The sequence below is a fragment of the Pinus tabuliformis genome, chromosome 6 (assembly GCF_031772625.1).
Source record: "Pinus tabuliformis cultivar Carrire ecotype Pingquan chromosome 6, CPIR1, whole genome shotgun sequence".
Classification (NCBI taxonomy): domain Eukaryota; kingdom Viridiplantae; phylum Streptophyta; class Pinopsida; order Pinales; family Pinaceae; genus Pinus; species Pinus tabuliformis.
In genome coordinates, this window is record NC_142292.1 from 1,641,600,928 (window position 1) to 1,641,673,016 (window position 72,089).

General features: G+C 35.9%; 1 long non-coding RNA gene across 1 annotated transcript; it reads right to left on the bottom strand.

Annotated features, from left to right (window-relative positions):
- Positions 1-25,964: 25,964 nt before the first annotated feature.
- On the bottom strand, positions 25,965-26,563 carry LOC149265240 (uncharacterized). Its single transcript, XR_016250960.1, has 3 exons — positions 26,464-26,563; positions 26,266-26,341; positions 25,965-26,101 (listed from the first exon to the last, which is right to left on the bottom strand). It is a non-coding gene; the product is annotated as an uncharacterized LOC149265240 (long non-coding RNA).
- Between the last annotated feature and the right edge of the window lie 45,526 nt (positions 26,564-72,089).

Consider the following 72,089-nt stretch of genomic DNA (forward strand, 5'->3'; position numbering starts at 1 on the left):
CAAATGGCCAACTCGATCACAGTGTTGGCATTTCACGATCTGTTGTTTTTGTTGTTGTTGTTGTTGTTGTTGTAGAAGAGGGGCATAGTCTGGAACAGCTGGAGGTGAACTGTCATGAGGAGCAGGTGAACTGTCATGAATGAATCCAACACTTTGAAACTAAATGGGCTTGGCATAGTCTGGAATATGAAAGGACAAGTCCTTGTCATATCCAGGACCAGTTCTGTGCTTGTTGTGGACAAGCTGTTCCCAACGTCTGATGATGGGCTTGGGAAGTGAAGACTGAGTTTCTGCATCTGCATATACAACTGCTGCTTTATTTGAATGAACTGTACCGTTATTAACATGCTGCTGACGGGTGGTTGTCTCAATGTTCTGAACAAAAACAGGTTCAGAATGGTGTCTATTTTGATGTAGCTCTTCTTGTTGTAGCTGTGATTCAAGCTGCAAAAAATCGATCTTTTCCTGTGCATTTTGTAGACATGTCTGAATTTCTGAGAGAGATCCTTTGCTGATTTGTAATGTGTCATCAACAGTAGATAATATCAGAGTTTTAAGGAACTGTAATACTTCACTGGTTCTGGCCATTTTTTCTTCAATGTCTGATTTACACCTTAAAAAACTGATCACAACTACTACTCAAAGCAGAAAAGTAATATCTACTCACAGTACACAACAATATCCTTTATAAATGTCAGCAAATGATCAGTGTGCAATATAAAGGATTACAATCAGCTCACCAAAATCTTTATGCAGCAGTGGAATCAAGGAATCAATGCACTATAATGAGTTTTAACTACAATGCCACAATTGGGGCAGCAGCAACTGCAAACTTATTTAAAACAACAGCTTCAACGTATTTCAGGCAGCATCATAACGTATTCAGGCAGCTTTAATCACAGTTTTTGATGCATTCAATACAGCTCCAGGTCAGCACACAAATAAATCAATGAGCGATATACAAAATGGGCAGAGAAAAACTGATTTCTTTCTCTGCAATACTTACTGAACTTGTGGTAACTTAGAAGAAGAGCATCGATATTATACTACACAGAGAAGCTTTTCAAAATATCAAATCTGAAAGTCTGTCCGCAGTACCGTTGCAGATAGAAACATGAACTTTGTCATTCCCTTGGACTTGAATAATAAAATGCCAAATGTTGTAGAAGTGTTAATCAATAGTGGAAGATAAATCAAGACATTCAACTTTGCTTTTGCATAGATTGTTTTCCAGCGGCATAACTAAAATCCAGAAGAAATATATGTTTCCATATGTGGCTATACCAAAACTTCAGCTAGAGATAAATCACTTCGTGACTTCCTTCTCTCCAAAGTCTCCATGCAGAAACCTGAACCAGTTTATGTATAAGCTCAATGTCTAAAATTGTCAATGCACAGGCCCGAAGACACCAAGAGTAATGAAGACACTCAATGACATATAGCTACACACTCAATTCCATTAGATTCCAGCTTGCAGATAATGTTGAGATCCCCTAGTATGGTCGATTCTCTTCAATAGCCATTGTAATACCAACGAACTTGATAACAATCCAATATTGTCCCGGGCAACGAATCAGATTTCTTATTATTTGTTTTCACCATATTTATGAAATTTGGTTCCCTCTAAGAAGAATGGATGACTCAAATCTTCTGAAGCTTCAAACGTTCTGAATGCTCAAACTTGAGAAGTCCTTGTAGCAAGTCTATAAGTAGTACATATGAATGGTCCACAGTCAGGCTGTTGTGATGAGGGCGAGAATGTTTAAATGCCCAAAAATCAAATGCCAATGATAATTTTGTAATAAACTTCCAACTTCAATACTATATAATGAACCACCGAGACCTTAGACTCAAACTGTTCGAGTGAACCATCACCGTGTAGAAAATCTACATCGCATTATGCCGCCTTCCAACTCCCAAACATGCATTCAGAATCATGGTTATATCCATACTATTCCAGTGAAGCCATAAAAGAAGAAAATCAGGAGACATAGTTCGAATCATGGTTAGCTACCAAAAGATTTCATTCAAGTCATGAGTTTGAAACAAGTTTCTGGGTATTGGGTCCAGAATCAATGGGCGTTGGTGGTGCAAGCCCTTAAACGAGCCAACGAGAGCCAACTTCAACAATTATATGCCAATTATGGGAAGAGAAATCCTTCTTGTGATGCAGACGTTAAGGCTGTATATAGGGATCTTGGAATTCAGGATGTTTTTCTGGAATATGAGCGTACTAGTTATAAGGAGCTCATTTCTTCCATCAAGGCTCAAGAGAATGAATCTTTGCAGCTTGTGCTGAAGTCTTTACAAGCGACATAAGTAACATCTGAAATGTCAGCTGTTGGACTGCTTCCAGCAGCTCTTCAGGGTATTGATATCAGGGAAATGCTTACCGGTGCATCTATTATGGATGAAGCGACAAGGATTCCTGTGGTTAAAACCAATCCTGCAGCCTTGTTGGCACTATGCTAGTATTGCAAATAACCAGAGAATAACAACCGTCACTGAGCAGAATGTAAAGATATTAAAGGAATCAGCATCAACACTGAATAAGTGAAAAAGGGTCCCACATATGCTCAGATAGAACTATGTGGTTATAAACATAATGTATTAAACATCCAAATGCATGAGCACTCGATTGTTGATACCAATAAATATACTAGAATTTCTAGTACGAATCGGCAAAAAAAGCAATGCCTGGAATCCTTGAACGAACGTAGCTTTCAAAATACACATGAACCCAGAGGAACCATTCCTACCACTTACGTATCTTGCTTCTGAAATGGATCACTGAAACCGAGAAAATGGATCTTGTAAATAAGACCGAGAGCCATGTCTAGACTCTAAATCATTTAGAGAGACCTTCAATCAACCTTGCGACAACTGTTTCAAATTTCTTTTCGTTATTGCTTCAGTTGAAGAATACCATACTCCAAATGGTACATAAAGAAAATACTCGTGTACATAGAATCTAAAGAGACAAATTAACTCGAATGATTTCTGTTATCAAATATAATTTTAAGAGAAGTTGCCAACGATGGGTAGAGATTCAATCAGCTAGCACGATCAATCCACTCTCACGTCAAAATTACCCACTTATGGAAGATGAAAAATCCAATATTGCTGAGTCGGTCTCACGTTTAAAGATCTTCCTGATTGATGGCCAAGTGTCGCGTGAACCAGCATCAAGGATGTGCAGATGCAACTGTTCAGCAAGCATCAATGTCTGAAAGTTTTAACCAACGGATGCATAATAGCAGACAGATGCGTTATGGCAGAGTATGGCACGGTAAACGAATAGGGGCAGCGTACCAAAACAACGTTCAATGCATGGCACAACGCTTCCAGAATCTTGCTATAGTCCAGATGGTCAAATTGCAGGTTGTCCAGCTGATCTCAAGGGCATTCTACTCAGCGATTCAGAGGATTCTCCAGGCCAGCGCTAAAAATACCATGGACAACGTTTCTTTTATGAACCGTTTATGAACAGTCAGGATAGCCAGAGAGCGCAGGTAATGCAAGGGTCAGGACTGTAAAAGACAGAGATGTCAATCAGGGGAGGCAACGGATTTCTGGCAGGCAATGGCAGATAACACTTCAATGTTTAAATCAAAGGGCCAGCGTTACAAATTGAGGAATGTGCAGAGGCCATAGTGAGGAATACATTGCAGTCAGAGATACGTTCTTGCTAGGGCAGAGATGGCAGGTCTGAGCAATGAGCGTTTTTAGAGCATAGGTGAATAAAAATAGCGCTGGAGAAATAACAGATTGCAGCTAAAATTTAGCTGAGACAATATTCATGAGAAAATATTCATAAAATTTATGGCAGAAATAAACTACACAGAGAGGCCATAAAACAAATGGCTCAAATTAATTTATGCAGGGCAGGAATACGCCTGCTCTGATACCATGTTAAACACACATGGGAAAGATAGAATAGGAAAGATAAATCATGTGAGTACGTTTTTTTATTAACAGAAGATATACATTTATAGTACATTATGTGACTCTTGGGTTTCAGATCCCAAGGTCTCTTGGACTGCTTTTTTCCATTCAACTTCCACACTAACCATTTAGGATTAGGTGTCCAACAAATTTTATCACAGGGATTCCCAAGGATGAAGGGAATACAGACTCTATGCCATAGACCAAATCATAGGGGCTTGTCCCAATAGATCTCTTTGTGGTTAACCTGTCTGCCCAAAGTGCATTAATAAGCTTTTTGTGCCAATTCTTCTTATTTTCCTCCAATACTTTCTTTATGATGTTGATCAAGCTCTTATTGGATGATTCAGCTAGACCATTACCTTGAGGGTAATAAGATGTGGAGTGGCCCAAGGTAATGTGGTACTTGTAGAAGAAATTGATCATTCTTTTGGATTTAAAGGCAGTAGCATTGTCTGTTATGATCTTTTCCGGACAGCCAAATCTAGAAAGGATATTGGCTTCTAGGAATTGCATGATGATTGAGTCAATGGCTTGCTTACAAGGGATGGCCTCTATCCATTTGGTGAATTAATCAGTGGCAGTTAGAATCCACTTATGTTGGTCAGAGGAAGAAGGGTGAATTTCTCCAATGAAATCTAAATCCCATTGTTGAAAAGGTCTCTCAGTGAAAATGGGTTTCAGTGGTAAAGGTAAAAGCTTTCTCTTGCCTTCAAAGATTTGGCATTTATGGCAAGAAATTACAAATTTTTTTACATCAGCAAACAGGGAGGGCCAATAGAAACCAACTCTTAGAATTTTATCAGCTGTTGACTTCCAATACAAATGTCCACCACAGTCCCCTGCATGAAATTCCTTGAGTACTTTGTTAGTTTCATCCAGTGTTAGGCAATTCAACAAAACACCTTCATGATTTTTCCAAAATAAAACATTGTCTACTATATAAAACTTTGAAGCTTTCATTTTCAAGAATCTCTTTTTAGTTCTGGATAACCCTGGAGGAGCTTGCAGGTTTAATAATACATAAGTTATATCAGCATACCAAGGTGATTGTAAAAATGCTTGATTGATCTGTGGAGTCGCCATCTCCTGCTTGTTATCCAGTTCATTGATGTCAAGGGCTTGAAAATTGGTTTCAGTCATCAACTTAGCTAATCCTTGTCCTTTTATCAGCTTTGTTGGCTTAATTTCAAGGTCATATTCCAAAATTTTAGCAATCCATTTACCTCTTTTTCCTTCAATTCCTTCTTGAGTCAGAATGTCTTTGACCACAACATTTGGGACATAGGCTATCACATGAGAGTACAAGATATAAACTCTGAAATCCTTGATGGCTTTTACAAGGGCATAAGCTTGTTTTTCCATGATTTGATATTTTAAAGGAGCATCTCTAAGTGCTTTGCTGAAGAAAGCAATTGGCTTCTCACATCCTTGGTCATCTTTTTGTAATAGGACAGTAGCAATAGTATGCTCGGATGAAAAGGAAAAGATTATGAAGTCCCTATCAAACTTTGGGCTTGTGAGGACCAGTGTTTTAGTTAAAGCTATTTTGATATCCTCAAAGGCTTGTGTAGCTTCTATTGTCCATTTGACTTTGGAGTCTTTCTTCAACATGTTATTCAGCAACCTTATTAGTTCAGCCAAGTTGAGTATGAATCTTCTTAGGAAATTGATCTTTTAAAAAAGCTTGTAATTCTTTTATGTTCCTTGGGTGAGGCACTTGGAGAATAGCTTGTATTCTGCCCGGGTCAATTCTGATGCCATCTTTTGAAATTATGTGACCTAGGAGTTTGCCTTCTTCTAGGCCAAACAATGATTTCTTTGGGTTCACTGATATGCCATATTTTCTGCAAATTAAGAACACTTGTCTTAAATGTTTTAAATGTTCTTGATCTGATTTGGAAAATGCAGCGAGGTCATCAAGATATATGACTAAAAAGTCATGAATCTCTTTTGCAAAGGCTATGTCCATTGCTTGTTGGAATGTGGCCCCTGCATTTTTAAGTCCAAAAGGCATTTTCACATATTTGAAAGTTCCCCAAGGTGTTGTAAAGGCAGTTTTATCTTGATCATCCGCGTGAAATAAGATCTGATTAAATCCTGAGAATCCATCTAACAGTGAGATCCTAGAAGCTCCCACTACCCTTTGTAAAATGTGATCCATTTTTGGTAAGGGGTAGTGGTCTTTGAGAGAGACTTTATTCAGATTTCTTAAGTCAACACACAGTCTTATTTCTCCCGTTTTCTTCCTAGTGGGCACTAGGTTTGAAATCCATTCTGAAAATCTAATAGGAGCGTTTATTCCAGCTTGGTACATTCTTTTGAATTCCTTTTCAATGAGAGGAAGGAGGACTGGATTAACCCTTCTAAGTTTTTGTTTAAAAGGCTTTTGATTTTCTTTTAAAGGTATTGTGTGTTGGATGACAGAAGTATCATAGGACTTGAGGTCCTCATAGCTCCATGCAAAGACATCTTGAAACTCTTTAAACAACTCAATGTACTTCAATTTTTGGTTGGGAGGCAAGGCTTTGGACAATTTTATCATTTTAGGGTCATCTACAGTTCTTATATTACAATCCTCAATTTCCGCATTTAAAGGTTGCATTTTTGGCTTTCTTGGTATATCATTTGAATCAAATATATCTTCCAAAGGAGTCAAGCCTGTGGGCAGAAAATTATCTTTCAACTCAATTACTTCAGATTCTCCCTCAGCAATTTCATCAAGGTCCATTTGTTTCAGCTGTTGTAAATTTTTGCTGGTAAAGATTGTTGGATGCAAGATGTGATTTGTTGTTTCAGCTGATATATTTTTCTCAATTTTGTCTATTTGCTGTTGATCACAAAGGGTGCTTGTGTCTATGTTTGTGCTTGAGAATTCCTCTTTCAAAGTCAAGAAATTATTGATTTGTGTGTCATTTTCAAACACTTGCCAATTTTTGACATTATCTAGAACAACAGGTCTGTGCTTAATTTCAGCAGTAAAGTGGTGATTAGGCTCGAATGGCAGCTTGCAGGTGCTGGCAAAAGTCGCCAAACTATGAGCATGTAAATTGTGGTTTCTTGGAATTTTAGTGAGCTGTGATTCTAAGAAGGTGTTAAGTATTTCATTTGCTGCCCCTCTATAAGCTCTCAGCCTAAGATCATTTGTAACAAAGTTTCCCTTTATCTGTTGAATAATCAAATCTGAGTCTCCTAGAATGGAAATCCTAGCTGCCCCTAGACCTTTAATGAGTTTAAGTCCTAGCAAAAGGGCCTCATACTCAGCCATATTGTTTGTACATCTGAAATTTAGCCTATATGCATGACCTTCAGCATGATCATTTTGCATGTTGTGTATCCAAATCCCTGCCCCTGCTCCTAATTTATTCACTGACCCATCAAACTCTAAGTACCATAAGATTTCTTGATTACCACTAGGATGAGGAGTTTTGGAAACTGTCTTAATGGGCAGATTTGGATTTTGTAACTGATATGGTATGTCTTGTTTGTTTGTTGCATCAATCACTTCAACAATTTTTTGATCTTGAGCACTAGATTGTTCATTTATGTTTTTTGCTTGTGCTGATTCTAGGAGTTTGACATCAGTTTTGGGACACCTTTCAGCATTGTATAAGATGAATGAATCCATATCCGAATGCATGGAATAAATGGGGAAGTTTTGGGGTTTCTCTTCACTGCTGACCACATATTTCATCAATGTTTCCCGGTACAATCTGCTGGCCAAAGACTGAAATGGTGGCATAAGACATGTCTAGCTGCAAAGATCCTTAGAGTTTTGCACCCCAAGATCTGGACAAAAGCATTCCATACTTTGGTGTTATATCAGCTACCACTACATCCATCAAAATAGTTTTGGTAGGGTATTGTACTAGAGATACACACAAATCTTTGATTAGGCCTAGACACCTGACCTGGCTGGAAACCGATGAGAACAAGTCCTTGTATGGCCTTGTGATATCTAGGTCCAATCTTTCCATCACAGACTTAGGCATCAGATTATGGGAAGCTCCTGAATCAAACATTGCATTATGCAGCACTTTGTCATGAATGTTTAAGCTTACGTAGAATGGAGGAACTCCTCCATCTACTGTTTTACCATTTTCCTCAGGACCAAAAATTAGTTCTGGTTGGTCATCTAAAACATTGACTGCATCTCTATTCTCTGATATTTGAAGTGACTTGCTGATTTTTTCCCTATAAACCTCATGTTTAGCCAATTCGAATAGTGGAATGGCTATTTTTAACTTGCCAATTTCTGTTTTTAGGTTGAAATGTTTTTCCATTTGAATCTTTGTATTCCGGGCAGCGAGGTTTTCCTTTTCTGCTGTGTTTTCAGTGATCTCCTGTCTACCAGAATTGCTGTTTGAAACTAGATCTATTTTAAAATTGTTTACAGGAGGGCTGTTTACACTTTCTTTTGGAGGAAAGGAGGTGGATGGCAGATTATTTGATGGTTGTAAGTCTGATATGTCCTCAACCGTGGGTTCTTTTGGATTGAGGTCTGTTTTAGCAGGAAGTTCTGTCAGGGCAGTTTTATCCTTTGATTTTTTTGGCTGCTTGGTATCTTTCAGCTTGCTAGGTTCAGGCACATCTATCGTTCTGCTTCTCAATTTGTATTGTTTATGGACCTCATAGACCGCTGCATCATATCCTTCTCTGAAATCAAATGATTCTCCGGATTTGGTTTGAAATTGGTTGAAATTATGAGCTTCTTGGTCATCTTGTGTTAAAAATATTTGTTGTTCACTGTTTAAAACCATTAGGTTGATTTGAGTATCCTCCATTGGCTCACTAGAGGTTGAGGCTTCTGCATAATTATCTTGAAATGGAGGTCTGATATTCTGGTCAGGGCCAGCCTTCCTGGTGTTAGGATTTTGATTTTTTCTAAAGTTTGGATTTCTAGTGGTGTTGCTTGGTTGACCTTCCCAAGAGGATTTTATTTCAATGGTTTCTACTCTATCACCTAATCTATCCATTCCTTTGATGATTGCATCAAGCTTTTGCTCAAATGCAGAAGGCTCTTCTTTGAAGGTAGTCCTTCTTTCAGCTCTAGCTCGGGCTCTTTTAGAGATCAGGTTTGCCTCTACACTAACAGCTATACTCTGCATGTCTTCTAAGCTGGCAGGAGCTCTTTCCCTTAGCTGATATGCCATATCAGAATCAAATCCATCAGGGAATTTGATTAAGGCTAAGTCAGGTGGAGGTCTAAGGTTCCGAGGAATAACATTGTACACGTTATTGAATCTAGCACAATAGTCTTGGACAGTTTCTTGTGGGCCTCTTTTTAAACTGTCATACTCTGATAGGATATGCAATGGGTCATTTTTCTTTTCCCATCTGTTCAAAAAGGTTTGGTAAAGGGCATCTAGATTAGCAATTGTGTTTGCAGCAAGTGCTCTAAACTAGGTCCTTACATCATCGGTTAATATTTGGACAAAAATTTTCATTCTGACATCGTTGTCATCAATTTCATAGTTCTCAAAATAGTCCATCATTTTCTTAGTGTGTTGTTGGGCTGTGTAGGAGCCAATACCATCAAAGTATGTGATTTTACTCTAATAATCTTGAGGCATAGCCCCTGGATTCGCAAGCAGCTGCAGAGGAGCATAACAGTTTGCCATATTTACAGGTATGAATGGGACAGCTGGAAGCACTGGGATAACAACTGAGATAAATGGAGTGAATGGAGGAGTGGAAGAGGTGCTTTGAAGTGATGATGGTGAACTAGAAGAAGCTGCAGCAAGAGTAGGAAGGACTGCTGCCTTTCCAGGAGGAGATTGGGTAAGGTTTTGCTGAAGTATATCAAGATTTAAATCAGCAGAATTTTCTAAACTTTCTTGTCTTTTAAGGCTTTTAGAGATCAAATTAGGGTTTTCCAAAATAGCTGGAGGATTGGGATCTGGGTTTGATCTAGTGTACCGAGTTTTCTTCTTTGGAGCCAGCTTCTAAATGTGTTTTTGGTATTTTATAGAGATATTTAAAGGATGATGCTTTTGACAATATTTCTCTAGGAAAGTATGAATTATGAAGGTCTTGAATTTTCCTAAAGATTTTTTGAAAACAGCAGGAAACTGATCGAATTTTTGAGACAGCTGTATAAATCCTAATGCTAGGTTGGAGATTGACTGAAGCAGCTTTTATTTACTCCTGTAAATGCATAGCAAAAACAGTTTCAAAGGCTACCTGGCTAACTTCAGGCTCCATCTGTAGCTTTAGAAAATAGACAACAGTAACAAACAGTCATTCAATCCCCAGCGAAGTCGCCAATGATGTTATCACTCATGTTGTTCCCCAGGAAAATTCTGAGGGAATATGGCCGAGGTAACCACTAAACAGTATTTTAGCTGTAGATTCTAGCCAATCTGCAACCAAAGAGGGCTCTCTCTTTATGATTTAGATTTGTTTTGCTATATGTTAGGCTAGTTATGAAGCGCAAGTATTTGTTTGGGAGGTGACATTCAGTAGAACAAAGCTACAAAATAAGGGAAGTTCAGACCATTGGGTTAATGGAGTCAGTGAAAATGAATTTTTGGGTATGGTTTCTTAGGCAAAAGGAGGAACTACAGAGCACGATAATTGAACATAGAACAATTTTCAAGCTAGAATAAGATGAAATGAAGTCAGGAATGAAAGGCAATCAAGAATCTTTCATTATGCTAACAGAGGGAAAATGAATAAATATTATCAAGGAGCAGTTAAGAACTCCTTAATTATATTTAGAGTGTAAGAACCAGGGAGACGGGAGCAATCAAGAATTCCTGCCTATGCTAGTCCTGAAGAAAACATGGAAATTGACAGGAATTGAGCACAAAGTACAGTCAAGTAAATTCTGGGCTATTCTTTTTTCCTAAAATTTAGAATATGATATATAGATGATATAAAACATAAGAATAGTGAACAAGAGTTAAAAGACTTATTGATCCATGAGGTAACACGATAATTCTGAAACATATTCCTTTGCCATTAATCCCACAACCAACAAGTTCATCAGCAAAGCATTCCAGCAATCTTTATTCAGAAGGGTTCTCAAAATTACAACGCAGGTCCAGAATGATATTCACCAACCAACAACAATACATATCTTGAGGAGGTATTTATAAAAAGAGTTACAAAATATCTCATAGAGAAAATATCAAGCATTAACTTCATCCATCTACTTCTTCAAAGGCAGTAAATGACATTGAAAACAGAGCACAATGAATGCAGGAGTAACTTGCGTTGTGCTAGCTGCCTTAGGTGGTCTGATATATTTGACTTTTTGACTCAGCCAGTCGGCTGGTAGCTGTCTCTTTATCCCACGTTCCTGCATTGCTGTCCCGACCCTATCATCTGTGCCTGATTCTGCCTTAACGCTTTTTAGCATGAATTCCTTTCTCTGTTATTTTCATTTTTCTGATAGGTGGCATGTGCATTGAATTTGATTTAATGCAGATGATCAAAAAGAAAAAGCACTAACACTACCTTGGTGGTAAAACCTCCAACATGCCCTGCCACCATTGGTCTGTTGGCAGCTGGTGCCTTTGTAGTTTTATTAATGTTTCATCAGCTTCAGTATACCTGTAGTAATTGGGCTGGACTTAAAAAAGATGTGTTATTTCATGCTCGATAAAGAACAAATTTTCCAATTTGTCATATAAGATCTGTCTAGAGGTAGGTACTATGTCTTCTGAAGTGCTTGATGATGCTGTAATCTGATTGGTTACATATGTATTAACCCTGTGAGCATACTGTTCATGTGTCAATAGTCTTCGATTGCTAGTCAATAAGCTGGGTAACCCTTTGCTCTGCAAGATTGCAAACTTTTCTGTAAAGGCATTTATTTCTGTCTGCATTTCTTGGCACTTTCTTTCCAGATTTTGTATAAAATTCCTCATGGTCAGCACCTTTTTCACTGTCAAAATGGTGTCTGTTCTGTCCTTGATATCCAGAGCTACTAGCTGTTCTCTGGTATGAGTATTCAAAAAATGAATTAGTCTATTGGCCTGTTCAGGCTTGTTTGCTAATAATGCTCTGGCCTTTTGAATCTCAACTTGAGCTATTTCTATCAATTCAATTTGGTCATGGATAGTCTGTATTGATGTCCATTGATCAGTGATGGACTGGCCAATTTTAGTCCACAAAATTGTTTTGATTTCTGCCAGAGTTTTGTGAAGAGTAAGGTCTTTCTCCAAGGATTTTACCTTATTTTCCAAGGCCTTTACTTCTCTTGTTTTCTCAGCCACAGTTATTTTTGATTTATCATAGCTCACCTCTAGCTTGGCCAGTTTTTCTTTGGCTTCCTTTAGCTCTGCCATTTGGAGTTCTAACATCTCTTCCATGCTCAGGCTGGTATCTGGTACTACTGTTGTTGCTGCTGTAGTTGTTGCTGTAATTTTTGCTGAAGCTGAGGTACCTGCTGTTGATTTTGGGACAGCGGGAGGGACTACTGCTGTAGTTGTTGGAGGTGCTGTTGTGACAATTGGAGCCATTTGAGATGGCTGAGAGGTCAACTCTCCCTGTTTTCCTTGTAGTACTTCCTCCAATGCCTTCTCTGTTTCTGCCAGTTTCTCATTCATCCTCATCAGTGAACTCACCACGTCCTCCTCTTCTTTCTGCTGTGCAACTTCTGTGGTTTGAGGGTGCATTGTAATTGGCAGCTTGAGCTGCTTCCTGAGGGCTGTAATATCTTCTTCTTTCTTTTTTATTAAGGCCTGTATGCCCTTGGGATCCTTGGGATCATGTCCCAGCTCAATAATAATTTCCTCTAAGGATTTGATCCCGTTATCCTTGGATAATGAGGAGGCCTTCTGCAACTCTAATTGGGCAGAGGTATTGTGCAATGAATTCTGCAATTTGTGAGCTAATAATGCCTTGTCTGCCAAGGTGGAGTACACCATTTTTCCGGTTTGTTTATGTAATTCAATCTGGTCCATTGGGTGGATGTCTTTAGAGAGAACTTCCAGATTGGTCCTAATATAATCAGCAGCTGACTGTGGCTGCTGCATTGTGGGCCTAAAGTGACTAAGAGTCATTTTTCCTTCTTGAATATCATAGGCTGCCATTAGCCTTTGTTGATTTGTGGGGGCTATTCTCAACAATTGATTATAAAGTTGGATCCTTACTGGCTCATTTCTAGCCTTTATTTCAGTAAATGCTTTCTTGATATCCGAGCCTTGCTTGCTCTGTGCCCTGTTGGATGTAACCTCCACACCATGCTGCCTCTCTTGCTCTTGCTGATATGAGCTAGTTGATGTTTCCAAAATTGGAGGGATCTGTTGTTCAGTTGTTCCCTCACCCCTTAGGTTGCCTGCTATTTCCTCTGCCAGTTCCTCTTCAGAGTAAGGGTTTAACCTTTGCCTCTTTCCCCTTGCCGTTCTGTTGATCCACCTAAAGGTGTGTCTTCTTGTCTGTCTCTTTTCTTGGCTCTTTCCTCATTGAGAGGAGTTTGTAACACAGGGATTTCAGGTACCTTTGTTTGTGTTGAAGGACCTTGCCCTTGGCTTTGCTCCTTTGCTGTATCTGGCTGGTCTGCCATTATATCTTGCTGTTTTGAATGCTGTACTTCTTTGCCTTTGGATGTCCCTGCAGGTGGAGTACTCTCTTGGGCAGGTTGTTGTGAAGTTGTGGCAGATGATGTGCCCGCTCCAATGTGTTGAGGCAATATGAAAGGGACCTGTCCAAAAGAGTCCAGGTCAAGTGTTTTTTCAAGCCCTTTCATTGCTTTTTCTAATTTCTCCTCTTCAGTAATCTCTTCAACTAATGTGCCTTCTACCCATTCTTGTTGATTAACATATTGTTGAATTTCAAGGATTTTGTGGGGAACATATCCTGTAAGCTTGTTTTTGACTCTTCTAAAACTTATGAAATGTTCAGGGTCATATGGTGACCAATGAAAACTTTGTTTCAGCATAAGTTGATCCCTCAAAATCTTATCTGCTTCTTCCCAGGCTTCTTCCCTTTTATTGAAGATAAAAGGGCCCAATTGATTTCTTATCTTGAGCTGTGCATTTTTCCTAGCACCATAGAAATGAGTCAAATCTGAACTACTAAATTGCCGGAAGTATTCCAGGGCAAAGAGTCTCATAGGGACATACTTTGGCAGCTTGTAGGGAGTTAATTCACAGCCATAAATCCTGATCACTGTGTGGTTTTGGTAAAAATACTAGTCACCTATACTGTAGTCCTTGGAGAGATGTAGAATTTTCTGCATTTCAGCAGAGAGCCTGGCAGGAGGAGTTGTCATCAACAAAGAAGTGGCTGGATATATGAATAGGTCAATGAACTCACAATATGTATAAGGGGAGTTGTGGACTTCATGGAATACTGAGGTCCAGAAAATTACAGACCTCCTTTCTCCTTTGAGGTCCAATCTTCTAAGAGGAATTTGGAAACTATCAGGTTGATAGTACAGCAGCAAATGATATATGTAGGATGTGTATTTGAACACTCTTTCTCTATCCAAGTTCATGAATTTCTCATGGATTTTATTTGATATGAAGGTGGCATAATCATACTTGACAGCATGGGGCTGTCCTGGAGTGAATATGGACATCAATACTAAAACAATTTCATCAACAAACTCACTAGTTTTGAATCCTAAAATGTAGGATATCATGTCTATAATGAGTCTCCTTGCCTCAGTGAACCAAGAATGGAGATAAGGAGGAGGCTGCTGGGGCTGGCAATTTGGTTTCATGAATAATTGAGCAATTCTGGTTATCTCTGAACTGGGCAGTTTGGCACCTTGGTCAAGCAAGAATTTCATGGTGAGAGGAGCCAGAGGCTGAGTTGGCTTAAAGTTCAGCATCTCATTTATGGATTGAGGAGTAATATAGAAGAGTACAGTCCTAGATGGAGCCATAACTGCTCTTTGTGTGGGTTCATAATTTGCACAACATAAATGGATGAGATCAGGGAGCACATTCACTGAAGGGAGGTAATAGATAGGCATGCTGGATTCCCAAATTCCCAAGACATCCGTGTTGCTTCTGTAGCTATTTCTAATTTCACAAAAGGCTTGCAGGTGAGGCTTGTAACCCATCATATCTTTAATTTGGAAATCCCTGTCAGCAAGAGGGATCCATTCCAACTCTTTATGTGGTGCATTCAAGGAGGCAACATTCAAGGCCACTGGAGCCTCCATTTTCAAATTGTTTTATGACTTTTTGCACTTGTAATTAGGGACTTTGCAGCAACAATGTGGTAAGATGATACACTGTGGGCTTTTCTGTGGCAATTGCAGGCGGAAATAAGCTTAATTTTAGCTCGATGGGCGAATTTGCAGAGGGAAAGACAGTTCACAGGTTTTATTTGAAAAAATGGGTGAAACAGTGATGTTAATTCATAGGTGTAGAGGCAACACTGTGATTTTGAGTCGAATTCTGGTTCTGTGGTCAATTTTCATAGAAAAACTTGGAAAAAACAGGGTTTATGAGTGAATTTCGGGTAAATACCTGTTTTATGGGCGCCTGGTGCAAAATGCAGGTAGAAGACTGCGCTGAGGGGCCGAGTTGCGGAGTGAATTCACCTGGGTGGCGGACTGTGCAGCAAAATAGTGTTTTGAACGTAAATGACCATGCAAAGCTCGCGCAAAACAAACAAAGAGAAATGGACAAAAACAACGTTAAAATGACTTTTTAATTTTTTTTTTACTTTTGGCGGGTTTTTGGTGCGCTTTGGTCGGGTGACGTCAGCATGACGTCATCTTTGTCAGGTAGCAGGGGGTATGGAAGGTGACGTGTCAGATGACGTGGCGGACACGACATACGAAATAGTGACAGGGTGGCAGCGGACGTGGGTGCTGACGTGGTCGGCGGAAAGCGGGAGTGGTTTGTGGTTTTTATCGCACCGCTTTATGTACGGCGGCGGTTTTCGGCCAAACGGACGCGATAAACTGTGGGAGCGACACGCGTCCCACAGTACGACGGGAATACCGCTTTTTATTGCGCGCTATCTTTCAGACATCGGGGCGCCTCCGATATTGACGAGAGCCGTCCGATCTGAAGGATCGGATCCGACGGTTGACGGGACAAGAAGTTGGCGGGGAGGTACGGCGCGGGGACCCACCGTATCATTTCATTGTTTTGTAAGGTTTTGCGTAGTATTATAGTGTATTGCAACTTTGGGTTTTCGGGTTGGTTATTTAATTAGCCAAGTGTTAATTAAATCCAAAGGTATGCATGTACGGGGATGGTTGTTGCTCCTTGCGCAAAGCCTGAGCAACAAAATTACTTGCAACGCGACCATCATCACAACACATTCGCGAACCGTATGTATTGAAAATTCGAGCAAACCGCACCTCAACATTCTCCTTCCTTCCTGTGAAGAAATTGTCAGCAGCAATAACACTGTCGCCTCTTGCCATGAGCCTGTCAAGTAGATGACTGCCAACAAAGCCAACTCCACTCGTCACGACAACTCGCAGGGACTTTCTCTTCAAACCTAGGAGCAATTTAGCCCCTGAACTCACCATCGAACCCGAATGGCACTGAGCACACCGATAAACAGGCGTCTCATAAACAACCCAATGAGGTTTGTTGGGCACAAACCTTCCATTTTCATTAACATTAGAAGCCAAAAAACCACGCTGAAGGATAAAGAAAGTCGATGCGATGGCAATTCCTATCAAAATTAACAGCAGCTGTTGCTCCCTGAGCAAATAATCTAATAGACCACGTCTTTTCTGGCTTAAGAGAGTACTTATCACTATTATTCATATTGGACTGATAAATTTCTGATCCTCTGATAAATCAGTTTTCAATGAGCCACCACCGGGCAAGTCCGATCTGCTACCACCGAACAAATCTGGAACTCTAATGCGCCACCACCGGGCAAGTCCGATCTGTTGCCACTGAGTAGATTAGGAACTTCAATACGCCTCCACCGAGCTACTCCAATCTGTTGATCTCGTGATTTACTCACTGATTCAGATCCAGCAATATCTGACAACTCAGCAAGATCAATTCCGCTCCGATGAGCAAATTCGCCATTTTTCAATATAGCCAAAAAATCGATCTGATCAAAACTGATCCGATATGCCTCTCCCGGATAGATCTGCAACTTCTTCGATCTGCTCCCTTCGCAAATCGTCAAACAAAGATGAGGCTTCCCGCAAATCCCCTTGAAGGTGGATTGGCGCGTTCCCGAGCGTATTGGCGCGATTTTTCCGTGATTTTCCGCGCCAATCGGTTATTTTGGCGCTCTGGTGCGATTAATAGCCGAACAGCCGCGCCAATTCCGCTTCCTTGCGCTACTATCAGTGCGAAAAGCGCGCCAATTCCCTTCTACTCAGAGAAAAAAAAAACATCCGAGTCCGAGCCAGGTGTTCTGCAGTCCACCTGCTCAATTGAGCACAAAGCTCTTTGTGTACACGCGGCCACAGAGGCACCTCAAACCACACAGGCAATTCTGTTACAAGGCAAGCTGGCCACAAAGACACTTCAGTCACAAGAGGTGATACAAGATCAGGCTCACCCAATCTGAGCTCTGATACCAAGATAAAATGTGAACATAGTTGAAAAAGAAGGAGATGTAGCTCATAGGTGAGGCCTGCACCTGGAGACTACACTCAGAACAGAGAGATCACTCTCGTATACTCTATTATTCATGAATGAAAGATTACAACATTTAAGTACAACACTAAGAATTAGGAAGTTGCAACCAAACCCCTAAACTCTAGGAACTAATCCTAAACTAGGGAGATACGTTACAACTATGTAACCATTTTCTTCATTAATACAAAATAATATAATTATTTTCAACTCAACCTAACAAACCCAGAAGAGATCTTCAAAAGATTTGTTAGAATCTAGAATAGTTACGCTTAAATAAATTAGCGAAGAGAACTATGTTGGCCGAACGAACTATCTTCGTCCCGAAATCAAACTCCTAAACATTTCCCCCGATGAGGACGACTTGATTATTATTCGCATTCTCAACCGGGATGTGAAGATTGACTTCGCATTTATTCACCTGACAAAATTCATTCTATCTTCATATTGAAGTTAGAATTTGAGTGGGCTTAATGGTTAAGAGTATGTGTTTCCTCTTAAGAGATTACAGGTTCAAAACCAAAGGGGTTAGAGTATGTATGTCTTCACAGGGTTAGTAGTCAAATCGCTGCGTGGAGGTGGGTCCCTTGTCCCACAAACAAAAAGGTCTCATATACCAATTTGGTGTCTGGCTTCCCTGCGACCTTAAAAATGGATATTATTATTATTATTATTAAGAAGAAATTCATGCGATATGTATGATATAAGTTATTTTTTATGTACATGGAGGTGGTCTCTCATCGCGGCACAATTCCCTGGGCCAACAGACAAACAATGAAATAAAAAACTACCGGAAAATTTATCTGACCAAGAAGAAATGCTATCAATGACCCAATCTCAACATAACGGGAAAAATCTGAAGACTGCAAAAATCTCCTCCCTTGAAAAGTCTTGTGTTCAAAACCATCCTTGTGAGAATAAAAATTATTAGTGAGATTAAATGGCTCCGGTTATGGGTGCAGTGAAAGCTTTCCAATCATGTAATATTAAACAAATTATGAATTGAGGTTTGTTTTTAGAATTTTGGTGTTTAGAATCTATTTGCAAAAATTCCATAATTATTAAATTCATGTTGCAAATAATTATTAAATTCGTGTTGCAAACTAGAACAATTTTATCATAACCGTTCATTACGACAACATTGCCTTTGTAGCAGCTAATAATCTGGCTGAAACAAAAGCCAGAAGCTGCACCTTCTCCATGTCAAGTTTAGTGTCTGAGATATCCCCAAATTCACTTTTCAGGATTACCGGAGAGATTATTGAGCCTGAACAATTATACCCTCTGGACTGTAATCTGCTCTCGTATCTATCTGATTCTGGATCAGAATGATTCTGAATGGAACCGGCTACATTAGCCGCAGGGACGAATGAATTTGAAGAAGTGTTTTGGTCAAAGCAATGTGCAGGGTGTTAGCGGTTTCACCGACCCTGATGATCACAGAAGAGAAATATTTCTTCGATAACGCACAAAAGGTAGATTGGATTCATGAACTTGATTTACAGAAATGAAGCCCACCGTCTCTCGGCTTGTTGCTGTCGGAATCCGAGGAGGAATGGACGGGATGAAATACAAACAAATTTGTGTTCGATGGGTGTAGATCCCATAAGAAACATAATCGATTAGCAATATTTCTTAAGAAACGTAATCGGTTAATTTTTATAACTTGCACATTGTACATGTATGGTTGAAGTTAAATTACAGTCGTCTCTTATCATCAAATTGGGTTTCATTTTTATAAATCAATATATAGATATATATAAGATTTGAATTAAAATCAGTGCGAAAGACAAATGTAATTTAAACCAGCTAACTAATATACATAAATTTATGGGTAATAATTAGTTTATATATATATATATAAAATATTTGAATTCAAAGTATGGGTAAAGGCCCATAGAAACTGAAGATAAATTGATGTAGCAGAGGATTGCTCTTTGCAATTTTACAAATTAGTAGATTTCTCTTTTCAATATTATCAATCAGTTAAATAAGATTATATTAGAAACATTAGTAATAAATGACTAGAGTGAAATTTGACTAACTGAAACTGAACTCGAAAGTTGATGGATGGTTTTGACACCTAGCAAGTGGTTGGAATTACATTCTCCAACACTCTTCCTTAATTACAACCACATAAAAATTTAATTAAGATGCCTACAGGGCTATGTCTCAGCTAGTCTTACAATTTAAAAAAAATGACTTCACTTAGATTTACTTTTCTTCTTCTCTTCTTCCATATCCTATAGCCTCTAAATTGTTCAAATTTTTCTTCTTCTTGTATCCTTCATTGGTTGGTACAGATATTTTATTTTTCCAAGTTGTCTAAGCATGTCTTGGACTTCTTCAAAAAACAACTTGGTATGTGGGTTTTTGCCACACATTATTTCTGTAGTGTTTTGTTCATCATCAGTTTGTTGCAACATAAGACCATAATACAATTTCAGCTTTTCAGGCCTCCAATATCTGAAAATTTCATTGTTGTTTTCATCCTCCAAGTTGTCTTCAACATTCATTTCTGCGACTTCTATGCAGACTTTATCAAAGCATGGTATTGCAAGCTATGCGTCAAGGAAATTTAACTCATCTTTATAATTATGTCGTTTACCTGCACACTGGAAATCAATGATAAGTTTAAAAACATATGTAGAACCATATTGGTTTTGTTTGTTTTGCTCTCCAATGAGAGCTTTGTCTCGTTGTGTTTCCTTCTTTTGCTTCTACCTTTCTTTTCTCTTTGTGGGCTTCCTTCTTTGCCTCGACTTTCTCTGTCTTTGTTTCTTGCTCTATCTTTTTCACTTTTGTACTAGCCTATACTGTTGTAAACAGACAACCTTCCATTTGATTTTTAGACACAATTGGGCTTCTCTTACTGAATATCATCATGTCAATGTGATATTTTTGTTGCATCATTTGCAACCATTCATCATTAGTCAGTAAGTTGTTCAGACACAATTGAGCTTCTCTTACTGAATATCATCATGTCAATGTGATATTTTTGTTGCATCATTTGCAACCATTCATCATTAGTCAATAAGTCTTCATCAATATTTACATCAACAATATCAATTGTTGATTCACCACAGCATTGATTGTTTCAATAGCAGATTCATTGTCATCAGCAAGCTCTATCGCTGGATTCACCAAAATTTCATCAACAAGTTTTGTTGTTGGATTCACCAAATTTTCATGAGCAAGCTCTATTGTTCGATTCATCAAGTTTTCTTCAGCAATCTCTGTTGTTGGATTCATTAAATTTTCATTAGCAATCTCTGTTGTTGGATTCATCAAATTATCATCCACTTGCAACTCTGCATAGTGGGAATCATGAGCATTTACGTGCTCCTTCTCTGCTTCTTCTGCAAATTTATCACAATCATCGTCCACTTGCATCTTAGCACAATGGTATTCAACACAATTTTTATCTTCAACTTCAATACTCCCCCTTACATGAAAACTCCTCTTAAGGGTGTCGCTATCTTCCTTGGTTGTCTTTGTTTCAATTATTCCAATTGTCGCTTCTCATTAAGCTCTATTGTTGGATTCATCAAATTTTCATAAGCAATCTCTATTGTTGGATTCATCAAATTTTCATCTACTTGCAACTTTGCATAGTGGGAATCACGAGCATTTACACGCTCCTCCTCTGATTCTTCTACAAATTTATCACAATCATCGTCCACTTGCATCTTAGCACAATGGTATTCAACATAATTTTTATCTTCAACTTCAATACTCCCCCTTACACGAAAAATCCTCGTAAGGGTGTCGCTAGCTTCCTTGGTTGTCTTTGTTTCATTTATTCCAATTGCCTCTTCTCATTATAAAAAACAAAATGCAAACATCTCTTGTTGTTGCTTCAAATTTCTTAACCTCTTGGATATTCCCATTTGTTGAGTGTTAACTCACTACGACTCAACAAACAAAACAAATTGTAAACATCGCATCTAATTGCAATAAAAACACCTTTACTTTTTTTGCTTCCACAAGCAAATGAGTCTACAAATTTTCAAAAAAACAACACTTTTACAAAAACATTTATAAAAAAATCACAATACCCTGAACCCATTAGAACAATACTTTTTTTAATCTCTTTTTTTCAAAAAATCATTTTTTTTTTATTAATCAAACCACACCTTTCAACAAAACAGCCTCTTTTAAAATAAAACCACTCATTTAAAATGTTTAAAAAACCTTTTTTAAGAGGGTCTTTAAGAAAATATCACTTAATAAAAGGTCACTTGAATGAACCTTCGAATATTGCAATTCGAAATATAGGAGAGATATATGAGTAGAACACTTCTCGTTCTTCGAAGGCTTTTTGTTTTTCGTTGTCCTTGTCGTTTAGTGAAAGAGAGTAGTTTGAGGACCTTTCATACCTTCAAACAAATTGCTCCCTTGGTTTTATATTTTAACTTCAGTGGGTTTCATAGTTCTCAACAGGTTTTGTGGGCAATTTTGCACACTCTTTCGACTAACGAGGTGAGTCAATTTTAAAAATTTGACAATTGCATAAGTTCGCACATTTTTGAACACCGTCTTTTTGGTTGGGATGTGAAATTGACCATTGTCGCACTTTCTCTTATTTACAGGTGCATAATTCAAATTGATTTTTCACTTTCTTCTCAGTGTCAATACTTACTGCTTTCTTTAGAGTCTTATGCAATCTAGAGCTTTTCTCTGCTGCTCTTAAAGAATCTCACGCAACCTATGCTCTGATACCATGACAAAAAGGATGAACCTTTGAAAATTTGTGAAGGCTTCATTTGAAGGCTTCAAATAACTTGGTGAAGCCCTCGTACCTCGTGACCTTTGCCATAGATCACCGTTTGACTACTTGTGCTTTGTGCAACAAACTTTGTTTGTCATTTTGTGGAGCAAATAATAAAAGGATTTCAAACAACTTAGCATATGATACATTTATAAAATCATTTCGCTCCCTTTAAAATCAGCGCTTCATTTTTTTGTTTGCGCTCGCAAGGAAGAAGCAAGGGTCGTAAGAGGCCGCACATGTGAAGAGGAGGAAGTGCAACAATTGTGCACCAGCAAGAAAGGCCTAAGTGTATCACTTTTGCATTTCATCTAAAAGGAAACTGCACAATAGATTCGAGAGTTACGAATTTTTAAAATTGACGTATTCGAATCTTTTGACAGATGCACAATTGCTCCACTTTGTCTTTTTCACTGGTGCAAAATTCGAGTTGATTTCGCACTTTCTCCTTAGTCTCAACACTTGCTTCTCTCTTTGGAGTTTTATGCAATCTCGATTTTTTCTATGTTGTTTTCAAGGAGTATTATACAATTTATTTTATGATATTATGAGAAAAAATAAGATAAATCAATGGAACAGAGGATTTCTTTTTTCAATATTACAAGAGTTAAATAAGATTATATTAGAAATATCAGTAATAAATTATTGGAGTGAAACTGGACTAAACTAGACTAATTGAAACTTGGACATTAGATGAACACTCTTGACATCTAACAAGTGACTGGAATTAGATTTTCCAATAATATCTAACTCTAATTTAAAACAACTAACTAAAATATCTAAATTTATAAATAATAGTTATTTATGTATACTTATATAGAATTATGAAAAATTATTGAATAATGCACAAGAAGTACACTGGAATCATAGTTACTAAATGGTATATCATAGTCGCTAAAGGAAAGTTTGGATTTGTAGGCCATAAATAGATCCCTTAAGAAACATGATCAATTAATAGTATTTGGAATTAGATTCTCTAATAATATCTAAATCTAATTTAAAATAACTAACTAATATGTCTAAATTTATAAATAATAGTTATTTATGTATACTTGATATAGAATTATGAAAAATTATTGAATAATGCACAAGAAGTACACTGGAATCATAGACATGATTTACTAAATGGTATATCATAGTCGCTAAAGGAAAATTTGGGTTTGTAGGCCATAGATAGATCCCTTAAGAAACATAATCAATTGATAGTATTCTTAATAAAGGTAATGTTTTAATTTACCCATTATAGTTTTTCTGGTTATTATTAAACTAGTATAATCACACTTTATTAAACTAGTATAATCACACTAATAAATGTGTTGATATTAGTGGATACGTTTATATTAATATGTATAATTATATTAATAAATATAGTTTAAAATTTAATTATTATTATATAACTATTTACATAGTGACATTGATTGGTCGAGTTCTATTAATTTACTTGTACCGCAAGAAATTCATTTCTGTATAATTAACATTATACTTTTCCATGAAATTTACGAGTGGCGTCAACCCACCGCCACATCCCGGCTACGGGTTTCGAGGGTGGACGTCATAACGAAAATAGACAAATTACAATACAATTATCTTGGACGTCACCTCACATTGAATGAGTTGTCTCGTCCCTCTGCCATTATGTACTTTCAGCAAAATTTTCCATGAATTGCTCAATATCTCCCTCTGCCATTATGTGCTTTCGCAAAATTTGCCATGAATTGCTCAATATCTTAACCATGTGATCCTATTGTTGGATCTATAGAGTGCGGGATTTTCTTCATTACCATAGTAGCGATCTAAACCTAGAAACAAACTAGCTGAACAAAGAAGTGCTATAGTGGTTGGAAGGTTTGAAATTCCGAGTCTCAATCACATTGTAGAATACTACTACGGTGCGATGGTTTGTATCTGGCTTCGCCACATCATTTAGCTCTCTATCGAACTATTGGTGGAGACGGAACAACTTCTTTTCATCATCGAGCCAATCCATAGATAGAGTTCTTATATAAGTCATAGTGATCTCACTTTTCTTCTAGAGGGCCTTTGTTTCTCCTTATCCTCCCCCATAGATTGCGGCTTGCTATCAATCGCAACGTTCCTTGACTCAATTCTGCTTATTCTAAAAGTAGGGGTTCGGTTGCAATTCCCTCCACCGATGGTTGGAGAGATGACAGAAGATCACTACATATTCATACCTATCAAACAGATGGAAAATCGAGGAGTTAGGCTCATGGATTGTTATGTCTCTGATCTTATCATAGGCCAAAATGATGCACTAGATGGAAATAGACGGAAATAAATAATAGAAGCAAGTCAGAAAAGAAAGATTACATGGTGGAAAATAGAGTTAGACTAGAGTTCCAATCGTTAAAGACGAAATCATGTGTCTTTTTCTATTGTCGAGACAAAGGGAAACGTCTAGAAATAAGAAACATCGAGAAACAACTCACTCAAATAGAAATTTCAATCGAGATGTTGAGTTCTTACCTTAATTGGTCTACTGATCTTTGGGGTACTAAGGCTATTTATTCATGTTTCTTATAACAAATTGATTTCCTTTACAAAGTTGGTCTGCATCTCTTTCTTTTTTGAATATGAACTGCACTATTTTTTGTGAAATGAGAGTCCGATATTTTTTTTTACCGATAGTAGATTAGAGTTCTTTGCACATAGAGGTGTCGTTTTGAATATGTGATCTAACTTAGTTACTCTAAAATAAGGTGCATCTATTACTGATGTTTCGGCCAAGAACCTTAATTCCCTATCTTCCCAGTGATTTCTAAAAACGTTTACATCGATTCATTGGTCTCCTTATGCAAACTATTTATTCCTTAGAATACTGATCTTGAACCTTAAGGCGTGCCACCGCTCCATAGAAGATTTCTACAGTTGAGAGAAACCTGCAGTCCACACTAAAGGAAACCTGTCTTCCATCCTTTTCATGGATGACGGAGTTTTCTATCTAAGTTTAGAGCGTAAGGGTTCAGGCCAATTTCAAGCTTCTTTCTAACCAACCTCTTTCCTTTCTTTCAGTGTTAACCAGAACACTTCTAAATCTGCGTATATGCACCTCTCCCAAATAATTAGAGCCGTTATTTATAACCCAACTGAATCCATAATTTCCACGATACGATAATAGGCTTTCAAACTTCATTCTCTCTAGTCCCAAAACTATGATCACCTGTAGTGCTTAAACTCACTCTTCTAAAACTGGAATGTACTCTTCTATTAAACAAACCAACACGAGAGGAATTCAATTGAACGGGGACACAACTTTAGCAGAGGATATTTTGGTGCTCGGATCTGGAGCCATCTACCCAAAAGTACATCCCACACCCAACTGGTAAATTCTCAAGACGTGATCCCAAGTAAAAATCCCCATTCCGATAAATTCTCTCTCCACCAATTACATAAAATTCATGCTCTTCATCATCATTAACATGAATCACAGGACCGGACATACAGAAGAATCCACTGGGTGGGTTTTTCCTCACCACTAGTGATTTCCTAATAGACTCTTCTCCATACATTTTTTCAATCCGTTACACACATTTTTCCAATGAAGGTGAATGTTTGTGAGATCAATAATAAAAGAATATTCACCACTCAATGATTGCAGTTTGTAACATACGCTTAGATTGAAGCATTGATATTAATATTGACATGGGAGGGCCATCAGCTCAATATAAATCATCTGAGAATAGCAAGTCTGTCAAACAAGGGTTATTGTATGATCAAATCAACCCAACAAGGTTGAGGATCTAGGCTCCTCCGCCGAAACCAATTAAGTAGAGGCAAACTGGAGAAACCTCGTCACAATGCCTTCATGCTCGGTCCCTCCAATGGCATTTCGTCCAGCCTGCAGGCAAAGATATAAAATAAGGCCCATGTTTGTCGCAAGGCCCATCATAACCCAAAACCAAACAGTCACAGGAAATGCAATCACTGCATTGAATGAAACCTTCAACGCAAAAACACAGGCATAGGTGATTAACCTTTATTTAAGGAAGAGCTGGTCCTTACCAAAACTTCGAAAGAGAGAAACCGGAAGGGTCTTATCAGGTCTTTGAACAAATAAAGACCCAGATGATTTAAAAGCCTGCATTGATGATCTGGAATGAGTGAAGGTATGGCATCGCATTGCAGCCTAATGATATGAAATCACGGGCAGACAGATAGCCCAACATAACATGGTCAGGTCAGAATTCAGGAATACAATACCTTCGGTTGCAGGAGGGCCCATTATCATCTGAATCTGCATTCTCTACCTGCAAAGCTCAAAATAGCACAGACAAGAAGGTAGGCGGGCCCTCATCATTTCCATATGTATCATTGCAAACTTAACAAAACTATCTGAACCCATTCATAATAAATCACCCTTCTTCTTAATTCCCAATTTGCATTAATGTAAGAAATTATGTTTCACAATGAAGACGTACCTTAATATTTAAGAAGCTCTTATGTTTCACAATGAAGATGTACGTTAATATTTAAGAAGCTCTGTTACATCCTCTTCTCATCCCATTTCTGCACAACACCCACAATGCAAAAAACATCAGACAGATCCTTGACTTCTATTTCAGAAATCTCGGCCTGCAACACCACACAATGTGAAAAACATCAAAGAGAGCCTTGACTTGTATTTTAGATATCTCAGCCTACAATACAATCTGGGTGTGAAGAGAAATTAAATGGAAGTTTCTAAATCTTAAGGTGACCCAACTAATTAAGTCATTCTATAATTAAAAGCATTAAAGCATTAAAGCATTAAAGGATTAAAACATTAAAGCGTTGAATTGGTATATGATGGACGTACCAGATTTAAAGTTAAATATATAAAGGATTGGGTCCTCTCTCTCCCACACAAGAGTTGCATTCTTCTCCATCAAGAAGCACATGAAGGAAGTGAGGGCAAGAGGAGAGAAACCGAATTCTGAGAAGAAGAGCTGAAGTGCAGAAGAAGTAGCAGGCAAGAAGACTGAGGTCTGCATCAATACATCACCAATGGCTGGAGGTAACTCGTATCCCTGGGCATTAAGATTTAATGATTCTTTTCAGTTATTCCGCATATAGAAGAATCGTTGTTGAAATTAAGAAAACTAACAGTTGGTATCGGAGCGGTTTATCTCTGCCTTGGTATTCTCTCGCCGCCCTTTTGTCTTTCTGTGCGTCGGCTTCATCTTAAACCTTAAACTAGAAAGAATTAAATGCTTAGCTTGTCGATTTATTTATGCCCTTCCCTTGATAAATTCTCCGTTTGGAAGAATTCTCTTGTAAAGTGGTGCTTATTGCATTATTTCTCTGTTAAAACCATAATGAAGTATCGGGCACTTTTGTTGATAAAGCTTAATCGCCGATATACAAATTCCATCCAAAATCTAAGTAACGGATCCATCGGTTTCTCTTTTCCATGTGAATTTTGTACTGGTTTCCTCATGGAAAGACAATTTTCTTTGGCCATCGAGCACATGAATATAGGAATACGGATTTTCATATCTCGAGTTTCGTTTTGGTTGGCTGGTCTTAGTGTTATTTTTATACAAGTTTTAAGGAGTCAAATTGAGGTTGAGGTCAACGTATGGCCTGCATTCATCTTCTTGAAACTCGAGCCCATAGCATCGCAGTTCCAGTCTTTATCCCATCCCGAGTTTAATGTTTATGGAAATAGAACCTGTTGCATAACAGTTGTGTTTACCAAAATTGGATGCTATTCTTGGTTTATGATTAATATTATTGTGGTGGCAATTATGTGGGTTTATTGCGGTGGCAATGGTTGCATGCACTGTGCTTTACTCATGATGTTGTTCAAGTCCTGCGCATGCAACCATTGAATGATGAACAGGCCCGTCCAGGTCACCTAAAGATGCCATATAATCCATAAGGCTTAATAAAATTTGGGATCTCTGTGATATAGAAATTGCCGCATATATGAATCTCACAATTTATTTATTCACCATATCATTGTGTGTTCGCTGTTAATCAAGTTCGGATTGTTTGATGAATTAAGTCAATTAAGTGTTTACCCATGTGCTTAAAGATGGCACATATCTGGAGATATGCATATAATATTTTGATGATATCGTGACTTGTATTCATGGCTGACAAATTCACATGAAGTCACCCTTTTATTGCAAGTGAAGCCGTGCTCTTCGAATTTTATGTTATTATGTGCTGGCCAATTTTAGTGATGAATGTGTCCAACGTTTGGAGCCGCTTACTATTGCACTAACCCGTGGGATTGAGCCACTATTAAAGAGAAGTGGGTTCTCAACGCGGCTGCTCACACGGACTGGACCGTCTCCTTAAACAAAGATGAAGATATTTCACCGTTTGTCTCAGTCACGAATGAGATGAAAACATTTAATGTTTTTTTGGCAAAAGCAGTTGGGCAAAAAGTAATTGCTCTATGATTGATTGTTTTGCATAAGGAATGTGTTTATGCACATGAGATTTATGATTTTGTTAATCACCAAAGTGGTCAAAATCAGAATAATCATTTAGTGCATAAGTGACATAATGATTATTGATAGAAATTGCCAGTTATAATAATACCAATTAAGAACTGGCGTCACTAATGATAGAACCTGAGAACTTACCCAAAGGAAAGTCTTGTTCTATAACTAGTTGACATGATGAGGTTTGATAGATATTTTGATTAAATAAATATTGATCATCCAAAGATGTCAGTTCTATTTAATTGAATATATTTATTACCTACTTATGTTTTGGTATTTAATTATGTTAAGTATAAGATAGTATCTACCCAAAGGAGTGCTATATTATACTATTATGTCTACATCTGAATCGCGTTAGTTATGAGCTTATAGTTATTTCATTTTTAATCAAGGAGTTCCCATGAATACACATGATTCTTTCGTATGTTTTGAATCAAATTTAGTTGAAGTTCCCATTAATACATGGTGGCTTGATACTGGTGCTACAACTCATGTTTCCAACAATATGCAGGGATTTCTTACGATCCGAACTATAAATCCAAATGAAGATCGTTTTCTCTTTATGGGAAACAGAATGAAATCTTCAATTGAAGGCATTGGGACTTATCGTCTAATTCTGGAAAGTGAATATGTATTAGACTTATACAGTACCCTTTATGTACCTTCATTATCTAGAAACCTTATTTCCGTAAGTAAGTTGGATAATTCTGGTTTTAGATGTATGTTTGGATCTGGCTGTTTTAATTTATATAAGAATACTGATAATGTTGGTTCTGGTATTCTAATTGATGGTTTATATAAATTGAAACTGAATGACACTTATGCGAATTCCTTGTTGAATGTAGTAAATAATGTTGGATGTAAACGTAGCAGGTTGAATGAAAATTATGCTTTCTTGTGGCATAAACGACTAGGTCATATATCCAAAGAAAGAATGATGAGATTAGTAAGTAATGAAATTTTGTCAAATTTGGACTTTAGTGATCTAGAATTATGTGTGGATTGTATTAAAGGTAAACAAACCAAACATAATAAGAAAGGAGCCACTAGAAGCAGCCAGCTTCTTGAAATAATACACACTGATATTTGCGGACCTATGGACACTCCAGCCTTTAATGGAGAAAAGTATTTCATCACTTTCATTGACGATTTTTTCCGTTATGGTTATGTCTATTTGCTTCATGAAAAATCTCAATCTGTGAATGTCCTTGAGACGTTTGTAAAGGAAGTTGAGAGGCAATTAGATAAAAAGGTGAAAATCATAAGGTCTGATAGAGGTGGTGAATATTATGGTAAATATAATGAGTCAGGCCAGTGTCCAGGTCCATTTGCAAAATTCCTCGAAAGTCATGGCATATGTGCGCAATACACAATGCCAGGTACACCAAAGCAAAATGGTGTAGCAGAAAGGCGCAATAGGACGTTAATGGATATGATTAGGAGTATGATGTCAGATTCTACACTACCTAAGAATTTGTGGTCGTATGCTCTCAAAACCGCTAACTATTTATTGAATAGGGTTCCTAGTAAAGCTGTTCAAAAGACTCCTTTTGAGTTATGGACTAACAGGAAACCTAGCTTAAGACACCTGCATGTTTGGGGTTGTCCAGCGGAAGCGAGAATTTATAATCCACATGAAAAGAAATTAGATTCTCGAACGATCAGTGGGTATTTTTAGGATACCCTGAGAAATCTAAAGGGTACGTGTTTTTCATAGTCCAAGAATTGTAGAAACTGGTAATGCAAGATTCATTGAGAATGGTGAAGTCAGTGGGAGTACTCGAAGAGAAATAGTAGAAATAAAGGAAACAAGGGTAAATGTTACATTGCCTAGAATAGTTCCTCCATCTACTATTACTCCAAATGTTGTTCCAGCTGTTGTAGAACAGCATGATGATAATGAACAACATATAAATGAAGAAGTACTTCCTGAAGGAAATGACTTACATAATGCTGATATACATGAACCACAACAAGTAGCATTAAGAAGACCTCAAAGAAATCGTAGGTCAGCTATTTCTAATGATTATGTGGTTTATATGCAAGAATCAGATTATGATATTGGAATCAATAAGGATCCAGTTTCGTTTTCACATGCTGTAGAAAGTAAAGAGTCAAAGGAATGGATTAATGCCATGAAAGAAGAACTGAAATCCATGCAACAGAATGAAGTTTGGGATCTCGTTGAGTTACCACATGGCTGTAAAAGAGTCGGAAGCAAATGGGTTTTTAAAACCAAACACGACTCTAGTGGTAATATCGAACGGTATAAAGCTAGACTTGTTGCTAAGGGTTACACTCAGAAAGATGGTGTTGATTACAAGGAGACATTTTCTCCTGTTTCGAAAAAGGACTCACTAAGAATAATAATGACATTAGTAGCTCATTATGATTTGGAGTTGCATCAAATGGATGTGAAAACAGCTTTTCTGAATGGAGATCTTGATGAGGATGTTTATATGGATCAACCTGAGGGTTTTTCTGTAGAAAGTAAAGAACAATTGGTGTGTAAACTTAAGAAGTCAATATATGGGCTTAAACAAGCATCCCGACAGTGGTATATTAAGTTCAATACCATTATTACATCTTTTGGTTTTAAGAAAATACGGTTGATCACTGTATATACCGAAAGATCAGTGGGAGCAAGTTTATTTATCTGGTCCTTTATGTTGATGACGTCTTGCTTGCTGCAAATAATTTAAGTATATTGCATGAGACTAAGGAATTTCTCTCAACGAAAGATTACATGCTCATCCAATGAATCGGAAGTGATTGGATATAGCGATTCAGATTTTGCTGGATGCATCGATACTAGAAAATCGACTTTTGGTTACCTGTTTATGTTTGCTCAAGGTGCCATATCATGGAAAAGTGCGAAACAGACTATCGTTGCTTCATCCACTATGGAGGCAGAATTTGTGGCATATTTTGAAGCCACAATTCATGCATTATGGTTGCGGAACTTTATTTCAGGACTTGCGGTTGTCGACACCATTAGCAAGCCGTTGAAAATTTATTATGATAACTCTGCAGCAGTATTTTTCTCAAAGAACGACAAGTACTCTAAAGGTGCCAAACATATGGAACTGAAGTATCTTGTTGTGAAAGATGAGGTTCAGAAACAAAGAATGTCAATCATGCACATCAGGACAGAACTTATGATTACAGACCCTTTGACGAAAGGGTTACAACCAAGACAATTTAAGGAACATGTTCAAAGAATGGGTCTTGGTTGTATTAATGATAATTGATGTGTGACATTCTGAGCTCTTTTATGTGTTTCTGATATACAATTATGTGTCTCTTGTTTTAATGAAGTAGTACGTACTTTATGTAATTTTAAAACAAGAAAGAGTCTTATAAAGATATTATGTTTAATCATTATGATATAAGACATTATGTGGACCATTATGCTGTTTTATATAAATTATGAGTATGAATTGATGGATTGTTGGTATTGTAGTATATGGAAGGGAATGCATTGAATTAATAGTGCACAACTGCCATAACTCTCAGCAATTTATCATAGTATGATGTTCAACGCTTAATATTATGAATAGTCGGGTCAAGTGGGAGAATGTTAGAAATTAAATGGAAGTTTCTAAATCTTAAGGTGACCCAACTAATTAAGTCATTCTATAATTAAAAGCATTAAAGGATTAAAGCATTAAAGCGTTGAATTGGTATATGATGGACGTACCAGACTTAAAGTTAAATATATAAAGGATTGGGTCCTCTCTCTCCCACACAAGAGTTGCATTCTTCTCCATCAAGAAGCACATGAAGGAAGTGAGGGCAAGAGGAGAGAAACCGAATTCTGAGAAGAAGAGCTGAAGTGCAGAAGAAGTAGCAGGCAAGAAGACTGAGGCCTGCATCAATACATCACCAATGGCTGGAGGTAACTCGTATCCCTGAGCATTAAGATTTAATGATTCTTTTCAGTTATTCCGCATATAGAAGAATCGTTGTTGAAATTAAGAAAACTAACAGAGAAATCTTTTCACTTGGACACCTGTTTCCATATCATTTACATGTGAACCATTATTTTTAATTTTAATTTTAGTTCACGAGTAACCGCATTGGTATTTGATAGTCTAACTTAAAATTATTTGTATGTTACTTTTGAATAAATATTAAAAAACATCTTTCCCGAAGAAGTTTTTTTTATATACATTTCAATGTATTTTTTTTTTTTTTGGCATATACTTGTTATCTAATTTTAAAGTTATGAACACTTTTAAAATAAAAAATATAATCGAAATTTTAAATATATAAATTTTCAATGAAGTCTTTTTATTTCAAATAATTTTATGTTCACACATATCATTTCAACCAAATAAACTAGATGCGCGCAATTCATATATGCAAATAAGCAATGACATGCCACCATGTGGTTCTTGCTATAATTATATATTAATTAATATTAGTATTAAGTCTCTACCATATGGATATAGGAATTTAATTATTATAATTATTAACTATATAATATGGATTTAATATTAATATTAATTAATATATAATTATAATAACTAAGTTTTAGTATTATTATATTACAATTATAGCATATTAATTTTATAAACCTAACATTAAACCCTATACTATAAACCTTGATATTAAATTCAATACTATAAACTTTATATATTAAACAACCTATATTGGCCCAAATATTAAACCATAATATTATAAACCCCAATATTATAAATCCAAATGTTAAATATGTTGAATGAGGTTGATTATTATTAAAAATAAAACACAACAAGTTTCATCATAGTCAATTATTTAAACATTGAAGGTGACATTGTTTGACTAATGTGGTTGAATATTAAACCCAATATTATAAACCCTAATATTAAACTCTAATATTAAAAAACTAATATATTAAACCCTAATATATAAAACAATATTATAAACCCCAATGTTATAAACTCTAATATTCAACCCAATATTAAAAAAGTTAATATCATAAACCCCAATACTATAAACCCAAATGTTCAATATGGTGAATGAGGTTGATTTTTGTTAAATATGGTAAACATAGAATTGACCAAGTTTCATCATGGTCAAATATATAAACGTTGTATATAGAAGGCAACATTGTTTGACTAATGTTTGATTATTAATATTAATCAATAATATTAATAGTTGATTGTGTTGACTATCAAATATAATTGAACATAGTCAACCACATTAATAAATGTGGTTAACTAAGTTTGTCAAGTTGCAATGTGACGTTGAATAAATTGCAATGTAATGTAACATTGCGAGAAAGTTTGATCATGGTAGAAAATTTAAACAATGACTAGAAAGGTTGACTTTGTTTGACTAATGTGGTGGACTATGTTTGATTATTAATATTAATTAATAATAATAACATAAAATTATGTTATTGAAGTTGAAGAGTTTTGGCTATCAAATATAATAAAAAAACATAGTCAACAACATTAGTAAATGTGGTTGACTAATCTTGTAATGTCACAATGAGACATTGGATAAATTGCAATGCAATATAATATTGTGACAATGATTGTCGCATTGCAATAATGTTTGTCATAATGTGATGTTGGATAGATTTTTATACCATTATAATGTGACAACATGTTTAATTATGAATATTAATCAATAATATTAGTATGAGATTATGTTTGACTGAAGTTGAAGATTGTCAACAACTCTTTAAAGATTGACCATAAAGGTTGATTTTATTTTATTATGTTTGACTTTATTTTGATTATGTTTGTCAAACATAATTGAACATAGTGAACTGCATTGGTAAATATGGTTGACTAATTTTGTAAAGTTGCAATGCGACGTTGGATAAATACAAATGTAATTTAAAAAATGACTATAAAAGTTGACTTTGTTTGACTTCCTTGAATGATGCAATTGAATATATTTCATTATTGATATTAGTTAATAATAATAATAAGTAATTATGTTTGACTGCAGTTGAAAAATGTTGCCTCTCCAACATAGTCAACCACATTAGTAAATGTTGTTGACTAATTTTGTAATGTTGCAATGCGACATTGGATAAATTGTAATGTAATGTAAGATTGTGATAATTATTGTCACATGAGGACATTGTTTGTCACAATGTGATGTTGGCTAGACTTTTGTAACATTCCAACAGCAAAACACAGTGGATGATGAATATTAATCAATAATATTAGTAGGATATAATCTTTGATTGAAGTTGAAAATTTTCGTCAACTATTTAAGCATTCACTATAAAGGTTGGATTTCTTTGACTATGTTTGACTAATATGGTTGACAATGTTTTACTATTAATATTTATCAATAATAATAAGTGATTATGTTTGACCGAAATTGAAGATTATTGATTGTCAAATGTAGTCAAGCATAGTCAACCACATTAGTAAATATGCTTGACTAATTTTGTAATAACATATTATGACTAGATAAACTACAATGTAATGTAACATTATGACATTGTTTGTCACATTGTGACATTGGATAGATTTCATTACCATTACGATGTCTGAATATTAATATTATTATTACTAAGCTTTATTAATATTAATATTGATATTATTAAATAATTTAAAATCTCGATAGTCACTAACCATGATTGAATATGGCCTTCCATATTTCCCTATTTAAACATCAATGAATTTGTTTTAACAATGAATGATTATGTTTTCCAATTTTTCGACTATGGATGACTGTGATTGACTATAGTTGTCCATGTTCACCAAGTTTGAATATTGCTAAATTTGTTTTGACAATGGTTAATAATTGTATGACCATGTTTGACAATGTTTTGACCATGGTTGATCATGGTTGACTATGGTTGACCTACATTTCCCATTATTGAACATAATTGCCCATCAATTCACATATTTGGCCATGATTGACCGTACTTATGATTTCCTGGTTTGACAATAGTTGACCATGTTCAATGTAGAGGCCTTGGTTGACCATGTTTGACCATTCTAAACTTGGTTGATTGTAGTTGGCCATTAGGAATGAGTAGAGAAAGGGGTTTTCTAGGTTGAGAGGAATATCAATGCTTGACTAACGTTGACTATGATATACCAATATTTACCATGGTTGACTATGGCTAATTAAGGTTAATATATTATAAAACCTATATATAATTTCTAATATAAAACGTAATATTATAAACTCAATATTGCAAACCTCAATATTAAACCCTATATTATAAGCCCACTATTAAACTCATTATTATAAACGCTAATATTAAACCCAACATTATAAAGCCTAATATTGTAAATCCTATATTTTAAACGTTATATTAAACTCTAAGATTAATTTATTAAACTATAAGATTAATATTATATCTCCTAATATTATAAACCCTAAGATTAATGTATCGATCCATAAGATTTGTATTAAACTTAAGGATTAAGATCATAAAACCTAAGATTAATATATTAATATCTTAAGATTGTAAAATTTAATATTAATATTATAAACCTTAAAATTAATATATTACACCCTAAGAATATGATCATAAACTCTAAGACTAATATATTATGATTATAAACCATAAGATTGATATATTAAACCCTAAGATTAATATATTAAACCATAAAATTAAGATTATAAACCCTAATATTAAGATCATAAATACATCTTAAGATTATAAAACCTAAGATTAATAAACCCTACGATTAAGATTATAAAATTTAAAGTTAATAAATCCTAAGATTAAGATCACTAATAAACCTTAAAATTATAAACTTTAAAATTAATATATTAAACCCTAAAATTAATATATTAAATGCTATGATTATAAAACTTAAGATTAATAAATCTTAAAATTAATACTAATAAATTTTAAAATTAAATTAATTTTTTTTTTTTATTAAAACTATAAAAATTAAGACTAATAAATTTTAAAATTATTATCAAATCATAACATCACTATATTAAACCTCAATATTAATACATTAAACCCTAAAACTAATATTATAAACCTAAATATATAGTGTTTTACTGAAAATATACCATGTGCTCATGATTGTTTTACTAAAATTATACTATGTGATTTAGGATTGAGTTCTTGTTTTATGTGAAGATAAAAATATTAAGTTAATAGGAAAGACGACAACATTCAACAAAGTGTATATATATATATATATATATATAAAATTATTTTTTCAAGCAAATGGATGGAGTCAAAAAGAGTAAATACAATATTAGAATGTATGTGAGACTGAAATTGTAATTTAGTTTTTTAAATATGTTATATAAAAGTTTTATTCAATTTTATTACTATAATTGGTTTTTAATTTTTTATATTAAAAATATATATTTTTTTAAATCTAACTATATTGATATTATTTAAATTATTATTTTTAAATAATTAATTTTTTTATATGTTTTATTATATATTAAAACCATAATAATATAATATAATTTCAATAGTTAAAAATATATGATTTAAAACAATAATATTATAATATAATTTCAATAAATCTAATGATTAAAAATATATAATTTTTTTTAAATATAACGAATTCCAATCCAAAAAAATAATATATATATATATATATATATATATATATATATATAACTAAAACTCTACTCTAAAATGGAAAATCAAAACTTAAAAGATTAAATATTCATTAGTATAAAAACCAAAAAAAGTGACCTTTTGGGCATTAACTAAAATAAATTTTAAGTAATCCATGAAACAACAGTGTAAGCTAAAGCCGTACACTAAAATCCAAACTTAAGGGATTAAGTACTTACTAGTATAAAGAAATGACCTGGTCATTACGGAAAACAAATTTTATATGAACCTATGAAACAACAATATAGTCACATTAGATTTATTTACTTTTAATGTTTTTAATATTTATTATAGCATAAAAATAAATAGTGGTATAAACCTTTTATCTTTTAAATAGTTATTTAAAATTTAAAAGAATTAGTATAGAAAATGACTGGTCATTATTATGGAAAATAATTTTTATATGAACTCATGAAACAACACTATAGTCAGAATAGATTTATTTACTTTTAATGTTAATATTTATTATAGCATAAATATAAATAGTGGTATAAACTTTTTATCTTTTAAATAATTACTTTAAATTTAAAAGAATTATTAAAGTGTAAATGTTTGTGATTAAAATTTCATCAATTTAAACCTAATAGTAATATTAAATTTATTTATGCATATAAAAATATGATTATTATAATTATATGGTCAAAACATAACGACACCTCAGAACTCTAAAATAGGTTTTCTCCAAGATGTACCTTCACTAACTTTTTCACTGTGCTATGCTGCGCAGCCCGTGACCTAGACAGTGCCGCCACAGAGACCTCTTCACAGGTTTGCAGCTCCAATGGAGGCCGGTGGGGGTGCCGATCCCTCCCCTCCCCTGCCCGAACTCCTTGCATTCAAGAAGCTCATCGCTGGATCTCTCAAGAGACCATTGTCCGAGACTCAGCAGAAATTCGTCAAAAAGTTGCACTACATCCCAATCGTGGAATTGCCAATTGCAGAAACATGCAGATCAGTAGTCAATCTTGTAGACAGAGGGCTCATAGGACAGTTTACCGGGCTTTGGCCTTCTCCCAAATCCGTTGAAGCTTGGGTGCAAAGGAATTGGATGCCACTCATATCAGAAGGAATCAAGAGCCAATTTGTAGGAACAGGATTCTATGTATTCGTGTTCGAAAGCTCTGAGGATAAAAATCTCATCTTTAGAAATGGCCCATACTTCATGGGGCCTCAGGGTTTATACCTAAACAAATGGACCCCTGATTTTGACCCAGCTCAGGATGTGCCGTCTGCCGTTCCAGTTTGGGTCCGCCTACCTCATCTTCCTTTACATTGCTGGAGTCAAAAATCACTGCAAGCTATTGGCAATTCGATTGGAAGGTATATTGATCAAGCAGTGCGAAAGGATTAGTACTCATGCACATGGATTTGCATGGAGGTTGATCTAGAAGTAGGGTTGCCAGAGGCAATTAAACTTACTGCAGCACACTGGACACACATCCAGGAGATAGACTACAAGAAATTACCCTTCAAATGCTGGCACTGTCATGGCTACGGCCATTTCACAAGACATTGCAAAAAAAAGGAAGCAGAAGAGAGCGAGAAAGTAGAACAATGGACCACAGTGCAAAAAGTAGGGACAACAAAACCTAGAAGCAAAGGAAAACAACCCTGGGCCAACGGGACAGGAACAAAAAGATGGGAACTCCAACCCCATGTCGAAATTAGGATCTCAAAATGTAGAGCCCAGTAAGGCCGCAGAAGAGTCGGAAGTAAATAAGGACTGCAGTGAACAACCCAAATCCCCTCCTAATGGGAAAGGAATATAGGAGCAAGGGAAAAATGCGGGAACCCCCCTAGTAGTCCCTCCCCCCTCTTATGCCGACATAGCAAGAAAGAAAGTACATGAATCACCAAGCTCATCAGAGGATGAGATCTTAGAAAGGCCTGCCAAAAGAGCAGGAAGAAAGTCCTGCAGAGAAGCAAGGGAGGAAGAAGCTGAAAGGCAAAAGACTCAAGGAAGTCAACCCACTATAGAAATGTCAATCGGCAGAAGTACAAGGACAAGGCCGCCAAAAGGAGGAGGCCCAACCACCCCTAACAGTAAGTAATGAAAATCATCTCTTGGAACTGCAGAGGGCTGGGGAACCCAAAGAAAATTGAAGTGGTCAAAAATCTACTGAAAGCGGAACTAGCAGACATCCTAATGCTCGAAGAGACAAAGATAGAAGGGGAGGTCCTTCTAGAGATCAACAAAAAGAAATGGTAGAAGAACACAGGAAAAGCAATAAGCGTAAGAGGTTCTTTCGGTGGAATAGCAACCTTGTGGAAGGGAGACCAGTTCAGGCTTGTCAACTCCCACAACACACAACACTGGAGCTTCACAGAGCTGAAGCACATAGCAATTAAGTTAACCATTGCATTATTCAATTTATATGTACCGGTATTGTATTTTGAAAAGAAAGACTATTGGAAAACATTAAATGAGTTTTTGGAATTGATTACCCCAAACAACATAATCATAGCTGAAGATCTAAATCTAGTGATGAATGAAAAAGAAAAGAGAGGGGTCAGGACCAGCAAGGATCAGATGATCTATGTAGTAGAAGATATGATACAACAACGGGACCTACTAGATTTTAAACCAAGAAAAGGGCTCTACACCTGGACCAATAACAGGACAGGGGAAGACCACATATCCGCCAAATTGGACAGGTTCTTGGTTCAAAGCACAATGTTGATGGAAAGGAGGCTAATCTCATCAACCATTCTTCCCAAGCTTACCTCGGATCACAAACCCATCCAGCTAATGTTAGAGGAGGAAGAAAATCTGGGCCCAATCCCTTTTAGATTCAGCCCATTGTGGAATGGAAAGAGTGGCTTTGCAGAAATGGTCTGACTAGCATGGTCCACCTCAGTCAATGGCTCCCCCAATTATGTATGGGAACAAAAATTAAAAATAACAAAAAAGGCCCTCAAGGAATGGAGTAAACTCCCATCAAATACTCCCAAAGATCAAAGAATGGAGTCAGTGCAACACCTAGAAAAGCTGCAAAGTGAAATGGATAGAATAGATATAACTAAAACAGAGCTAGAAAACGAGTAAGAAGCCCAATGCAAAACATTTTTCTCCTTCAAAAATGAAGAAGAATATTGGAGATTAAAGTCCCGGAGCCTTTGGATGGAAGTCGAAGATAGAAACAAAACATATTTCCATCGACAATGTAGAGCCTGTCTCTCCAGGAATCACATCATAGAGATCACCACCTCTTATGGGAGGTCATACAAAGGAATAGATCAAATAAAATCTGCTGCTGCATTACATTTCCACCATATTTATAATAAAGAGTATGATGACTATGAAGAAGACAACAAAAAATTCCTAAACAAAATTCCGGCTTTGGTCACTAAAGAGGACAATGCAACATTGTTGAAGCAAACCAATGAAGAAGAAATCAGCAAAATTATCTGGTCCATGAATCCAGATAAAGCCCCTGGGCCAGATGGGTTCACCATTCACTTCTACAGGATATGTTGGGACATAATCAAAACAGATCTTATTCGAATGATAAAAGGATTCCTTCAGAAAGCAAAACTGGGTGGCAGCACCAACTCAACATTCCTTGCTTTAATACCAAAAGAGTCAAACCCTGCTTCCTTTGACAGGTTTAGGCCAATCTCTTTATGCAATGCTTCATACAAAATAATTGCAAAACTCCTTGCAAACAGAATAAAGCCACTGCTAAACAAACTCATATCAGATTCGCAAGGAGGCTTCGTCAATGGGAGACACATTCTGGATAACGTAATTCAAGTTCAGGAAGCCATGCACTCCAGCAACCTTAGAAATGAGAAAGGCATGCTAATCAAGTTAGACATGGCCAATGCATTCGATAGAGTAAAGTTGTCCTTCCTCTATCAAGTTCTACTTTCCTTCGGATTCGACCAAGAATTTGTCAAACTGATCCAATCTTGTACCATAAGTCCTTGGATTGCACCTTTGGTAAATGGGAGGCCAGCTGATTTCTTCCAAGCCACGAGGGGGCTGAGGCAAGGATGCCCTCTTTCTCCATTTCTTTACATTTTAATGGCAGATACGTTGAGCAGAAAGTTGGAGCAGGACATGATAGCAGGAGCTGCCCCAGGTTTGAAAATAACTAAGGATCTCAAAGCAATAAATCACGCCCTGTTCGTGGATGATTCCCTCATGTTGGGCGGAGCTTCAAACAGAATAGCCTCTGCATTCAAAAATACTCTCCAAGCCTACTGCAAAGCAACTGGAGCACTAATCAGTGAAAGAAAAAGCGCAGTCTATAGTTGGAATGCAAAAGAGGAAGAAACTCAAAACATAGCTCGCAATTTGGGGTTCAACGGATACTCAAAATGGGACAAAATCAATTATCTTGGACTGCCATTAACACTGGGCACAAACAGAGTCAATCTGTGGGAAGGAGTAATAACAAAAATCAAAGGCAAAATCGCTGCATGGGGAGGTCAATGGCTAACTCATGGTGGCAAATTAACTTTGATAAAATCCATTCTTTCATCTCTGCCAATATATCAAGCGTCCTACCTCATGGCACCAAAGTTAATTTCAGGGCAAATTAATAAAATCATGAGAGATTTTCTGTGGCATGGAGGTAAAGAAAATCAGAACAAATTCCATTTGGTTAAATGGGAGATAGCAAAGAGAACCATGAGAGAAGGCAGCCTTCAAATTTGTGATCCGAACCTCGCCAATACAACTCTGGGATGCAAGATACTATGGAAGCTCTACAGCGACCCTAATCACCCTATCAGCAAAACATTGAGGCATAAATATATACCAAATGAAAAACTAAAAAACCTGCAAAACGCAAACAACAAAAAGAGCACACTGTTATGGCAACTGTGTATCAAAGGATTGCAATTCTTCTCCCAAAATTTGTATCCTATCCCTGGGAATGGTAAGCGTGTCAAGTTGAGAACAGATCGCATAATGGGGCAGTTGCCCTTAGCATCAAATGATAGCCTGCAAGAAATCTGCGAGCTTCTTGAAAGTAGAGGAGATAAGACAATATATGATATCTCAAAATGGGACGAATCTGGGTTCTGGATTGATTGGAACTTTAGTAACATACCAGATCATTTATCACAGCAAACAGAAACGCTAAAAGAAGAACTTCATGAAGTAGCTCCGGTGCACAAGACAGAAAAAGATAAATGGGGTTGGGGACCTACAGGAGTATACTCCTCAGCCAAAGGTTACGAGTTGTTGCAATCACACAGAGATAGATCTCTGCCTGCTAGGTTTTGTATGGAGGTATGGGATCCATTGGCGCTGCCCAAGGTTAAATTCTTCTTCTGGATATTAATGCACAAAAAGATTTTGACTGGTGAAAACTTATTGAAAAGGAAAATAACAGGTCCGCATAGATGCTCACTATGCAAAGAGGCCATGGAAACCATGGATCACCTGTTTGTAGACTGCTCATTTGCAAACAAAGTTTGGACACTCATACTCCAAGGACTCAAGGCGACAATCCCCACTAAAATTTTAGTAGTGGACTTATTTTTATCATGGAAAGATCGCTATCCTTTGTCCTTCCTCAACTCCTCATGGGTTAGAATCTGGATCACCATTTCCAAATTTGTGTGTTGGAAGCTATGGTTAGCTAGAAATGAGCAGATATTCAACAATGTAGTCTAGACACCCAACACGGTAGCAGCAAAAGCAAAATGCCTTCTCCTAGAAACTTTGAACTCCCAAAAACTCAAAGATGACTCTTTGGTGCAGCAGGAGGAAAAGAGCTAGCTTGGAACCCTTGCATTAACCCAACGGATCCACAGTATTGGAAAACCCCAACTCAACCCTGAGTGGAGGATAAGAGATAAGGATGAAATATTTCAGAGTTGGTGGAGGCAGCAAGGAATAACTACAGTCTTCTTTGATGGTGCCTCAAAAGGGAACCCTGGGATAGTGGGAGCTGGAGGACTCATATACTCTTCTGATGGAAGCACCAAAGAAACCTTTTGTTGGGGACTAGGATAGATATCCAACAACCAAGCAGAAATCCTGAGCTTGACAAAAGCATGTCAAATAGCTAAAGAAAGAGGACACCGGGCTCTGCAAGCATTCTGCGATTCAGAAATCCAAAAACGATACATTCGAAATGTCAATTTAATGATGTCGACTTAAATAAGAATCTGCAAAGGCTGAGATATATCCTACAAGACTTCACTTCCTTTAAATGCTACCATATTCTCAGAGAATCAAATAAAGAAGCGGACTATTATGCCAATAAAGGATGTCTTTTGAGCCAAGGAGACCTCAGCGTAAACGAGGGAGAACCAGAAAAAATTTGCATCCGATGAAAAAGACATCAGCTTGTAACAGGAAAATGTAAAAGTCCTGCACTGAAGATTGTAAGACTTCGACCATTTAGAGCTCTTTATTAATAAAAATCCATACCCGTTTCAGTGAAAAAAAAAAAAAAAAACATAACGACACCTCACATTTTGTGACTTAGTGGGTAATCACGTGGAGTTGCTCTTATTTTCAGACATGTGCACAGTCTTACAGAGGATAAGACATGAGCGAGGGACGAATTCACCTCTTTTCTCCAATGATTCTAGCGATTTATAGCATGGTTTGTCGCAGTATTAGGTTTAGCAATATTTGATTTTTCTTGCATGGGGAATGTTGCCATAAATAACGAATCTTGCCCGCGAAGATCCGAAAATTTGGCCACGATTCTAAATTTTCGAAGAAGGATGGAAGCCCTTGCTTAAATTTTAGAAGTTCCTTTCATTTCTGAAGTTTCGCTCAAGGTCCGAGTGTTTGAAATCTTATGGACCTTTGCATAAATCTTGAGAGCTTTTGGCGAGTTAGTCGTTAAAAATGGGTGTTTTACCATAAACTTGGTGTCAGATGCATTTCATAGGCTTTTACTCTAGGTATACTTGCAAAACAGCTGAAAATTGGAATCAGACCCTCTTTATCTTATTTTTGCACCTGTTTTTCTTGATTTTGGGCAAATGGTCATGGAATCAAATGACGGCCTGCTGCAAATCGACACACTGAAATTAAACCTGAAATGTAACTTGCGCGTGGGCGTGAACATTTAAATGGAGTAGTCTATAATGCCACGTTTTAGAATCTGATGTGACTTTGCAATGGATAGATGGTAATACATGGAATAGAGAGTTCGACGACCAGGGGTTAAATTTGACGGGCGACCCTACCCGTCAAGGAATTTTTTTATGACGTTTTTATTTTTAAACTGCCCATCATATGACTTTTAAAATTTATTTGTACAAGTTTCATCTAATTTCAAATTAAACAATAAAAGAACAATAGTTGTGAAATAATTTTCAAACCAAAAACATAATGTGCATGAACTATGTAAATGTTCAAAAAGTAGATTCAATATCACCATGTACACAAACTAAATTTTGGATAGTTTCACCAAAAGAGGTAATTGTCAAAACACCACTATTACAAACATAAAAATAAAAGCAAAAACTTTAAATATTTAAGGTTCTCCTTTCATTAACATCTTTCTAGATGTCAAATACCCTATCCCATTCCACCATCGATGAATCAAGCCCTGTTAGAGACACCCGCATCAAGGAATCCAATGCAGCTAATGATAGCTTTGTTCTTCGGACATCCTTTATTAAGTTTTGTCTTGAGAATCCTCTCTCACAAGCAACTGTACTTGCAGGAATAGTAAGTATCGCCTGCCATAATTTTGACATGTGAGGAAAATTTGTATGCAACCCTGTAACATAAAAAATCCCCCATGCATCTTTCATGGATGATCCCTCGCAATTAACACGAAGAGTGTCAACAAATAGATGCAACTCTTTCAAACAAGCCTCAAAATCAAATGTAGTTTTGTTTTCTTCACTTTGATAATAAGGATGTTGTAAGTGTTGAAAAATCTTTTTGAGCCAATGCTTTGAATTTCGTTCTTTGCCATGAACATCCTCTAAATAATGGCAAGGGCTAAACAATCTCGCTGAGTTGAAAAATGCAAGATTAGGGAATCTTGCGTTCAAATTCTCTACGAGAGCTTGAACATAATCTTTTGCAAGTTGTTTGCAACTTTCTATTGAACCTTCAATACACAGTTTCCATGATTGTTTTTGTATATAAACACAATCAACATATGCATGTGGAATTGCTACAAATCGTAATTCATGCTTGTGAACAAGCCCCTCCTTATCACAAATTTCTAGAAAGCCAAATTTAGAGGCATCTATAAATTTAGATAAATAACATGTGCCATCTGCAAATGTGTCGCTTCTTAAAAACCACCTTTTCAAAGTGTGTACTGTGACATCTATGGCTGCCCCTAAAGAGCTGACATCAATGTACTCTTCTTGGAATTGCTTGTTCAACTTGTTTAATTCACATATTATATCTACAAGCATATGTAAACAAAATTGTACTGAAAATATTCTTTCCTTATCATACCATGAGTCTTTTCTTTCATTTTTCCACAATGTTAATATGGGAGGCATAAGTGCAACAAGTCTTTCAATCACTTGTCCCCTTGAAAGCCATCTAACTCCATGGATTTGAAGAGCTTGAAGAGTTTCAAGTTGCATAAGTTCCTGTAGAGCAATAAGTTGACTATTTCTTTTCGTAGAATTTTGCAACCAAGAATATACCTTATTTGCTAATTTCTCAACAAATAATAATTCAGGTATTTTTTTTGAAGCATCTTATGTAGCTAAGGCTTCACGATGAGCAATGCAATGAACACCTACAAGATTAGGCACATCTCTCTTCAAGAAAGTGATAAAACCATTTTCATTACCAACCATTGAAGAAGTGCCATCTGTGGAAACTCCTATCAATCTTTCTGTTGAAAGGCCCCTTGATTCCATTAAATGTTTGATTGCATCATAAGTTGTTTTCCCTCTTCCATCGCAAACATTTATGAGCTTTAAAAACTATGAAATTGGAGGACCCAATCCTTTTGAGTTTAAAAATGTGGCATAAACCACAAGATGTTTTTCTAAACTACGGTCTGTACTTTCATCTAACATCAATGAAAAAAAAGGGCTATTTAGTATTTTGGAAGTTTGTAGCTCTTCAAGGTACTGAGATATAGCAAAAAGGAATTCTTTTGCAGCTATGTGATTTGTATATGATGTGTACTCTTTGTTCTTTGGCATATTTGGCGTGTGTAAAGACATTGTAAGCAAACAAAGAGATTCATATTTTGAAAGTGGTAGATCCTCTTGCACCATCCAATATACTAATTTCATAGTAGTGATGACTCTTTCTTTGTCCATATCATCAATGCATGCAATGTGTTCTGTAATAGACTTCGCCTTCTTCTCATTTCCACATATCCACTTTGCTTGTGAGAGTTTATGAATGCTTGAATTAGCATGAACAATTATAGAATCATGTTGCAATGTAGAGCAACCAGTCCCAATTCCCCATGGCCCCATTGCCTTATGCATTTCACAATATATGCATTTCATAACTGTTTTTCCTTCATGCTTTGCCTCTCTCAACCACTTATACTTAGTTTTCCACTGATCACGAAACTCTCTTTTTACTTTCATTTTTCATTTATTTTGGGTGCTAGGTTCTCCGTGGTGAAATTCTTCATCACTTTTTTCATTATGCTCCAAGATATCATATTCTTCATTATGCCCGAAGACATCTAAATCTTCATTTAGATCAAAATCATGATCTTCTTTATCAGGCAATGAAGCTTGAGATGTATTAGACCATCCAAATTTTTTTTTGATAGAAAGTTGATTCCCTTTTTTTGAAGACATTTTTGATATATAATACCTATATAATAAAAATAAAGTATTTAGTATATATGAATTTCATTTCATCAACTAAAACCATATTAAAAAAATAATCTTGCACTGGTATGCTGCTAAAAATCCCAAACGCTAAAAATAAATCTAAATAAATCATTTAATAAAATTATAAAAATACATCTTTAACAAATTCAATTAACTAATCCAACAAATGAAATTTTACAACAAAAATCCAAAACTAAACAATATAACAGAGTTGTTACAAGGACATTTATCCAATTCATCAAAAATGATATAACAAACTTTTACATGAATTGATATAAAAAACTTTTACATATACAATTTATTACAGTGAGAAATCTAACTCATCAAATTTCACAAAAAATTTAACAATTTAAATACCACTTCTATTCTAAATACATTCAGAATTCAACAACATATTAATTGATTCAACGTTCTGTCATTGTCCTATTTACAATTTTGGAATTTTGAAACAGAAGATTTCATTCATGGCCAACCAAAAACAAACTAAAAAAAATTAGGGACTAATATTACACTAAAAGCAGACGGAAAACATCGCCAGATAAACTAACCTTCACAAAGACACATCCAACTTGGGTCCATGTGAACACATGTGCGCACTATCTATTCCATCAACGCTGGAAATGAGCTATGGGAATTGACAGTCAATATTTACCTTCCAAACCCTACCTTTTCACAAATCCACTTATGGTATATTTATCGACTACTTTCTCACTACCATTCATGTCGAGTGGCTCATAAATTTTCCGCTGAAGGCATCCGAATGCATTAGGCTTCTAGATGCTTATGGAAAGTTGCAGGCTTCGATCTTTCCACCTTACCGTGGCACCTTACCTGTGTGCCTTGTCACACTGGTAATAATTTTAAATTTTCCATCTCTCTATTATATTATAGTTTGGGTTATTCCTCTATTTTCTGTAGTAGGAGTTTAGGTTTTTGTCAATATTTTGTTTAAAGGCCGCACCCGTGGAGGTCAGAAATTGATTAAGTTCTCAACTAGGTTCTATCCAATGTAAGTTTTATAGCCTATATCAATTTCTGGATGTTTTATCGATAGGCTGACTATCCCTTATGGTTTTATGATATTGTGCTTAGTTTGTAATTTTTTCTTCTCAGTTTATGTCTTCCACTAATTCACATTTGAATTCCTAATTTGTTTACTCGATATTATGTAAAATTTGGCACCACACAATTATATCATCCATGAATCACTTCAAGAAATTACCAGCTATAACAGTGTAGTTTTTATTTGTACAGAGAGAGAGGGAGGGATTTCAAAAACCTGGCAACGCAAAATTTAAGTTGGGCATTGCTCTTCCGCCACGGCGATGTATATAAACTGATGACAGACGTTGAAAACTCAACAGAAATCGCACAAGACACGCGACAAGAACGCTGTTGGGGTTGATGTTAGTTTTAACTGTGTGTAGCGTCTCTGGCACAAAAGTATCTGTATAGTTGACGACTGGGGGCCTCGGGCATACATTCCCAGAATTGTATTTTTTTAATGAAAATCCAACTGAGAGCTAGGACTCTTCATTGTCAGCGGCAACTGAGCATGCTTACCCGAAGTTTTCTGTTTAAATTTTCGATGAGTCGACCAACCAAACAGCGCTACGCTAGGTTAGCAGGAAGTCCTCTGTGACTTACACCATATGCTATATAATGCTCCTCCTCATAACCTCATATCAACTCAGTGGAGTGACTAAGTAGCTGTTGCAGCTTGCAGGTGCTTTTGTTTCTTTTCCCATGGCGCGTCTACTATCATTCGCTGTCATAGTCATCACTATTTTTGCTCTCTTCATATGGAATATTGAGGTAAGACGTTACAACTTACAGGCTACAGCACATCACAGATTCACAAGTGATCGGGATTCGGTGGTAAATTGACGATAAAGCTTTATGCCATGGATTATTTCCCTGCGGGCCGCGACAAGACTCATTAATGGAATCTTGTACATATTAAAGTTTACAGGTGGTAAGTTGGTAACTGGTAACAGTGGTAAGTTTCATTCTAAATGCTCAAGCGGTAAACTCGAATGTGAATTGAATGCAAAATCCGCAAATTTGATAGCCATCCAATCACTGTACTTTGTCAATAAACGCTAAACTTGCAAGTTGCCCCGGCCGGAGTCTGGAGATTATAAATTTATAAGGTTACACTGTTACAGATTCACACCATATTAAAAATGCCATAGTCGTTCCAAAAAGTTCTGAATTATAGTAATTATTATTCAACAATCCAGTCGCTGTCATTATTAATATTATAATTATTTCACAACCAAATCGCCACATCGTCAAGATCCCTATAGGCTGTAGCAACTCGTGAGATGAGGAGAGAGATTCGTACTGTGCCGAGTCTCATTGAGTCATTTGACATGATCCAGTCACAAACAATTATTCAACAATCCAGTCGCCACATTGTAACTTACAGCCTAAAGGTATAAAAAATATATGACGTAAGGTTAAATATATATATAAAAAAAATTTATAAATATATATTTTTTTTATAATAACAAGTTGCCCATGACGTGGAGGTTTAAAACTAAAACGTATTTTACGGGTAAAAATGCAAAATACGGGCATACGGGCGTCAATTTAACCCCTGTGGACAACCATCTCGATTTTCCGGCAGTTGTACAACGCTCGCCGATTTTTGACTCGCACATTGAATGCCTCGCCAATTTATTTTTGCAGGCAGAATTAATACAAGATTGCAGGCAGCATTAGAATTTGAATTTTACTGCATATACTACATTCATATATGTATACTACATTTCTATATGTATTTAGGCAGGAATTTGCAGGAATTTTTCTAAATCCACATTATAGTTATCAAATTTCAATATTTTGGTATCTTGGGAGGAATTGCGTTCTTATGTTGGCGCAGGCCACAAAGCTCAAGACGGTGATTGCTTGTTCTTGATTTATGTTAGAAAATGTGGAAGGCGTTGAATATTGTCACCGGCTGGAGGTGCTTAATACCTTGGTTGTCTTAACTTAGAATATGTGAGTGTTCGGTGTGAGATGAGTAGACCTGTAAAGCTGAGGATAGGGCAAGAACCTTACATGTCGAACAACCTTCATTAAAATTTTGAAATGTTCAGAATTATTTTTTAAAATAAATAAATTATATTACCGCTCTAATGACTCTGGTTCAAAGACATCATTAATAATTTGAAATTTTAGTCTGGTTTATGCTCATGGCTCAGGTACAATGTCGTCATTAATATTTTAAGCCCTCTCTGCGCCTCTAAGAAGATCGATACGATCCATCGCTGAGATTAGAGACCAATGAACACTCTTATTAGGAATTATTCCTACAACCAATATGCATTGAATTTTTTTTAACAAAAATTTGAAGAGTACATATTTTAATTTTAAAATAAGTTATAAATAAATATATTATTTTATTGGTTTTAAAATTAGTTATAAATTAATTATTTCTTTTATTGGTTAATAATAATATATTATATGTAATTTTATATTATAAATTAAATGTTCATTATATTATTTATTTTTTAATAAAAATATTTAAAAACTTGTTTTAATTTTATGTTTTTTTTTAAGAAAAACAATTACATAAGTAAATTAAATTTTAATTATATTAACACTGACCATAATTATATTGATAATATTAATATAAATATTTTTAATTAATAAATATTTTTTATTATATATTAATATTGATAAATATTGCTATTTATTATTAATTTATGATTGATTAGAATGATTATATAATGTTATAATAATACAAATAATATCTAAAAAAAATATTTTTATGGAATTGTTTTTAATGTGATTTTTTGGACTTTTGAGTGCTTCAATCTAGTGGAAAAAATTGAGGTGAAATTTTAATATGTTATTTGAACTGGTTTTTTTTTACTGTATCTATGGATTCAACACCACCCCTAGGGCACTTCGATTTTGCACGGGGTACCCATCAAGCTTGTGATTTCAATAAATTCCTGCCGATTTTAGAGAAATTAGATTGTACAAACCCATGGGAAAAGCTTCCAAAAAGTCACACTAAAGACACCTCATTTTTATTATAATACTAATACAAAGGTAGATACTAGGTTTTCTTATGATATTATTTTATTTGTAAAACAAGAGATATTATTTTACTTTGCAATTTAATTACCAAAGTTTTTGAATAGTCCTAAATTTTAGCTCTGAGTAGTTGGGAGAACAAAGAGAACTACTTGTTCTCCCTTTTGCCTAAGTTGAATTCTTGCAAAGGGAGATGTTGACCCATTGTGATAAAACTAAAAGGGTCGACACCCCTATTGTGCATCGATCCTTGCTAAGCCATAATTTTCTTACTGCATGGTGGGTTGCAAGTTATTGGCATTAGCCTAGATGCTTGACACCCCTAATGTGCGAGGTTCCTTACTAAGTCATAAGTTTAAATTGGGTCTATGGTAATCTCGACAAGTTATTGATTCTTCTAGATTAAAAAAAAGTTTATAAAAAATATACATACTCCACCCCATCTAAATTTAATATTGTGACTTTTTAGAAGGAAACACACGTTCTTAAAACATGTTTTAATATAATAATAAGCACTTATCAAAACTCTTAAACAATAATATTTTTATTAATTAAACTTTCATTTTATATATAATTGAGCATTTCCTATAATGCACAATTAATTATAATATAATAAGCCAAAAAATACAAAGATTTACTTGACTAAAAAAACCAAAGTCTTCATGTAAATAGGCCTAAAGCACATAATCGATAAGCTATAATGCCATTAGGGAGCCTCCATCTAACTAAGACAACATTCAAAACTAAAAGTTATTCTCCAGCTAATGTTGGAAGAGAAACTATAACTAAGAGAAAAACTATCACTGGTTTGGCCTAAAGCACATAATGGATAAGCTATAATGCCATTAGCGAGACTCCATCTAACTAAGACAACATTCAAAACTAAAAGTTATTCTCCAGCTAATGTTGGAAGAGAAAATATAACTAAGAGAAAAACTATAACTGCAAAACCAAAGCTACTAATCACAAAAATTGACATTGACAAATGCTCGATAGAAATATCCATCTAGTGACTAGAGGAGTTGGAAAGTTGTACGTGTTCTTGAGCTTCTCGATAATATTCTTTGGACTAAACCTTACCCCGATTTTGTGATTTTCTACTTTGCTACCCATCATATATAACATGCTATAGCTAAGATGAAAATGACACCACCTTTTAAAAAAAATAAAATATCCGATAACATCAATACACTAACATTTACATGTTTATAATAAAAACAAGGGAAGCTGCGAGGGAGCAAGTCTCTGCATTGAGTGGGTAGTTATGGACTCGAGCGAGCAGTTTAATGCCTAGTGAGAGAGCAAGCTTGTGTTTGAGATAGATACCTGAAAACTAACCTACATGTTTTCAACAGATCCATGTAAAATTGAAAATTAAAATTGATTGCAGGTGAATGTTTTAGCGAAATTATATGTTTGTTGTAAGTCGAATTGTTGATGTTTTCAACAGATCCATGTAAAATTGAAAATTAAAATTGACTGCAGGTGAATGTTTCAGCGAATGGAAGGCTGAGATGAGTCCCATTGAGTTCTTGAGTTTGGATGACATGCCAATCATCACAATCCTGGTTATACTGCTCCCCTGTTCCTACCGAAAGGGGTGATATGTCCGGCTATAGAAAAGAATGTTGGTTGGGATGCAGTTGTTGAGAATCAGGTGAGGGCCTTACTTGATCTGACTCCTTATTACATTTATTACACATCTTAATGACTTTATTACATGAGCCTTATTACCTAGTTATCTGATCAATAAGTTAACAATGGTCATTACTATCTATCAGGACCAAATCCCATTGGAGCTTCTTGGACACTCTAGTTGCAGTTTTGATAGTTTGTTTATAAGGACGATATCACAAATGAATTCTTAATATACAGCTGTGGATATTTACATTATCTTTTGTTGCCGTTGTTGCTTTGCAGAATGATTCGAAAGAGCAAAAGCGTTGTGCACAGGTCCATCCTTCACAGATCATTTCCATTTCCCACAAGAGTTCAAATAGCTCCAGTGGGGGAGTTTTGACGTAAGTTGACATCTTTTGATTACAATGAAAATATGTTTTGATATTCTTAACATGCTTCTCATCCCTTTGTTAGCTGGTTTCTGAACATACTCATGTTATAATTGCATGGCTTCCTTTGGATGAAGGCCTTTGGATCTATGTGATGATACCCCATCAAATTCAGAGATAGTTACCAATCCTTATCAGTTACATTCTCCACATGCTAGTGGCCTGGCAATGGCCAACATTCTAGGAGCATCTTCAGGGATACAACCTATGTCAGCTGGACTTACTCTGTTGCAGGGGACGAACAATGTGCAGTTGGGTTCTGGTTTGGTAGCTTCATCGGTAGGTCTGAACGTTGGAGCCATTGCAAGGTAATGTATCATTATGTGCCTAATATGGCTAGATTTAATTGCTTTCATACATTCTGGATGCACACTTATTTTTGCTTTGTTTTGTGGGAGGGATGTGCAGAGATTTGCTTCAGGAAGGTCCCTCTCTGTCTCCATTGATGAGAAACAACAACGGTTGCAACATTATAATCGACTGGTGGCAGGAAGAAGCCTGCAGCCATCTGTTGTCACTGTTTCTGCTGGTTTTCCAATTATTGGCTTACCCAATTCAAATGATTGTGTAGTGCCAACCACAGGAAATGGCACTGGAATGATGTGTGGACTTGGCAGAGGAATGGCATTGCCAAGGCCAGGATTTCCAGGATTAGGATCAGCAGGAATTCCTGGGATGGTTTCTTCAGGAATTAGTAACATGCTTTCTTCTAATGGTCTTGGGTTGCCTGTTAGTGGTCTAGCTCCCTCTGGAACCATGCATGTTCCAGGAAGTATGATTCAGAGGCTAAGAGATGTGTAGATGTTGCAGGTAACCTCCTATATTTCACCAGTCTTTCCTTGATAAAAAAATCTTTATAATGTTTTCTCAGCCCCATAACGTATTGTCTACCATCATGAGCATGCTGGAGGATAATGCTACTGTAATTTTAATGGAGACTGGGTACTTGAGTTCCTTGCTGAGCTGTTATGTGGTAATGTTTCTGTGTTGCCCAGAAGAAACAAAATAATGATTATTGTAGTTCTGAACTTGAAGCCATCGAAAGATAAATAGAGAGTAAATTTAGACAAATGTAAGTTGAGACACTAGGAAGGAATTTCGTTTGAAACTTTGATGATATAAAGGGTTAGAAACTTTTCTGTAGGCTTCCTTTATATTCTGTGATGTTTGACACGTATTGCTGCTTCCTGATGAAAAATTTGAGTAATGTACATTAAAAAGAGTGATGATATTTTCTTGGATAGTCATGGTAATCAACAGTTTGCAGGGATTTTTTTTGCCTAGGAATGAAAGCATTCCATCTATGATGCTTTATCCTTTTGCTTAGTGTTCCTTAAATCAATTCCCACTACATAACTACAATTTCTGATGGGCACAATGTTGTTACCATTTAGTTGTAACTTAAGCAGATAATACCTTTAAAGTTAAATTGGAATCTGTAAGTGCTGCTCTCTTTGATATCTCTAGAACTTGCCTTCCATTTCTGTAGGTTGAAGTTTAATATTGTAGGCAGACTTGTGATAATTCACAATTGCTCTTGTGTATGCTTGGGTTTACAGACCAGTCAAGAGCAGCGACAGATGCTTATGCAAGAGCTTCCACTTTAGGCCAGCCAGAATAATGGTCAGACAACCTCTTCATTCAATGGCGTGAACACTGCCTACTCTAATTAGATGGTTTCTTCAAAAAATCAGAGTTTTTCTGGTCAACATCATCTTCAGAAGCCTCAACAGCAGCAAGGGCATAGTAACTAGCAGTATCCTCAACCTCAAAGTCAAAACCATAATCAAGCCTATGTGCATGTAGTTCGCCAACTGCATCAGCAGCACCACCAACATCATCAACAGCAGCAACAACAGCAGAACCGATATCTTCAATCACAACAACAATTTCCTACAAGCAGTTCTCAGTTATCTCCATTGACGCAGTCATAGCCATATCCTCTTTCTCATATGTAGCATGCTATTTCATCTCAGCCACATGTTCTCTCACAGGATCATCAACAACAACCTGTTTTGTCACAGCATGTGCTTCATCAACAAATAGCATCTCAACAACAGTCATTGTCACGTCCACCTCCAACGTTGGCACTTCAGCAGTGTGGTGCTTCACCTGTAAATCCAACTTTGCAAAGTCCTCCACAGTAGCAAATAAACCTTGCTCAGGCACCTGGAAAAAGTTTACAGGTTGCTGGTTAGTCAAAGTCACAGCCCCAAAGTCAAATACAGAAACAACAGCAGTAACAGGCCAAAGTGTCCAAAAGCTTGGGAAGGGATGGCATTCTATCACAAAACACATCTCCACAGCCTGCTCAAGCTAATGGCCTTAGCTCAGTGCCTAGAAATGCTCTCCCGATACAACTGCAAGCACAACAGGTAATGCATCCTGTTTCTGGACCAAGGACATTCTCTGGTTCATGTTTTCTTCAGTTGGGAAAGCAAATGCCACAATCGGCAGCAAAACAAGGTTAGTTGCACAGTCAGGGATTTTCACAGCAATCAGTGTCAAAGCAGCAAACTTCTCAAGTGGTTCCTCAACAACAAATACCTTTTGTGTCAGGAACAAACCATCAAGTTCTAATATCTTCTCCATCCTCTCTCCAGCAGCAGCAATTTCCAACATCTGAACAACAAACATCATCTGGCTCCACGTTGTTAGCTTCATCATCACATCAACAACAGAGGTTAGTTCAACCTCAACAGACTACTCAATGAAGACTACTGCAATGACAAACAGGGTCTAATGTAGGATTACAGGTTTCCTCACACCTTGGTAAAGAATCTATGCAACAACAAAGTCTGGCACAACTTTATGTATATTTGATTTCTACTTGAAATATCAATATGACTTTCTTCTTGAAAAAAGAATGTAGAAAAAATATAACAGAATAATTGTGTGACACAAGGAAACGAAAAACTATAGAGGATTAATTTTGCAGTAAACTAAATAGATAGCAGCTTTAAAATTGATTTATCATCACCATGAGAACATTGGTTCAAATGATTACTGCAGACTGCAGAAGGGTTCAAAAAATAAAAAGGCATCAACAAGTTACAAATTATCGGAGATGATGCAGGCTCAAGCTTATCAATCCAAAATCTCACCTACAAAAATGATCTGCAGATGAAAGTATCAACGTTCTATCTATAACATAATTGTATCATCCAACTCATGATTCTAGAATAAATAACAAAAGCATTCATGTCTTCTATTTTGGGTTTTTTAAGCTTATAACATAGGTGTGTTGTAAGACGGCACTGAGACAAGCATACACCATGAACATTCAAAATACAAGTATGACAATATCAAATCCTGCAAGCCTTTGAGTAAACCCTTTTCTTGGGTAAATTATATGAAAGTGAATGAATTTAATTCAAATCAAAATACATTTATGGGAACATTAATGGGTTGTTAAACCCTAAAGCAAACTATATATGAACATAAATACGAAGTAAATTATTTCCCTTTAAACCATCCGGGCAAAATGCAAAACTGACCTTGAAAATAACTTGATTAGTGCAACCGTTACACATGAACCTAGTATGGCCCCTGTAGCAATCAAATAGACAATGTTTTTCCCGCATTTTTCTCACTGGAATTTCTCTAGGTACCTCCATTACATAAAATTAAAAGAAAATACCTATATATAGTTTCACAAGTGAGTGGTGGTCTGTAAAGTGCTTTAAAAAAATAAAAATAAAAAGACGTCCATGGACCATGTGGGCCCTCCCATGAGTGCCACATGCCTCACCTCCTCCATAACATAGCATGCAGGGCTTAAACCATGCCCAAGGGAAAAATAAATATCACTTGGCACCCATGGCGACCATTCGGAGGACCCACGTGCACCCAGCTACTATGGACCCACCTGCATGTATTACACGCGTTGATGTAACAATCAGAATCAGGAAGCCGGGCAAGTTGAGGAAGGGGTGGGAATTCGAATCATTACGCTCGCGGGGCAGAACAACAAGCCACCATGAATTTGTCAAACAACGGAGCCACCATGAATAAGCCATTTCTGTGCACATTGATATGCTCTGTTAAAGCTGTGCGCGCTAAGGATTTTGATATCTGTCAAGTTTATGGATATCTGATCCAAAGAATTTTGTGTTTGGTCTAGGTTTTTATTAGGTTCCCTATTTTAGTTGATTGGAATATCAATGGTGGATGTCAGCATGGAGACCGGCGACGTCGAGACTTTTGCTTTCTAGGCTGAAATTAATCAGTTACTTAGCCTCATTATCAACACTTTTTACAGTAACAAGGAGATTTTCCTCAGAGAGCTCATCAACAATTCATCTGATGTAAGTAAGAAAATATTTATCAATTTTTGAGTTCTCATATATTCGTCAGATAATTAGGCAGGCCTACTACAGGGAGAATAAATAAGGTTATATATGCTTAAGTACTGTTTGATGTTTATGGAATTTGATTCGGTTCAAAGGGCTAATGGATAAGAGCAAGTTGGATGCTCAAGCGGAGCTTTTCATTTGGATTGTTCCCGAGAAGGCAAACAAGTGCCTCACTATTCTTTTCATTCGGATTGTTCCCAAGAAGGCAAAAAAGTGCCTCACTATTATTGACAGTAGAATAGGTATGACCAAAGATGGTGAGTTATCTAGTCATTCAATTCTCATGATTTGAATGAAATATACTCAATCTTACTAGATTTAAGGGCATGACATTTAGAGAGTTGTTCATCTCTTTTTGAATGTGGTTTGACAGTGAAATACTTTCTCGCCAGAGCGGCTTAACGAACAACCTATAAGGCAAGGAAGGCCAAGGATAAGCAGTTAGTATTGATATAGTGTTTGATTCAGAGATTTCAATTATTAGTTCACAAAATAAAGTGCTCTACTGGTTTATTATTGCAGATGGTGTTTTCTCTGAGTAACCATTTGAATACCTTTTTAGCGATAATTATAAAGATAATTGCATCTTGCAAGCTGTGGAAAAGGCTCCAAGCATACACGAAATGGTGAGTAACCATTTGAATACCTTTTCAACGATAATTATAAAGATAATTGCGTCTTGTGGCGAAGCTATTTTTGACAATTTATTTGAACTATGCATTATCATAATAACTGGGAAAATGAAATAGAAATACACACAAAAGATTAGTACGAAATCTGTCTGAAATTGAAAAAATATGAAAAAATATCACTGCATCATGAAGATTGGCAAATTGGAAAAATATGAAAAAATATCACTGCATCATGAAGATTGGCAAAGCGGCCTTTGGGACTGTGATTCTTTGTACATATTTTAAATGGTTTTTTTTTTTATCTTTTACATGATTTTATATGGTTTACCATTAAGCACTTTTCGTTCAGGATTTGGGGCCTTTGTACCTTGCATATCGGTTGAAGGCATAGCTACGCCTGCAGCAACTGCTCTACTCGCTTGGGGATTTAGGAATGGAAATAGCAATTTTGTAGGGTTGGAAGAGAAAGAACCTGAATTCTATCTTGCCTCTGCCACGCTTAAAGAACTGTCTGCAGGTTCACATGCACATGGCCGATTTTTTGGTTCCTCCTGCAAGTTGATTTTTTAATTTTTTGGTTCCTCTGGCTCCTCCTGCAACAATTTGTCTGGTTCCTTTGGTTCCTCCTTGTTCCTCCTTTAAGTTGTCTTGTTGTTCCAGTAAATTGTCCTTCAAATCTTGTTAATGCAGAGCATGGCATCTAGATCGCAAGCTGTGGTAGGCGTACAAGACAGAGCATTCAGCCTACGGACATGTAGAAAGCTATCGCCACCACACCAGTCCATGCATGCACACAGCCATGTGGTGTGCCATGTGTATTGACGAAAGAGAAGTGTGCCATGAAGTGTGCCATGTCTATTGACCATAGACAATGTTTTACGAAGCATAATACGAACCAAATATTATGGAAATAGCATTTAATGTTTGTTAACTAATGCTAGCATTAACGGGATGTTTTAAACTGCTCTAACACTGATTTTCTCTAACACTGATTGGGAAAAAATAAATATAACCTATGTTTTTGCCTCCCGCCTCGGGAAGAGGCCAAATAACACAGTAAATTACTATGTACCAAAAAACTTTCGGTATACTCCCTCAACCGGCACTAAGAAGCAGGTCACAAACAGGTCAACTAATGTTAACATCGTGGTTTTCGATTACTATAGTCCCTGGCCATTGCCAGATGGCAGGGACTAATAAAGTAAACAAGAAATTTTAAAACTTAACGTCATGAAACAAGAGGACATGTGCATGTACTTTTTTGCTATAAAAGAGTAAGAGGAAAGGAAAATAAATGCTTTACAAACTAAATTCTTAGATAGAAATTGACTATTGTTGGGTTGTTATTTTTTATTTTTAAGGGTATATTGTGTTATTGATTTTTTATTTTTTTAGAGGAGAAAAATGTTGGCTTTCAATTATATTTAAAGATTAGTACATATACGAATAGGTTTTTATGAAACAGAAATTGTTTAAAATGTGTGAGGTGCGAGAAGGTAGTGATAACATCCATACATACACAAACAATAACCAAAATGTTGATAGAAAATTTAACTGTCACAACATTAAGTAAGTTAGTAAGAAAAAACTAGACAACAGAAAATACAGATTTGTCTTTCACAACCATGATATAATAAGAAAACAAGCAAGCTAGGATAGGATCAATATGGAAAACTGATAACTCCGTCCTCGAGAATGTTCTGATCCATGACGAGTTTGTAATGCATCCGTCCATATTGTCCTTGTAGGCCTTTCTTAGACAGTTGATCTGCCTCCATATTGAATTCTCTGAAGGCATGTTGTATAGTATATGAGGAGAGGGAGGCAAGTGTCAGTTTTATCCTCATGATCCAGCCAAAAAGTAGAGGAGGATCAAATGAATGTTGTTCCAGAATACCTCCAATGAGGCTTTGTGAGTTCCAATAAATATTGATATTGTGTAACTTCCTTTTTGTTGTAAACCAGAGCAAACCCCAGAGAGCCCACAGGGACTTCAGTCAATGAAGTTTTGACCTATCGTGTGTTTTTGTGGAATATTAAACCATACCCTTAATTTGAATACATATTGGAAAATACCTCTAATAATCACATTGTTTAACCCCCTACCAATATGAACCCAATACACCTTCCCAATTTAGAAAACCCCTACTTCCACTAGATATTGTATGTATCCATTTTTTCATTAACACTTTTTATACCCCTTTATATTTTTTCATTAACTTTGAGCTCCATTTTTTATACTTGCCAATATAAAAGCCCTTTGCTCCCTATATATCTCCCAATATATTATGTCATTTTTTCCTCAATATATATACCCGAATATGAACCCACGTGGTATGGTATTTCTCCCCTAGTAAAGCACCCGTCGGAGAGCCATAGTTTCTGCTCTGGTATTAGTGCCCGGGCCTCCATTCCAAAAAAGGGTGTATCGAGTATCATTGTTTGGCATGAGAACCACACCACAACCACACATTCCTCTTTGTGATGCACCATCGAACCAACTAGCTGGAAAAGTAATGGAAGGAGCAGTTCTAATCTTATCGTGATTCCTGATTAACAATTTATGTGGAGGAGATCCTCCCATCCAATTGTTCACATCGTGACAGATTCTGGATATGTCAACAGGTATACCTTCAAAAAAGTACTTTCCAGTTTTCCCAATTTGTGAATAGTGTAATAGCTTCCTTCTTAGTAGAATATGCATTCCAATGTGTAATTAAATCCTGTAGATTTGAAATCAAGAAACACAGGCACTACCATAATCTAGCGAGCATCCTAAGATATGAGCAGTATAAGGGCATTGAAAGCAAATGTGGTCTTCATTTTCAGGTGAGTTTCTACAGAAAATACAAATGCCAGCTCCCTTGTAAAACCAAGAGATTTGATTGAGATTATGTCACTGTGTGATCAAAAGTCTGTATGTATCTGTAACCAAGGGCACCTGATTGTGCATCTTCCCTCCCCACATGGTAGTATCTCCCCGAAATTTGTGAAGTGGTCCAACCTAGCTGAGTGAGCTTGTGTATTGTTGCTAATTGTGCTCCACGGTATGTGGCAAACCCAATTCCAACAAAGACTTCTAAATGGGACAGTTATTTTTAATGTCACTTATCACTTGACTTAAAAATAAGATAGATCTTATGTAAATTGAGCTCAGTGTTTGGTCTTGTAGAACCTATGTACCTTCCAAACCTTTGATATTAAGAGAGTCAATCATAATTCCCCCCGCCCCCATCGCCATATTCCCAGACCATTCTCGACCTCCACCAAGGCAATATATTCATGTAGCTTCTCCAGATAATCGATCCATCCTTACTGTGTGAAGATATGTTCCAATGTGTTGTTTGACATATATTTTGAATGTACGATATCTTGCCAGATACCCCTGCCAGTTATAGCTCTCCAAAAACATTTTATGAGCAACGTTGTTCCAAATGATTGGTGTTCTAACAATCCCCATCTGCCAAATTCCTTGGGCTTGGTCAAATTTGACCACTTGCATAGGTTCATTTTGTTGGATACATCGATTCCTCGCTAGAGAAAACTTGTCATGATCGAGGTGAATTTTTTGACAATTGTACTAGGAATCCAGAATAGGTGAGCCCAATAAACGTAAATTTGCTGAAGTGTTTCCTGCACCAAAATGTATCTGCCTCCTAATGATAAAATCTACGTGTGCAGTTTGAGAGCTTCTATTTGTATTTATCTATCAACCAATTCCAATCTAAAATTTTATAGTCGCATGGCTTGATATTATATCCCAAATAGTGAATTTCCTCCTACAGAGGAGCTATTGTGACACAAAAATACTCTCCAATGTGTTCAAAGTCTGTTATGTCTCTAGCATAGTAATATAGAGTGGATTTCCTGCCATTGGTTTGGAGACTAGAGGCAGCCCCAAATCTAGAAAATATGTAAAACAAAGCTTCCCATTGAGCTCTTGAGATAATTCCAAAGGTTAATATATCATCGACCACAAATAAATGAGTAATATTTACAATACTAGTTATTTGGATTCCTTGAAAGATACTACATGACTAAGCTTCTTTTATTTTAAGACTGATTCCATCCATAACAAGAAGAAAGATTAAAGGAGAGAGGGAACATCCCTGTCTAAGCCCGCGACCCGCATTGAAGAAATGTGTTGGGAGTCCATTGATGATCACAATGAAGCATGTCGAAGAGATGCAAGCCATAATCCATTCGACGTTATGATTTCTGAGTCCCACCTTGTATAAAATAAGCCTTATGAAAGACCAATCAACACTGTCAAAACCTCTGTATAAATCAATTTTCATAACCACCACTTCATTTTTCCTCGAATGGATTATATGAATGGATTCCTGAGCCACGACTATTGCATCATGTATCTAGCAATTATTGAGAAATCCAAACTGTTCTCTGGAGGTATGGTTAGAAAATACCACTTTAATACGCCTGTGATAACTTTGTAGAGGATATTGCACAAGGAGATTGGCCTGAAATCCCAGAAAGTTTTAGGAGAAGAGTTCTTAGGGATTCGAGTAAGAAATGTGGAATTGATTGCACCCAAAATCTGCCCACCTAGTCTAGCCTCCTCAATAATATTCAGAAGGCACTTTCCAAATAGATCGAAGAAGTGTATATAGAATTCCACGGTCCATCCATCTGGACCAGGGGTTTCGTCCTTTGTGAAGGAACCCAGTGTTTGTTGAATTTTCTGTAAAGAAACCATCTTGTATAATTCCTCATTTGCTTCATTGTCAAACATAGAGGAATATTGGTTAATTTCCCAACCTTGGTTTGCAAAATCAACCTCTTCCTTGGCTTCATAGAAGTGTTCAAAAAACCTGAGAACTTCTCTTTGGATGTCCTTGGTTGTATTATTAATTTGACCTTGATAGGTTTCCATCTGCCAAATTGTGTTGCAATTTTTCTAGTGGGAGGCATATTTATGGACAGACTTGGTATTTTTGTCTCCATCCTGAAGCCACATATCTCTTCTTTTTAGACACCAAGTGATATCCTGTATGTGCAATATCTCTTTCTTCGAATCCTCACCACCTGTTTAGATCCTATTGTGTTGGGATGATATGTTCCAGGGACGATCCAAAATTAGAGATCAACTGAGAAATGTGTTTAAGCTTGGCTATCATATGTTTCTTCATGTTCCTCTCCCATTTTCTAGTCCTTAATTTGATGACATTTAACTTATACACCATAATATGCATCTCGGAGCGCTTGCAATGATCAGAAAATTCAAACCAGAGCGAGCAAATGAGATTGTTGAATTTAGAGTCCTCCAACCAAATTTTATTAAATTTGAAAGGGATCCCCTTGCAGATGTTCTCCATCTACCAATTTATTAATATAGGCATGTGATAAAAAAATGTATGTTCTATGGATAGAGGACTGGAGATATCCCAACCTTTCAATTAACTCCTCGTGAACCAAGAAACGATCAAGTCTTTTTCTAATATATATTTCCCTACTCTCCTATTGGTCCATGTCGGGACAAGAGGGCTAGGGAAAATGTCAACCAGATGACAATCCGCAATAAGTTTATGTAACGTGTCCACCAATGGATCAATCCTTCTATGCAAACCCTATGATTCTTGCGCCATTAAAGTGGAATTGAGGTCTCCAGCCACAATGAGGCCATTGATCTTCAGAATGTTTGAGCTGGCGATTTTATCCCAGAATAGAGTTCTATCCTAGCAAGGGGCATACATGTTAAGTATGTGGATGCAGCTAGGTAATCCCCAAAGTATCCAGAGAGTAGAATAGCAACAAAAAACCTGAAAGAATGAAAGTGTGCCCGATATGGATCCTAGAGGGCGATGGTACCTACCAAAGTGCCAGTAGATCCCACTGCAGCAATGTGCCAATATGGGTAAACCTTCCTGAAATATTCGATGGTGCAAGAGGAGTCAACCATAGATTCCTGAATTAAGATGATAAAAGGATGAGTTTCCAAAATGATGTGTTTGATCCCTAACAGTTTGGAGCGATCCCCCAAACCCTAAATGTTTAATGAAAGGATACCCATCATGGAGGCACATAGAGGTTTCAATGCTCTAAGTGCCCGAGGGTCAGTGTTTGGGATGATAGGGACCTCAAACAGATCAACAGAGTCCTGTAACTTGTCAAAATTGGGGCTAGAACGACCACATAAAATTTGACTACCTTTGCAGTGTAATTTTCGAATAGTGATGTTCTTTGCAGAGCTAGGACTAATGAAAGGAGAGGATTGGGATGGAGAAACCTTGTGGATGGTCAAATATTTAATGTTCAAGTCAGGGTTGATCATAAGGAAGTCTAATTCACTTCCAATCAAATTATGTGGAGAGTCCAAGATAGGTTCAGCCGAGTAGGGAGGTAGTGGAGATATGACTGATTCGAGAGGGGGAATTTTAGGGAGGATCTTAATGAGAGGATCAAGGGAGTAGGGTTGTCCAGCACCAATGCATAATTGGGGTGTATGAGAAGTCACATATTGGGGTACGGGAGATAAATGAGTTCTAGAAAGTGGTGGAATGGTAAGTGGTTGATGATAGAGTGGGGGGTGATATGTTAATAGGGCCTGAAAATATTTGTGGGATATCCTGAGGGGGAGAGGGCGAGGACATAGTCAGTGGAGATGAGGAGGAATATAACTAGGAGGGAGAAAATTTAGTACCTTGTGGTGAGTGTGAATTCCTTTCATTCTGGCAGTTTGTAGTGCAGTCCTTCTGCATCTGCCTTCTCATATTGTGCATACTAGCATCTTGCTTCATAGGATAATGCCACATCAAACGACCCATCCCGTGACAAAGAAGGCAATGAAAGGGGATGCCCCACTAGTCAAGATGTTGGCAAAATTTTATAGGTGTCCATTCGAGATCCAAGTTTTCTGGAAGGCCACCAGAGAAGCGAATCTCAACAAGTATCTAAGCAACCCGTTTATCTCTCGCACCCATAGCCTTAGGATCCACATATATAAATCTTCCTATAGTATTACCAATTTCCATCAAAGCCCACTTCGTCCAGAATTCCAGGGGTAGTCTAGGCAATTTGACCTAGACTATCTCATTTTTAGGTGTGTACAAAAGGGGGTTGAATCCAATATACCATTTATGAAAATGTAGGAAAATTCTCCCACAAACCCATGGAAATTTTAGTACTTTCTCTGCATCCTTCATGTGAAGAAAGTGAATGCTAAACCAAGAGTTCAAATGTAGGAAAATTCTCCCACAAACCCATGGAAATTTTAGTACTTTCTCTGCATCCTTCATGTGAAGAAAGTGAATGCTAAACCAAGAGTTCATAAGGATGCTTATCTTCAACAAGTATCCCAATAGTGGAACCCGGGGTTATTCTGCCCATACCTGTATCTCTGGTTCAGTAAATTCTGCAGAAGCCCATTTCCTAACTAATGTCCGCTTCTGCAAGCTCACCACCCTGTCAGTGAGAACGTTATGCCCAAAGCTCAAAAGTTTTGTCACCAAATCCGAATGGATAAGTCTACGATTATGGTGATTACCTTTACGTCTTCTGAACACCACTTTATTGATTTTTTTAGATTTGAAAAAAAAATTTATGAAAAAAACACATACTCCACTTTATCTAAGTCTACGATTATGGTGATTACCTTTACGTCTTCTGAACACCACTTTATTGATTTTTTTAGATTTGAAAAAAAAAATTATGAAAAAAACACATACTCCACTTTATCTAAATTTAACTCGAGAATATTTTGAAAGGAAATACATATTCTTCTTAAAACATATTTTAATATAAAATAAATACTTATTAAACTTTTAAACAATAATATTTTTTTTAATTAAATTTATAAATAAGAAAAATATAAATTAATTAACTTATTTTTATTATTAAAATATCCATAACTATTTCATTAATAAAACCATTAAATTAAAAAATAAGAGAACATGATCTTATGAATTAAGAGAACATATATATGAATATACTCTTTTGCTATACACAAAAGTAAGAGGAAAGAAAAATAAAGTTTTTGGAAAGTAAATGCTTAGATATAAATGTATTTAGTGTTTTTTTATTATTTGTTGCAATGATAAATGATATCTTTCTTTGGTATATTGTGTTGTCGAGATTTTTTTTTTTTTTTGGTGGTAGTGACAAGGATATGGTTATGTTAAGGAAAATTTATACTAAAAATAAAGTAAATAAGAAAAAAAAATTAATTTTATAAAACAAGGGAGTATACATGGAAAATAATTTTTTGTTAAAAAAAATATAGTAAGAGAAAATGAAGTTTTTATAAAATAAATATTTATATAGAAATTTAGTTAGTGTTGCTTTGTCATTATTTATTTATAGAGTATATTGTATTGTTAAGTTTTTTTTGGTAGTAGTGACAATGAAACTTATTGTTATACTAAGAGTCCTGTAGATTTTTTTTATGCATTACCTCTACGAAGCATAACTCATTATTTTTCACCAATCTTACAAACCACCCATACTTCTCTAATCTCTTTAAAAACTTCCATACTTAGTTATATGTTTCAAGCCTTTGTGTGGAAATTTCTCACCTAAACAAGAACTTTGCACTTCACACACTTTCTACTTTACGCCTACACATATAGTTGTTCCCACATTACTCTTATACTTAATCATATTTTATTAGTGTGCAATATATAGTCCATAATCTCTTCTTCACACACCCATTTATTTGCATAACTATCTATTCACACATTCAAGTCTCCTTTCTTCCTATCCTTCCACACATCACATTCTTCACACATATGAATTATTCACACTACGATATCATATACTATTATAAAATAAGTCTCTCCACTTACAAATCATACTTAGTGGAATTTAAAAAATACCCATTTTTCTCTCTACGAAGCTAATTCAAAATTCATTTAAGAAATCCCGATCCTCAAGGTAAAAAGGTGGTGATATGGTGTTATGAAAATCAAATCTTCCATGATTCCATGAAAGACGTGTCCTTGATTATTAACCCCCATTATGATTCTTTCATGTCCTGATGAAGGTGTTACTAGATGAAGGGATGTATTAATAAATGTTACCCATAAACTGATCTTTTAAACAACTATGAGCTTTGTAATAGAACACTTGAACTATCATGTATATCAAAGTGTTTTTAAGGAACGAAGAATTATAGTGAGTAAAATAAAGGAGTAATTCTTTCGCGACGATACAACTAATTCACTTGCTCGACATGATAAAACTTCCATTGCTCGATGACATACTAGTGGTATTGAATTTGACGACTAAGGAAAAGTTCAACAATAAAATTTGAACTACATGTCTTGCTAATGTTGGATGTGTTTCAAAGGTATTTGTTTTCGAAGAATTCATTTCTTAGTGTGCCTTCCATTTTGATTCTAAGGCTAGAACTATTAAAGTTGTTGTACAAGAAAATAATTCATTTCTCTTGGATTTGAAACTTTTCAAGAAAATGTTGAAGTTACCAAACCTAAATAGGAAACATAAGCTTCTTGAAGTAGATGATTTCCTTGAATCTCGGGTTGGGATGTGAATGTTCCTCGAGTATTCATGGTTCAACTAATGCACATGTTAAAAGTAGAGAGTAAAAACCTACTCAACATGTTAGAATCATAAAAGGAGACTAATTAAAAAAATAAACAATAAAAAAGTTTAAATTAGAAAGAAATTTTTATTTTAAAGTGATTCTAGCTTTAATTTTATTTAGTTTTCTTTCTAATAGGTTCATGAATACTCTCCACACCTTCCACTAAGAGTGGGTTGTTAAATGTGTGGCATTACATGAAGCGTGCATGCCCTCCATCTCACTTCTAGTGTTAAACTTAGGAAAAACCCTCCTTTTCTCTTTGACACACTCACTTCACTTTTCATTTTTTTCTTTTTCGTTTTTTTTTTTCCAAACTTTGTGGTTTTCTTTGTGTTGAAGAAAATATACTCCTCCGCAATGGTTTTGACAAAGACGACATACATGGAGAGCATGGAAAAAAATGGTAGGGATGGGGCTTTGGATACGGAAGGTGGTTTTCCTTAGGTGATCACGCTCTATCTCCTGAATTATTTCCATCTTGAAAAAGAACTCTAGATAAGGCAGACTTTTTGAATGTAGACTTCTCATGGAACTCATAAGATCATAAGGACTTAGTTATGTTTATGCTCCTTCATTAGGTTGAAATTTGATTCCTGACTTGGTTTAGCGACACTAAAGAATGCTTTTCCACAACCATGAGTTGGGATTCAAATTACTTTGTATTATAGTTTGATACCTAGCACAAATGCCACATCTAGCTTGGATGTGAACTTGTATTGTAGTTGTTGGTTGAAAATTTTTCAGTGTTGACCCAAGGTTCGACCGCAGGGTGCCAACAAAGGAGTTTTTTATAGTTTAGCACAACGCCAACATTTTCATTCCTCCATATGGGAGAAAAGTCTTACCCGAAGCGTGATGAGACTTCTAAGTGATGTGTTGGGATTTTAAAAGGGAACAAGATTCATTATATTAATTAAATTATACTCTAATCCCACAGGCATTGACAAGTCCTAAAATAACATTTACACTATAGAAAAATAAAACAAAAGATGAGTTAATAGAGCATTATAAATTTTAAAAGGGCTATTCTATACGATAAGTTCAAATATATATAATCAAAGAGATATATCCCCACAACATTATTCTTTTATTAAACCCCAAAATCCAAACTATTACATCAAATATCTACAAAAGTTATGTAAGATCTATTCAGAACTTCTTCAACTATATGGACAAAATTACAACCAAATACATAACAAAGGACTTCAGTTCCCATTTCAACAACATGATGGGTTTGTTCTTCGTCTCCTTCTTTGTAGCTTCATTTTGGCGCTATATATAGCTTTGCTCCATTGATCTTGTCTACGCTTGCTTGATTTGGTCTGACTTAACCATCTTGATAAGATCCAACTACTTGGTCCAATTTTCACTTGATAATTTAAAATTCAACTTCTTGATCCTTCTTACACGACCTTGGTGAGTCCTAATGTATTAGCTCTTTTTCCTCCCTTGCAATTTTATTCTTTCTTTTTTCTTCTTTCCAGTTTGTTAAACCACTTGCTTTAATGTTTTTGTTTCTTATCTCTGTGGCTCTTTTTCTCTTAAAATTGATCAAATTTAAACCCAAAAGAAAAGGACCCAACAGGCCCTGACCACAATATATTGACTCACCCTCGATTCAATCGCTTTCTTGTTCGCTTGATCCTTCTTGCAGTTGTGCAACTACTACTAATGCATCATGTCCCTATACATATTCTTCTCCTGCAAATGAAGGATCCAAATTTGGAATTTTCTACAAAGCTTGAGTCTTGAAACTGCTATAATCATGCATCGTATTTTTCCATTCATGGAGCAAGGTAGTAGTCTGATCAATAAAGTGAGGTGCGGTCTTTGTAGTTGGTTTCTCATGACACAAAGAAAGTAAGGTTTTCCACTAAGTATCTACATCAAAATTAAGCCTACAAAGTTGCATATATTTAGTTTTGGCAATAGGCAGAATGTTTTGGAGAGTAGTCTTAGCATTGCATGACTCCTCCTCTAATCCATGGATTTTCTTACCAATGTCTTCAACTTGAGAAAAGGAATGGTGTCTAATGCCCCTCCTCCTTTGGTATAATGTTGTGTGATATTTCCTACAATAATGTAGCGTGCAAAATTAACTTTGTCATTGTTAATAAGGCAATGATAGTGTCGCACCCTTTGCATTTAGTGTCATATTTTTCATAAAGATTTGCATCGCCCATTTTCTTGACATGCTTTGAGGTGCTCTCGAATGTTGTTGAAACATCCTGAGGATGCAAGGACAACCTAGTGAGTTTTTGAATGTCATCAACATGAATTTTGTACTCTCTAGCAAACCGTAAAGAGACATTATGGATCCCACTGATAAGAAGCTTCGTGCACCGCATAATTTCACTTGTAGTTCCAAAGACAGGAAAATCGCGTAGTTTCATGATAGTAGACTCATGTAAGGTGTTGAGCCTTATAATTGTCATGTATTTTCTAGTTTTGAATGTCATCCTAATTAGAAGGAGTGTCCCTGATGATAGTATAGTCCTTCGATTATGTACTTTGGGTCAACTGATATGAAGGCTTTGGTTTTCTGAGTCAAACAAACCTTTGTATCACTCTGGCCCATTATATTGTAACTAATTATGCATAATAGGAAATGCCCACTTATATATAAAAAATAGAATTTAATTATTAAAAATATTATTGTTTAAGAGTTTGATAAGTAGTTATTACTATATTCAAACATGTTTGAAGAACATGTGTTTTCTCCTAAAAGTTCACAATGTCAAATTTAGATGGGGGTAGAGATTACAATAGGACCAATTCAAAGTCAACTAGTTGCCACTATAAATTTTAGGCTAATGCCAAAAACCTATAACCCAACATGTAATAGAAAACTTATGGCTTGGAAAGGAATGATGCACACCAGGGTTTTCAAGCATCTAAGATAATGCCAAAAACTTGCAACCCAACATGTTGTAAGAAACTTATAGCTTAGCAAGGATCGATGCACGATAGGCATGTGGACCTCTTTCCACAATGGTCTACCCTTTTAGTTTGATCACAATGTGTCAACATCTCCCTTGGCAATAATTGAACCCAAGTGAAGGAGAGAACAATCATTTTTCTTTATTCTCCCAACTTCTCTGAACTAAAATCCAGGACTCTTCATAAACTTTAGTAATTAAATTTTAAAGTAAAAAATATCCCTTGTTTTACAAATAAAATAATATCATAAGACAACTTAGATCTACCTTCTTATTGCTATTATAATATATACTTATAAATATTTTTACAATTAATTTCATTTATTATTACAGTAATAATATATAATAAAAATAAAATTATTTCAATATTATTTACATTATTATAACATTATAATCAATCATAAATTAGTAATAAATAAAAATATTTGTTAATATTAATATATGTTAAATAATGTTTATTAATTAAAAATATTTATATATCAATAATTATATCCATATATTTATATATATATTTAAAATTTTAATATATTTTATTAACATATTTATATTAATATTATAATATAATTATGGTTAGCTTTCTTATCTTAGTATTCTTAACCGGAAAGGAAAAACATAAAAATAAAACAAGTTTTTAAATATTTTTATTAAAAAAAATAATATTAGGAATATTTCATTTATAATATAAAATCACAAATAATATATTATTATTATTATCCAAAAAAATTACTTATTATTAACTTATTTTAAAATTTTATAAATAAATAAAAAATCAATGCATATTGGTTATAGGAATAATTTCCTATAAGACTGTTATGTTTGTATTGTAAAAGGAATCATTGGTCTCTAATTTGGATCTTATGCGATCTAATGAAAGGAGGTGCAGAGAAGACTTAAAATATTTATGATGACATTGTACAAGAGCCATGAAGACTCATGAAATAGAAACTTGGAGAGACATAAACATGACAAAAAGTTTAAATTATTAATGATGTCTTTGAACCCGATTCATGAGCATGGTAATATAATTTACTTATTTATAATAATAATTCTGAACATTTCAAAAGTTTAATAAAGGTTGTTTGACATGTAATATTCTTGCCCATCGTCAACATTACAAGTCTACTGATCTCGACCGAACACTCGGATACTGTAAGTTAGGGCAATGAGGAGTATGAAGCATCTCCAACTGCTTACAATGTTCAACGCCTTCCACATTTTATAACATAAATCAAGAACGAGCACTCAATGTCCTAAGCTTTGTCTCCTGCACCGTGGAGTTTGAGGTCCAAAAAGAAAGACCCTAACAAACTTCAATGGACAGCTCTGCTCGCTTTGGCCGCGGCATTAGCGACACAATTCAAATGGGCACCGAGATGTATCAAAATTCAATTGGCGCTGGAGGCAACTTCGTGAAATTCAAATTCAAATGGGTGTGGGAGCAACAATCTTGTATTACTGTTGCTTAT